Here is a 69859-nt window from a genome sequence, read left to right on the forward strand (position 1 = left end):
ACGTGAAATTCTAGAATGGACTGAAAAGGAATCAAGGGTGAGAAAAGTCCTCACACCTTGGGAGTGGGAGACTGACAGGGAACAAGAAGGTGCTCACCGATGTGTGGGATGTGGTTTGGGGAATAAATGCACATTTATAAATTCATTGAGCTGTTCACTTAGTGCCTGTACATTTACCAAATGTAAGTTATGCTTCTGGGCAGAGTCAAAATAGGAAGCAAGACAGACTCCCAAAGAAAAAAAGTTATGAAAAGCAGGAGCCAGCCAGAAAGGCTGGGAATTGAGTTATGGAGGAGGGCTAACCTGTGCAATGGTCCAGCATCAGGAGAACCCAATGGTGTTGCTTCTGGGCTCTGAGTTAATTGACAGCACCATCATCTCCTTGCTGCTGCTGCTGCTGCTCCTGCTCCTGCTCCTGCTCCTCCTGCTCTTCCTCCTCTTCCTCCTCTTCTTCCTCTTCTTCCTCCTCCTTCTTCTCTTCTCCTCTTCCTCCGCCTCTTTCTTCTGTTTTTGTTTTGTTATTATTATTTTTTTTTTTGAGACAGAGTTTCCCTGCGTAGCCCCTGGCTGTCCTGGAACTCACTCTGTAGACCAGACTGGCCTGGAACTCAGAGATCTGCCTGCCTCTGCCTCCCAAGTGCTGGGATTAAAGGCATGAGCCTCCACTGCCAGGCACAGAGTTCACCACTCCCAGGACAAGTTAGGAAGAATGCTGGCTCATGACAGTTTGCATATCACAGCAACCCTGTAAGTGGTCACCACCCCACTTTACAGAAGAGAAAGCTGAGGCTTAGGGATGTTGAATAACTTAACCAAGATCACACCATTAATTGTCTGTGGTGCCTGGCTCTGGGTCTCCTAGTCCCAACCACACTAGAACCGACAGTGGTACCCAGGTTAGCACGTTCCATTGGGAAGGGACCGGGGCTCCCTCAAGACTGCTGACCAAGATCAACCCTGTCAGCCGGGCAGTGGTGGCACACACCTGTAGTCCCAGCATGTGGGGGGTAGAGGCAGGTGGATTTCTGAGTTCGAGGCCAGCCTGGTCTACAGAGTGAGTTCCGGGACAGCCAGGGCTACACAGAGAAACCCTGTCTTGAAAAACCAAACCAAACCAACCAAACAACAACAAAAGAAAGATCAACCCTGCCAGGGCAGCTAGCAGCGCCCTGAGTTTAGTGAGATCCACACCCTTTTCTAGGAAGGTGAACTCACCCAGAATAATTGTGGAGGGAGCAGACAGCTGAAGCCATGTGTAGCCTGGAGGTCCCAGGAAAGATGAGGTTCATGCAACGTGCCGCTGAGCCCAGATGAGCTCAGCTCACCCTTTCTGCCAAGGTTTTTTTTTTTTTTTTTTTGGCTGCTGTTGTCGGTATTGTTTCTTTGGAGGAGCCATGGGGGCATCTTAAGAATGGAGCCTGTGCAAGCTAGGGATAAGTTTTCACTTGGCACCATGAGGATTCAGGGCCACTCCCTCCTCCTCGGCCACGCCTCCTTTGGCCACGCCCCCCTTGGTGCCATGATGGTTTGCTAAGCTCTTTCATTCTACTGGAGAAGAACATTCTAATGATAGAATGTTCTAGAAACTGCAACCTGGAGGGAGGAGAGGCAGTCTGCCCGATTTAGCCACCAGGGGGGTGCTGGGTAGAGATGTAGGAGCTGCTTCTCAGTGCATGATGGGCTTTCCCTGTTTGCTTAAGCAAAGCAACCCCAAACCAAGTGCAGAGTGACGGTAATACAGGTAGCCATGGCTGTCAGGATGGCCAGGAACTGTGGCTTCCGAAGCATCCAGCTCTATGTGGGCTGCAGCGTGTGGCAGTTGATCTTGGGTCTGGGCACTGAATGCCCGCATCAAGGAAAACCCCCAAGTTCTAGGCAGACTAGAAGGCTGTTTGTCCCCTGCCTGGTGGGCTATTTGGCATTTCTCTCTCACACACACGTTAGGCACAAAGAGCAGGAGACGCACAGCTCATTGCTCGGTACCACTCTGGCCAATGAGCAGCATCCCAGCTCTGTGGTTTGTAGGCATTTGGTCTGTATGGCTCTGTTGGAGCCCTTTGATCTCAAGTGCTATCTCTGTGATTTTCTTCAGATCTAGCCTGTACTGAGCAATCTCCTCCTTCACATTTTGAGAGTACCCCTTCGGTACCCTCCTTAGCTTCCACTCGAGGACTGTGCCCAAGCAGGAGTCCATCCAGGGTCATGGGATGTATGAGTTCCTCTGGGCTCAGGACAGAGCTGTCCCTGCCCAGGAGGGCTTCATACCCTATTAGGGCAACTTGGCAGGACAGAGCTTTTCTGGAAAAGCCTGTAGGGGGCTAATTTGGGGGTGTGGCTCCTTAACCCCTTCTGTGCCGTGGGCTCCTTAGATATCTGGTGAACACTATGCTTAGAATGATTTGTGGGATTGCAGCATGAGGACTGCATATGGTGGTGCATGTCTTTAATTCCAGCATTTCAGATGCAGAACAGCTAGGTCTCTGGGAGTTCAAGGCCAGCCTGGTCTACATCTAGAGTTCCAAGACAGCCAGGTCTATAGAGAGAGACCCTGCTGTGTCAACAAACAAACAAAAGGATGCATTTTGATTTTGCTGTTGGAAGAGTGCTTGCCTGGCCTGCACAGGGCATTGATGCATAAGAAATGCCTGATGTCCTATGCCTGTAATCTCAGCATTTGGGAGATGAGGCTGGAAAAATCACAAGTTCAAGACCAGCCTGGGCTATATGATACCATGTTTTGAAAATGAACAAACAAAAATTATATCTTTTTTTTTGCATTCTGACAAAATTCATGTAACAAAAACAGTTTCAAATGCAAGTCATCAAAGTACTCAAAAAGCAAACTTGCAATATATATACATTTCTTTTTTTTTTTTTAATGTGTATGAGTACACTGTAGCTGTACAGATGGCCGTGAGCCATCATGTGTGTGGCTGTCGGGAATTGGACTCAGGACCTCTGCCGGCCCCACTCGCTCCAGCCCCACTCCGCTCGCTCCAGCGTAATTCACTGTAGCTGTCTTCAGGCGCACCAGAAGAGGGCGTCTGATCTCATTACGGGTGGTTGTGAGCCACCATGTGGTTGCTGGGATCCGAACTCAGGACCTTCGGAAGAGCAGTTAGTGCTCTTACCCATTGAGCCATCTCTCTAGCCCCCTATACATTTCTTTATTAGCACATTAAATAATGGGGCTTGGGAGATGGCTCAGTGGGTAAAGCTCTTAATGCTGTGAGGTCCTGAGTTCAGATCCCTGGGGACCCATATAAGACTGAATTCAGTGCAAGCATCTGTAGTTCCAGTGTTCTTATAACAAGATAGGAGGAAGCTGGGCAGTGGTAGCACACGCCTTTAGTCCCAGCACTTGGGAGACAGAGACAGGCAGATTTCTGAGTTCAAGGCCAGCCTGGTCTACAGAGTGAGTTCCAGGACATCCAGGGCTACACAGAGAAACTCTGTCTCTAAAAAACCAAAACCAAAACAACAACAACAAAAAAACCCAAACCCAAGATGGGAGGAGACAGGAGAATCAGAACCTCCAGGACCAGTTAGCCTGACATACAGAATATCCAACAAGAGGTCCTGTGAGAGCTGAGGTTGTGACATGTGTGTGCGTGCACACACATACATACACACCTACATGCATGCACACACTCATGCATGCACACACACACATACACCTACATCTACATGCTCGCACACACTAGCGCGCACACACACACACAAGCAATTTTTTTAAAAATGAGACTTAGGGCTGAGGGTACAGCTCAAGTAAGTGAGGGCTTGCCTAGCAACTGGGACATCCTGAGTTCCATCCCGAACACTGACACCAAGCACACAGATAGAGCAGTGAGCCCAATCTGACTTCTAGGGGTGACAGAATCGCAAAGACTTCATTCAGAGTCAAAGGACGCGTTGACCAGCAACCATAAGGGTGGAAAGTGGGTCTCCCCCAGGGTCACAACCCTCTCAAGATTCTATTCTCAGTCCAGGTGGGAACCCAAGAGCCACAACTTCAGGCCAAAGGGTTCTTGACTCTTTGGGGTGGACAGCGTCAAAGACTATGTGATCTAAAAGTTAAGAGCAGTGACCAGGTAAGCTTGGGTTCGGGGAGAAAGATCACCAGAAGGTAGTGCCGAAGCACAGAGCTAAGTCATCTGGTAGGGAGGGATGGAAGGCAACATGACCAAACCTGAAACACAGCAGGAACACCAGCCCACAGCACCACCCCAGAACACCAGCCCACAGCACACACTCTTTCTCCTCTGTCACCAAGAACACCAAGGCATTGTCCTGTGAGACAGGGTACCCGCCCACAAGCTTACACACAAGCAGACAAGACGGATGCATAAGTCAGTGATGAGACAATGGCAGTGAGGAAAAAAAAAAAGACGTGGCTGGAAGAATCTAGAACATACCACGTATCTGGTTAGGAGCTGATGGTGTAAGCCATGGGCGTTCAAGGTGGGGGTCCTTCGCTTAGGAGGTTTGTGGTGAGGACCAAAGGCTGGGTAGAGTATGCTTTGACATGGTGGTACTGCTCAGGTCTCGGCGACCTCTGTAAAATGAGGATGATACTTAAGTAGGTGCCTACTGCGTGCTAATGCTTGCAGTGGGTGCGGGAGACACTTGGAGATTGCAGGAAACACTGGTTTTAGGGTGGTAGGTGTGAAGACAACGTAATGGATTGGTGGATGGATAGATGGATGAATGGATGGAGGATGGATGGGTGGTATTCCATACTGCAGCAAAGCATTTGGGAGAAATGATGGACAGACAGAACCTCAGCTCTGGGCTCAACTACAGCGCAGACTGTGACAATGTGGTGATAGGTGACAGGAGGTGGTTAGTCAGGGTTGTGAGGACAAGCATGCTGGGAGACTCATGGCTTTCTCTTCCCCAGCTTATCTCATAGCCCTGCTTCTGGGTTTGCCATGAACTAGCGGGCTGAAAGGCTGCGAGGAGCCCTGGACCTGCCTGGTAGGGGGACAGGAAAGGGACCAAGGCCTCCGGAGGCTGGAGTAAGGGAGCTGGTTTGTATGTATGCATCTTCGCACACTATGGTTGCCAGACATTTGCAGGCCACAGTCACCCGCACGCCTTGAGAATCTGGGGCACGGAAATTTGGGGCCGGAGGGAGGGCAGGCAGGTAGTCAAGCCCGCCTGGCAGACTTGGTGGTGGAGGGCTCCCCAGGAAGGGAAGTGAGGCCTCCCCTGGCCGTCCACCTTTTCAAGAGGCTGAAGCGCCCGACTCTGCTGCGTTCCCGGGTGCAGTTTCGCCTCCAGACTGCGCTAGATTATCTGAACCCCGCTAGGCCTGCAGCGCCGCACGCCGGCGAGGGTTTTCCGGGCCGTGGCTGGGCGGAGCCTGAGCCGCAGCCGAAAGGCGCCTCGCAGACCAGTGGCGCAGCTTGTGGGTGGGCGGAGTCCAAGGGCCGATGGGCGTGGCCGGGGCTGGAGTCGAGTCTCAGCGGGTGAAATCGCTGCAACGGGTGGAGGGGCGTGGCCTATGTCCGCAGAGGGCGGTCCATGCAAGGGGGCTAGGCCTTCTCCTATAGAGGGCGGGCCGGGCAGGGGCGTGGCCTCAGCCTGCAGAGAGCGGCCAGGCAGGGGGTGTGGTCTGTGTCTGCAGAGGGCGGGCCCTGGAGGCGTGGTCTGCGCCTGCAGAGGGCGGGGCGCGCCGCAGAGGGGGCAGCGCCGGCTGAGAGTCCTCTGCGAGCCGCTGCTGCGGCCGGTCCACAGCAGCTCTGACAGTCGCGGCGCATGCAACCGGACCCCTCAGCAGCCCCACGCAGCCTCCGCGACCTCCAGCTCGTCCCACCATCTCTCCCGACGCCGCGGAGCCGCATCTGGCATCTACCACCACCCCGGCCGAGCTGGAGCCCGCGCCCGCGCCCGCGCCCGCCCTGGCCCGGCCGCGCCGGGAGCCCGGCCCCGAGCTGGAGCCGCATCTGGAGCCGCGGGCCCGGGGCCCTGAGCCACGCAGCCGGCGCATGGTCAACTCGCTGCTGTTCGGAGAGATGGCCTTGGCCTTCGGCTGCCCGCCGGGGGGCGGCGGCTGCGCAGGCGGCGGCGGTGGTGGCGGAGCCGGGCCGGGGCCCTCGCCCGTAACGGCGGCGCTGCGGGACGACCTGGGCTCCAACATCCACCTCCTCAAGGGGCTCAACGTGCGTTTCCGCTGCTTCTTGGCCAAGGTGCACGAGCTGGAGCGGCGCAACCGGCTCCTAGAGAAACAGCTGGAGCAACAGCAGAGCGAGCGCGATCGGCGGCTGCGCTACAAGACCTTCTCCCGCGAGCAGGCCGTGCAGACCGGGCCGGATCTGCTGCGGCCGCCGGCTGCGGGCGCCGGGCAGGCCCTCGGCGCGGCCACCGGCGTCAACGCCAACGCGGTGGCCCTGGGCGGCCTGCCCCCCGGCGGCGGCTCGCACCCGCAGCACTACGGTCGCCTGCCCGGGACCATCTGGAGCTACACGCAGGTGCGGCGCACGGGAGGCGGCGGCGTGGAGACGGTGCAGGGCCCCGGCGTGTCGTGGGTGCACCCGGACGGCGTAGGCGTGCAGATTGACACCATCACGCCAGAGATCCGCGCTCTCTACAACGTGCTGGCCAAGGTGAAGCGCGAGCGTGACGAGTACAAACGGAGGTGAGTGGACGCGCCCCTCCTCCGCCGCTCTCAGGACCGGCAGCAGGGCCTGGCATGTGGGCTGCGAACTGCGGGAGGACCTAGGTCGTCTAAATCCACGAGAGCAGGGAGCGCGGGATACCTGGGCACCGACCCCTGGGGCCAGGCACATTGTTTCCCCGGGGACGTAATAACCAGCGGACTTGTGGTGATCTCATTCTGTCCACTGGACAGTGCGGCGTGAGGCAGCCTGTCCCCATACTGCAGATGAGGAAACTGAGACGAAGAGGTACCAACTGTCTTGCCCAAGGCGGCTTGGCTAATCCGTGGTGAAAGTCAAGATTTGATCCTTTACCGGGAGTCATGGCTGGTGTGTCTCCTAGCCTAGGTATTCCCCGAGATGTGGGTCGTAGATCCCCTTTCCCATAGCAGGTGTAAGGAAAAAAATCTCAACTAGCTCATTGTCATTTTTTTTTTTGTCCTTGAATTTAATGAGCTCACGTGTGAAGATGGATGGATCTGTCCCTAGGGCCCCAGGGTCGCCTATCTTGTTCCAGGTCTATAAGGCCCAGATCTCTGGGCTGCAGAATCAGAACCAGACACTGGCCTCTTAGAAATTCTTCTTCTTCTTCATACTCTCCCAATTCTCACGGTTTATTGAATAGGTCCCATGAATTCAGCCTAAGGAATCCCCACCCCTCAGGGAAGAGACACGCGTAGGTTAGAATATTGGATGAACCCAGATCACGGGGTCCCGCTGGAGGTCAGGGACCGACTGCCTGCAAGCTGGCCAGTGTGGTCCTTGCCTTCAGGTTTCCTGGCTGCAATACTGACATGTTTTCTGCCCGCAGCCTGCTTGATGGTACTGTCGACTCAGCGTTCTGATACAAGGAGGGGAAGGGTCTGCGTGTAGGTCTCAGGTCTTTGGGGGTGGGGGACTCTGGTCTCAGGCTCCAATCTCAGACAAGTGTAATTCTGGTTTTGTTGTCCTTACTTATGAAGGAGTGGGACCATCCCTTTCCACCCTAAACTTCCTCCCTGGGAGCTGGGCCTAGGTCTTCGCTCTTACCCTCTACTAAAGGCTACTGCCAGGGAAGAAGTCAGGTGTGAGCCCCGTCACCTGCGGGGGAGATTGTTAGCTACTTGGAAACCCATTTGCTCCTCAGGGAAATCTGGACTGCACTGATCAGCCAGTGTTCCAGGGAGAGTGGGATGAAGCCCATGTTGGACGACGGTGTGAAGTCATCAAGTAGATGTTCTTACCTGTGCTAACAGGGAGCAGCGATGCCTGGAGCCCCCAGTGCTGCTGCAGGGCCTGGATTGCTTGGAGAATGCATTTATTTTGTTCCCCTGGCTTTGGGAATGTCCCGTGCCATTCCTGGGGAGGCTATTCCTGCCTTGGTGGTCATTCATGGCAGGGCAGACTAGGGAAAGAGACACTTGCTTTGGACGGTGAAACTCAAGGAGGAGGGTTGGGCTGGCCCTCCTGTCTGCCACCCTTCACTGTGTAGTCATCACACAGGCTTGTGCCGCATTTGTTTAATTGCGTGTGTGCTTTTTGGCCCTGGCTACTAAGGTGATAGAAAGCCTGGGCCCAGGCTTTGAGAGGGATGGATTGTCATTGAGCAATGAGCCGTTCAGGTTGCACCCAGGGTGTGGGCTGTGATGTCAGCTTCTGGCACTGTCCTGGAATGAGCCGGCCCTGCTAAGACAGGTGGGGTATCTCTCTTCCCATCCTTCTGGGAGGTTCCTGGACACCTTCCTTCCTTCTCTGGAGTTGCTTCAAAGCTTTGGATTTTTCCAAAGCCAGCATTCTGCCTTGCACGGGCCTCGGTTTCCCCACCTGTAAAGCAAGGTGGTTTGGACAACAGCTGTCTTCCTTGAAGCCCTGGGCTTTCTTGCTGATACTTTACAAAAGGCTCCTTGGGTAATTAATAAAACATACAACAAGGGCCTGCGAGATGGCTCAGTGGGTAAAGGTGCTTGCCGCCGAGCCCGAGGACCATAGTTCTATCCCCGGACCCACACGGTAGGTGGGGATAGCCTGCTCCTACAACTTGTTCTCTGACCTCCACACATGTGTAGTGGCATGAATGCACATGCAACACACATGCACACACATGCGTAAACGTATTAAAAAAAAAACCCAATACATCAAAATGTTAGTTCAGTCATGAATGTGCTCTTGCTTTTATACAGTGATGTTGATACACCTGATCCCACCAGCATGCTGACTTTAAATAGTTGGCTTCCAGTTAAAGGCTCTTTCTTTGGAGCCTATTGCCTGCTGACCAAGCATGCTGCTTACACAGTTGCCCACCCACCGGAGTCTGACAAGAAACTTTTGATTTTCTGCTAAATGCCCTCATCAATTGCATTCACTGAACCTAGAACAAATTAACTTATATATTCAAGTCTACACTATAAATACATACAGACAAGCATTCTGTTCTCACTGGCTGCAGTATGGAGTTTCTCCTGAGTTTTCTTTCTGGAAGAAAGTAGGAAACCAGTTAACTTAAAAAAAAAAAGATTAAAAAGAAAATCTCTGGGCTATACGCTGTGAGAGGGGTGTGGGGGCTTGTCAGTATATGACAGTCCATGGTAGAGCTTGTCAGTATATGACACTCCATGGTAGAGCTTGTCAGTATATGACACTCCATGGTAGAGCTTGTCGGTATATGACACTCCATGGTAGAGCTTGTCGATATATGACACTCCATGGTAGAGCTTGTCGGTATATGACACTCCATGGTAGGGCTTGTCCGTATATGACACTCCATGGTAGAGCTTGTCGGTATATGACACTCCATGGTAGAGCTTGTCGATATATGACACTCCATGGTAGAGCTTGTCAGTATATGACACTCCATGGTAGAGCTTGTCAGTATATGACACTCCATGGTAGAGCACTTACCTAGTGTGCAGGGCATATTGGGTTGCAATAAGTAACTATATCTGAGCTGCCGGCCGACCTCCAGCTACTGAGAAGTCAAGAGATGAGACCAAGGTATTTGGCTGCCTGGTCTCTAGACTACCAAAGGCATCATGGCTTCCTGGGGTGTCTAGTGTGGAACCCACCCCACCCCCATGTTGAGCACCAGAGAGAAGGGCTACAGCATTCTCTACATCAATCCCGAGGACCTCAGAGGCTCCTGCTTGCTTCACTAAATGGTAAGTTGGCTGGTTAGTCAGGTCTAGAAGCTGCAGGTGTCTATGGTTCTGTCTCATGACTCGTTCCTAGCCATATGCACCTATAGTTCCCTGGTTCTGCTGAGGTAGAATCAGTCCATCTTAAAGCTACCCAAATTTAAGTATAACAATGATTTTTAGAAAATGTGGAGCAATATACCTGTCTCTAGGGTCTGGTTTTAGAACACTCGCATCCCCTCCCAAAACTCCTTCCTGTCTGTTTGCAAACAGCTTCCCTCTAGAGCTGTCTCTGCCAGTGTCTCTGCCCTTCTCATTTTTCTGGGTGATTCAGAAGCTGGATCCCATGATATGTGGTCTTCCATACCTGACTTCTTTAACACAGGCAGTGTTTTAGGGGATGTGTTGTGTTTGTGTATATATGTAGAATATCCCTCCTTATTGCTAAATCACACACACATACAGATGGGCATGGGCTTGTCTGTTCCTTCACCTTACATAGTCTTGGGTTCCAAGTTCCAGACCCAAGTGCCGTCTGACGTGGTCTTCCATCAGGAACACCCTGCTGGTTCTTTGCGCACACCACCCAGAGCAGAGCTTCTGGCCCTAGAGTGCCCTCTGCCCTGGCTCTGGTCACCACTTCTTTAGTTTCTCTTTGGCCCAACCTGCTCTTTACCGCGTGGGAAGTGTGGTCACCGAGACTGTATGGAGGGCAAAGTTGTGAAGCGTTGATCTGGAAACCAAAACAAACATTGCTTTCTGTCACCACCCAGTCCACCAAGATCTCTTGTTCTGAGTTTGCAAGTCAGGTGCTTTCCCCCGGGGGTGGGGTGGGGGAATCCTGTCAAAATATCTGAACTTTAAATACATGCCTTTTCTGAATTAGCCTCAGAGGGACCTGGACTCCCTTGGGGGACCCCTGGGTCTGTCTCATGGCTGATCTTTTTGCCTTTTCAGATCACTTTGTGTTTATTGTGCTTTCCTTAGGTTCTGGGCATCTCTGCTTTGGATGCCCAGAGTCTATATCGTGACATGTTCCCATGATAGCCTCTTTCATTTATTGGAGGAGGGTGGGTCAAGCAAAACTTTAATGTAGGTCCCACTGGCTATCATGGGGAAGTTGTCACCGCTGTTCCAGGAAGTAACAAGTACTGGCAGAGGCAACTCAGCTGCCTGCCGCGCAGGATGACTGTCCCAGGTTCAAAGCCCTGAGCCCTGTAGGCCCTCTGATTATGGGCTGGCAGGCTTTCTACCCTTGTCGCAGGTAGACAGGCGTGCTCCTGGCTGGCTTAGTCCTTGGTATTTGAGGTGAATGGAGGTCTGTCAGAGCATCTGAGAGACCCACGTGGTCTTTTATCTTGGTGGATTTTAAGTAGGCTCTTCAGATTCCCCAGAGCCCATAGCAAGGTGCCTGCCTCATGGGTGAGTCTGGGGGCGGTGGGAAGGTGAGCCCCAGGGATTTGATCCATACCAACCACAGGATCTTTTTTTCCATGATTCTAAAGGATAGTCTGTATAGAAACAGGTTTGCTGTTGATAAAAGAAATCACCAATTCAGCTGCATACTTTCATGTCAGAGGAGGAGAAACCGAGGCCCAGGGGATGGGGTGGGGGAGCTGCCATCCACAGCTGGCTTTGGGAAGCCCCTTTAACTGACACTGTTCTCATCCTACTCTGATGTGATGCCCACATCAGCCTCCAGCAGGGCCTTCTCAAAGGCTTTCTACTTTCTCCTGCTGCTGTTCTCAGAGTCTTTTAAAAAAGCTCGCTCCTAGGATAGGAGGGACTTCTGTCACAGCTATTTCTGACTGTGAGACGGAAGGGGCTGGGCTCTTAGCTAAAACTGAGGGCTCCAAAAGGGGACGTTAAGTGGGCAGCTGGAGTGTCCCTGCCTTTCCCAGCATGCCTCAGGGAGGCCCTCCAGCAGGTGGGGACTGGCCCCTTAGTGCCCCAAGCCACAAAGACTGTCTCAGAAGGTTGTCCCCAGGCCTCTGACACTTTTTAAATTTCTGAAGCTCCTAATAATAGGGTCCTTCAATAATAGGAGCTTTAATTTCTCAGTGAGGCACCTAAGGATGATGAGAAAGTGTTCGAATCCAGATTCTGCTGCCTATCTGACCATGGGCAAATCTTTTGGCCTCTCTGAGCACACAGGGCTCTTGGCCTCTGTACAGAGGGGGCTGGGAAAGAATATTTTAGTTCTTCAGTGAAGGCCTCCACAGCCTGGGAAGGCCTGAGGATGTTCTTTATTGGAGCCCACAGAGTCTGCTCCCTTAATTTATAGGGCCCTCTGGACACAGCCCTGGGCTGCCCAACAAATCCATTTCAGGACACATTGCCTCTGTCTGTGTCCCATGGAAGGCGCCAGAGATGGTGCTGGGGGTGGAGGGAGGCCTGGTCTCCTCTTTGTCCTGCTGAAGGGCAGTTTGGCCATTCTGGGAGTGATTTGTGCCTCCGGAACTCTCGATTCCCCACACCAGCCCTTTGTCTTAAAGGAATCCACACCCATACCCCTCCTTCTAGGACCTCAGTTCACCAGAGACCGGGGTTACTGAGTCTCTTGGTCCCCTGGGGGACAGATTTGGGAAGGCCTCTCAGAGCCAGAGGGAGGGGAGGGAGGGAGGTCCCAAAAAAGAAGGGAAACCAGGGGACAGCTGACTCTGAAGATTCCTCCCTTCCCAGAGGAATGCAGGCGCGGCTTTCCGCCAGCCCCACCGGATGCATGCCTACCCACCCCCACCTCCAGCCACTGTGCACAAAACGCACTCGTACATGTTTGCAAGCACCTGGTCTCTGGTGTTAGCTCTGCAGCTTGAATCTCCACACATTGCTGTTGAAGGACACAGAAGGGTAGAACAGAATCTAGCAGACTCTCTTGCACGCATCCTTTGCTGCAACTGGACTCCAAGGCTTTGAGCAGAACTGATTGCCACTCGGCTGGGTACCAGATCCCGGAGGGTGGGACTTTGTGGTTCCGTCTTTTGTTGGCATTGAGGACATGAAGCCAGACAGGCATTCTGTGTAGTTTTGTGTCACAGATGGCTGGAGTCCTGAGACAGGACTACCTACCCTTGGTTCCCCCTGCACTCAGTAGTAAATGTGTGAGCCCATAGTGTTCCTGAGACTACACTTCCTTCCACCCCATGGCCCGCACACTCTGAACCCTAATAGGCCGGGATGCATCTGCTACTCAGTGCTCTGCAGCGCCACTGCTCGAAGCTCCTTCAGTGTTCATAGTGCTCGGTCAGACCGACCAGAGTCCACGCTGAGTAAATATTTGTGCAGTCTGGGAGGACTGCAATCTGGCTGCTGTATGCTACTAGGCACCCAGGAGACAGAGAGGTCAGGTGACACAGACTGGGCATCTAGGTCTCTGGCATGCTGGGAGAAAGGCCTGCATCTGGAGCTTCAGCGGACCCAGCTTCAGTCTCTACACAGCAACTCTGTGAGCTGGCGTGATGCCCAGGCCTGACACAAGAGTGACAAACCTTGTGAGTCTGAGCAAGGTGCTGAGCCTCTCCCAGTCTCAGTTTCCCCATCAATAGAATGGGAAGGTTGCCCACTGTGGTGCCACACATCTGTCATCCCAGTGCTAGGGAGGCTGAGGCAGGAGGATCTCCATGTGTTTGAAGACAGCACGGGCTATATAGTGGGTTCCAGAACAGCCAGGACTACAATGTAAGCTTGTTTCAAAAAGCCAGACTCAATCAGTCAGATCAACTGGGAAAGCTAAGCTCTGTGCCAGGATATGGGAGGAGCTGGAGGGCTCGCATAGCTACAGAAGGGTATATGCCTGAGGTAAAGAGCTGTGTGGGGAGGGTTTGCAGGATGGTGTGAGGCTGGACTGGCTCTGTGTAGGCTGAGCTCTGAGTGCCTGCTTGGGAACTGGGCAGTAGTTTAGGGCTTGTGCTTACTTCTGGGTACACCATCCTGAGAGGTTTAGGGAAGGTCTGGGGCCAGGTGGGAGCCTTGGCTGGTGAGCATTTGGTTAGCCATGTCAGGGGAGCAACTCCTTCCATGTCAGGGGAGCACCTCCTGTCCATGTCAGGGGAGCATCTCCTGTCCATGTCAGAGGAGCACCTCCTGTCTATGTCAGGGGAGCATCTCCTGTCCATGTCAGAGGAGCACCTCCCTGTCCGTGTCAGGGGAGCACCTCCTGTTCATGTCAGGGGAGCATCTTCCTGTCCGTGTCAGGGGAGCACCTTCCTGCCCATGTCAGGGGAGCACCTTCCTGTTCATGTCAGGGACCAATGCTTGCTTCCTAGGCAGGGTGTGGCTTCTTATACAGTCTCTGGTACAAGAGAGAAACTGCCACCCAGCATAAAGCCAGCAGAAGCACCCAGCTGCGCCCCCTCCATGGTGGGCCACTTGAGTCCATGGAGTTCAGTCCTTGCACAGACCTGCCTAAGGGAGGTAGGCCTTCCCAGGTTGTCCACCTGGGATGCGGGGGGGGGGGTGGGCTTGTCATGCCCGTGACTTCCTGTGCTTCCTTGTGACCTTCCTGGAAGGTCTGGCTTTGATGAGCTTCATTTTCTTTCTTACACCTCAGTCCGTCTTTCTGTCAGCACTTGGGAGGGCTGAGACAAGAGGATCATGGAGAGTTTGAGGCCAGTTTGGGCTACAAGGCAAATTCATTAGTGAGCTCATGGCCAGCCTGGGATTCAAGGTGAAAGTGTCTCAAATGGAAGAGGGGCTGGCAAGATGGCTTAGCCAGGTGTAAACTCCTCCTCCAGGTCTAGACCCTCCAACCACTGGCCTTGTGCCCCTCTCTCTCCCCTGCTGTGAACTCAGTCCATGCCACCTGGAGGCTGATAAAAGGCAGCAATGGCTTCTTAGGTAGCAAATTAGCACACCAGGCAGCAGAGACTTTGAGCTGTCCTACAGCCGCCCCAGTCCTCCCTGCTCTTCAGAGAGGACCCTCATTTGGGGGAGGGGAAGAGCTCCAGTTGAGGGCTCATAGCTAAGTGAGCGGGTCTGTCTCTGGGTTGCACGGGCACACACATGAGCGTACCTGCTCGAGACACCCCCCCAATAGTCTCAGCCCCATGCAACAGTTTAGTGGGAAGGCACAGGGGCTCCTCCGTGCATGTTGAAGGCAGGCAGACTGTGTATCCCAGGCCCTCAGTAAATACCCTTGTTGTCGCTAGTCTCCTGGTGTCCTAGGCAACTAGGGGATCTGATAGTGCTTTGAAAGCATCTTATGTGTTCACAACAAGCGGGAAGGAGCCGGGACATTGGAGGGCAACATGGGGGCTGGGGATCCCCCAACTTTTTGCTTCTGGTCACACTGCAAACTTTGCCGGAAATCAAGAACTAGTCACTGGCTTCTCTTGTCTCTTGCTGGGGACGATGATTGTCTGAGAAGTTGGAGTTCTGTCGTCCCCATGGCAGCCATGGAACAGACAGCTTCTGCTCCTGGAACTTGTGTCTGGGGCTAACAGATGTGTCATATGACACTGCCACGTGCCAAGTGCCAAGTGCCTGTCAAACAATGCCCATGCCTAGGAACCTGATAGTCATTTCTTAGTTCATTTCATAAACCAATATTTATATGGCATTTATCTGTTACCAGGCTGCATTCAAAGAGGGTACACACGCACCCAATTCACGGAACCTCACTCTAATCCTGCGGGGTGAGCACAGTCCTCAGCCCATTTTAGATATGCCAAAACTGAGCCATTTAGGGAACAGGGCTAGGGGAGAGTTAACTCAGTGAGTCAGCCCTCAGATCCAACTTTTACACTGTGCTCAGAGAAGGGAGCCCACAGCCAACAGCTCTCCTGTTCCAAACCTCAGCTTTCCCTTCTGCACAAGGGGTGAGCAATCTGACCTCAGGAGGCGTGTGTTGATTAGCTGCAGTGATGCCGCAGTGATGCCTGGAGGCATGACTGTGTGCTTGAATCATTCGAAATACTGGATCCTACAGGGGGCCTCCTGACTTCAGTCCGCCCCCCGCCCCCGGGATATCCCAAGCTCCGTGACACACCTCTTGCCCTTGTCCTTGCCTTTGCCACCATGGGCCATGAGAGCAGCTGACAGAGCAGTGGATGGAAAGCTGCTGAGGCGGGATTGCTTGGAGCAGGGCGTTAGTAGAGCCTGTCTAGGGAGGGAGAGCCTGCCGGTGCTTGCAGAGACTTTGCCTCTCAGAGTCTCTATTTCTCTACCTGTGGCTGGTCATACACGAGGTGGACTGTGTGAGGAGCTCAGGGCCTGAGCGCCATCATCCCCCAGAAGCTGCTCTGGACCCTCAGCCTCTGGGTCCTCAGAGCCCTCAAGGTGGGGCCCAGAGTGACTGTTGTGCGTTGTCTCTGAGCGGCTCTGAACCGCCGGAGAGATTGTGTGCTCTGCGCACTCAGCGAGTGGGCTTTGAGTTCAGGTTTGCCCAGCCTCTGCCCTGCCCACCTGTCACTTGGTGGGTATTGGCTCCTGCAGGGGACGCGCTGCCTTCTGCTCTCAAGGGGTCGTTTTTTAGTTTTCAACTTATTCAAGGCAGTTCTTGGCTCCCTGCCACCTCTTGCCTGTCTTGGGGGAGAGGAAAGATCTGCTGGTTTTAGTGGACCTTGTGAAATCCCCTGGCAGTCAAGCTTCCTTCTGAGCAGGGACAACACAGGCTCCTAGGGCCCGCTGGGAACCCCCTTTCTGCTCTGGCCCCCTGCAATACTGGGCGGAAGGCCATCTTGCCAGAGTTGGGGCAAAGTGGAAATTTTACAAAGTCGAGAGCAGAAGGTCCTGGAACTCTGCCTTGGGCACTGGTGAGCTGTGAACTGTGGAGTGGCCCCAGGCCCAAGATCCCAGGAATTACCCCAGTATAATGTAGAACCAATCAAAGAAGGATCCCTGGAGGAAGCAGCACTCCAGTTACATTTTGAAGGGACAGTGCTGAGAAAGGGGTCTCTAGTGTGTGCTGAAGCCACAGGCTGAAGTGCTCCTTGGTCTTTTATTTTTCCAAACTCTTCTAGATTTCTGTGTGCTCTTCTGTGCGCTTTCTTCCAAGTCTCTCTTCTCATCTTCTTCACTGCTTTTTCCGGTTCTGGGTTCCTATCTCCGTTCTTCACGACTTGTGGTCCTGCTCCTCCTCTGTCTGAGGCATCCATCACTCACTGGGTGAGGAAAGCGCTTTTGTTGTGCACCTTTTAACTGGATGCCAGGTCTGACGGGCAGCTCTTGCCGCTGAGGAGCATGTGTGCATGCGTGCATGTGTGTGTGCATGCATGCATGTGTGTGCGCATGCGTATGTATGTGTGCATACGTGCTTGTGTATGCATGTGTATATGTGCATGTGTACACGTGTGTGTGTACATGGGCATATGTGTGTATGTGTGTTTATGTGTGTGTGCACGTGTGTAGGGTAAGTGCCTGTATGTGTGCACTCATGGGTGTGTGTGTGTATGCCTGTGTGTGCATGCATGCCTATGTGTGTATGCACATGTGTGTGTGCTCACGCATGTGTGTATGCATGCTTGTGCATATGTGTGCATGTGTGTGCGTGTGCACTCTCGTGTGTGCACATGTGTCTGCTCAAGCTTGTGGTCAGAGCCTCTGTGTATACCCTGAGCCATCAAGGTCAGGGCCCCTCCCACTCTTATGCAGTGAGCTGTGTGTGGTGGGATGGAGGATGCTGCCTGCCAGGTCTTAGAGGCTGTTGCTGGCCTGTGGGGGCCTCAGCTCATGTGCAGTGGGAGTGGGGAGTGGGGAGGGAACTCTAACTTTTCTTCTCATGATGCCTGCGTCTGTTCCCGCAGTCCACACTGCTCCACGTGCTCTTCATTCAGTCTTGTTATTCACATCCCCCACCCCCTTGCCATCCCCAGTGCTGAGGGTGGTGCCTGCTGTCTTAAGTTTGGGTCTTAGGTAGCCCATGGTGGCGATGAACTCTCTGTGTAGCCGATGATGACCAATGACCTTGAACTATTGATCCTCCTGCAAATCACCTCTCTGGTGCTGAGACTGAAGGGATGCACCACCATATCTGGTCTATGCATTGCTGGGAATTGAACCCAGGACCTCATGCATGTTGAGCAAATACTCTACCAACTGAGCCACATCCCTAGTGGGCCTTAGTGCCTGCTGTCTTTTGAGAAAGACTAAAGAGCTGTTTTTCAGTGTTTCCTCTTTGTCCCTGTGGAAGAATGGTCACACAGGAAGGGGCTGGACCCAGGGCTCCCTTGAAGGCTACGAGTTAAGGCTCGAGTTAAGGCTAATGTAAAGCTTGAAGGAGGAGTTTGAAAAATACCCGGCAGATGGAGGCATTGATGGGGTATGTGTAGATAAGGGTTGGGGATCAAGACTGGGATGAAGAGGGGTATTGTGGCCTCTCTGGGCCCTTGAGCAGATAGGCGTCTAGGTTGATGGTACTGCTGGTGGGATTTGCTCTCTCTATCCACAGAGGAGACATTGAAGGTCACCTACACAGCTCATCGGCTTAGCCTCACTCTGGGGTCTTGGTCTATTGATCGATCCCTGGCCTGATCTGCCAATCACATGGATAGTGGCATGGCTTTTTCTGTGCCTCAGTTTCCTCTCGGATGAAGTCAGGTGGAAAGACCAACAGGGCTCCAGGCCACGATAGGCACCAGGGTTGTGGCTTGGGATGCGGGTGGGACTTTCTGACCTACAAAGTCATTTCTCCAGAGCCCCTCTTTCTGCCTAGCGTGTAAAGACAACATATTGGCCGGGCGGTGGTGGCGCACGCCTTTAATCTCAGCACTTGGGAGGCAGAGGCAGGCGAATTTCTGAGTTCAAGGCTAGTCTAGTCTACAGAGTGAGTTCCAGGACAGCCAGGGCTACACAGAGAAACCCTGTCTCAAAAAACAAACAACAACAACAACAAAAAAGACAACATACTAAAAGTGCCCAGACTTACCTGGCCAGGGGCAGCAGAGGTCTGAGCTCTGAAGGCTGTGACCAGCAGGGCCTGAGTTTACCGGGTGCCAAGACCAAGGGCCTCCAACTTGCAGGTGTTTCCTTCCAGAGTCTTAGGGCACAACTAAACTGTGGGGACTTAAGAGATACAGGTCTCATCGGTCTTCTTTGGGGTCACATTGTCCTGTGAGTTGGCCTTTCACACAGAGTGGGAGCCCCGACTTAGACTCGGGCCACTGGGGTTCACCTCACTGCCCCCTCACCCTGGCAGCCTCTGTCTGTCTGTCTGGGAAGTGGGGATGTCCCCTTAGACATAGGCTGTCCCAGGGTTCTGTGCCAGAATGTATGACGGATGCTAAGTGGTGCTGGCTCTTAGCAATACTCCATCCTTGGCCCTCCCCAGGCCCCACACAGTGGGAACTGGCCTACTTCCTCCCACTCCCAAGGCAGATCGGCCTTTTTTGTTCTGACATTTCCTCTCCTTAGAGTGGCCAGTGAAGAGGAGGTCACGTCCTTTCTCCTCTCCAGCACTCTGTCCGCAGGGTGACCAAGAGAGAGGGCATGGCTTGGCATTCAGGGCCCAGGCTGTGGCTGCCAGGTGGCGGGAATGGGGGGGGTGTCTCTGTTCCTGCCTCTCCTGGGATCTTGGAATGTCTCAGTCCCTTCTCTGAGAGTTGTGGAAGCAGCCCTGTTGGCCCCAAGGAGAGGGGAGCTGTTTACCCAGAGGACTCAGCTCATTCTACCAGGCTGAGAAATGGGCTCATGTTCTTTGCCCTCTCCTTGGGATTGAGAGTCAGGAGTCCAATTACAGGGTTCCATCTGGGCCCCAGGGGACAGGCAAGTAGCCTCCTGGGGCCTCATGGAACTTGAGGCCTTGGTGGAGGGGTGACATTGAAGGTCGGCTCAGTATTGTTTTCCAGCGCTGCCGCTGACGTAAGCGCTCTGGTGGTTTAGGGCTTCTTCCCAGACAAAGGCTGCTTTGTAGCTTTGGGTGAGCTGAGCCCAGGAATCTCACTCCAGGTGGGAGGCTAGGTGGAGGAGAAGCAGGGCCGGGCACTGGAGCCTCAGAGGCCTGGCTGCCCTCAGGCCCAACACCACTTTGCTTCCCAGGAGCCACCATGTGTCCCTTTCAGACAGAGTCTCTTGACTGCCATCATGCTACTAGGAGGGAGCTTGTCTCTCAACCCATTGTATAGATGGGAAAACTGAGTCTTGGAAATGTAACAACTGATTCCTTGTCTTAGCCAGAAAAGAGCAGAGCTGGCAGTGGTCTCATGGACTTGGGTGTTTATAGCTTCGAGGATTCATCTCCCATCAACCACATCTCACCTCTAGTGTTGGCAGCGTGTTTAAAAAGTTGGGGGCCCCAGGAGAACAGTGCAGGCAGAACTCAGCTTTCGGCAGGGACAGGTCTGACTTCCCTTTCTGAGATTCTGGATTGGAGCATGTGAGACTTGTGTTTGTCTGTGTGCGTAGGTGTGCCCACATGTGTGTACACGCTAGAGAGTGTCCCCTAAGGGTGTCTGTACTCACAGGGAATGATTCTAGAGAGGCCTGGGGACAGGTGTAAGTAGCCATCCCAGGGGACACTTGCATAGTTGGGTTCCTGTACAAACATCATGACCAAGTTGGGGAGGAAAGGGTTTATTCAGCTTACACTTCCACATTGCTGTTCATCACCAAAGGAGGTCAGGACTGGAACTCAAGCAGGTCAGGAAGCAGGAGCTGATGCAGAGGCCATGGAGAGATGTTCCTTACTGGCTTGCTTCCCCTGCCTTGCTCAGCCTGCTCTCTTATAGAACCCAAGACTTCCAGCCCAGGGATGGCACCACCCACAAGGGGCCCTACCCCCTTGATCACTAATTGAGAAAATGCCCCACAGCTGGACCTCATGGAGGCATTTCCCTGACTGAAGCTCCTTTCTCTGTGATAACCCCAGCCTGTGTCAAGTTGACACACAAAACCAGCCAGTACAGGCACCTAGGACATTTTTCTCCTCCTTTTCAAGATCTACCCATCCACCCATTTTTCTACCTTTCTGTCTATTCATCCATTTAACCATCTACTTTTCCACCCACCCATCCACCCCTCATCCATCCACCCATCTACCCACCCATCCATCCATCCATCCACCCATCCATCTACTCATCCACCCATCATCTATCCATCCACCCACCCACCCATCCATCCATCCATCCATCCATCATCCCTCTATCCTTCCTTCCTTCTTTGGACTCCAGTGCTTGTTCTTGAGCTTTGGAAACAACTCTATGTGGGTGGGGTCTTTCCCAGTGCCTGTCAAAGCAGAGCAAGAAGCCTTACAAGTTATTGGATTCCCCCAGCCCTTTTCCCAGAGAGGGGCCAGTGACTGTCCAAGTTGCACAGTAACTTCATGGCAGAGTGAACATTCAAGCCAGCCCTGTGTCTCCCCTTTCTGCTGGGGTGACAGACAGCTGTCACCCTTAGCTGGCAGCTGCCTTAACTTATCCCCTTCCCCCACCACTCCTTTGATGTTTGTTCTCTGTTTTGAGACACATCTATGGATAGCAGAATGCAGCCTTGGGCTGGATCCCAGATTAGTTTACCAGCTCTGAGCTGCCTCCCTCAAGCTGAGCATCAGTTAGTGGGACTTCTGAGGGCCATCTTTTCCTTGCTGGGATGGTTTGGGAATCCATCCCCTGCCCCCAGGCTAGAACGTTGAAAACCCTGCTCTCTGTTCATACTGCTCCTCTGGGCCTGCCCCTACTGGTGCCTTCCAGCAGCCTTCCCATTGGGACTGCTTCCTGGTCTCGTTTTCCTTTTCTACAGAACAAGGAGAGAGGTCACTTGAGCATCGCTGTCTGGGGTGCAAGGCTGCTCCATGCCCCACTTCTTCTGCTGCTGCCCTGAGGGTTTGCTTTGACTCAGACACAAGCTAGGGCATGCTCCATAGGAGGATCTGCCTGGATTTCAGGATCTGACTGGAATTCTGGAAGGGAGGCACACACCTTCCTCCAGACTCATGAATCCCTCTAAAATAGAACTGGCACATCTCCCTGGCCCAGTACCACCCTTCTTGGTGGGGAAACTGAGGCCCAGAGAGGTTGAACGGTGTGGCTATGGCTCTCAGCCAACACAGCAGAGCTGGGTGCCGGCATTCACCAGTGGCCATGTTTGGACAGAGCCTGGCCTCTCAGCTTGAGGAGGTGCCTAGGAGGTGGTAGTGACAGAGGGCTGGTCTGGGCTGCTGTCCTAGGAAGGAAGGAACCAGTGCACAGTGCCTCCATAGATCACCTTCTCTGTGTATCAGGAGGCCAGAGATTCCACTTCAGACCCTCACTATGCCCCAGGGAAGCCCCTCAGTTTCTCACCCCAGGTGAGAGGCCAGAAGGCCTGATAGTGCACTGGTCAGTGGTCAGGGGATGTGCTCTTGTGGCAGGGCAGGAAGGGGTTAAGCAGTTCTGCCTACCAGGCACGGGTTCCCAGCTGGTGTCTTGGCCCCTCAGGTCAGCCAGGCCATCTGGCTGACAGATGCCTTCCTGTGTCCCATCTGTCCCAAGGCAAAGTCACCAGGAGGAGACCCCCCTTGTTGCCTTTGTGAACCTGTGGGCAAGTCGACTTGCCCTGTGAGGCTAGGCCTCTTGGGAAGGGCCCATGGCCAGCAGGCTGGCCTCTGGCCACTCTCCCTGACGCCTGGGGTCTCTACTGTATGGGAGAGCTTTTGGTAAAGATAGGCTGAGAGAGGTGTAGGGACAGGCCCAGGGTCACACAGTATGGGTAAGGTGGGGCATGCACTCGTGCCAGGCTCTTGATCATAAGCTTATTCACCTAGCAAACACCACTTGAGGGCCTACTGTGTGCCTGGGAATAGGAACTATGAGAACAAAGGCTCCAGGGAAGGAAGCGCACACACTCAGGGCCTGGATGCTGTGACAGCTCTTCCAGCAGCCAGCAACCAGCCCTGGGCACATCATCACAAGCCAGTGTTGTTACCCCACTTTACAGATAAGGCAACTGAGGCTCAAAAAAAATGAATTGAGTTTTGCTAGATTACTGACTGTGGGTGACTGAATTGTGTCACCCTTGCTGGTTTGTCTGATGTCAAAACATTTGGGGTAGAGGTAGGGAACACGTAGACACGGTCTCATCCCTACCGGGACATAAAATCCTTAGTTTTTGGCATTGGAGCATCTCTCTTTGGACATCTCACTGAATCTAAGCTGGGGGGGGGGGTCATGAAACTGGAGGGGCCAGTCTCAGAGTGAGTCTCGGGTGAAGATAGCTCAGTCAGTAATGTGCTTGCCATATGAATATAGTGACTAGAGTTCAAGCCCCGGAACCCACGTGAAAAAGTGGAACACAGGTATGTGCGTGTGATCCCAGAGCTAGAAAGCAGCAGACAAGGGGACCTTAGAGTGTGCTGGGCGGCCCAGCCTACCCTAAATGGCTAGCTCCAGGCTCAGTGAGAGATGCTATCGCCAATGAAAAAGACAAAAGAGAAGAGAGAGATGGGCAGGGAAGAGTGACCTCAGGCTTCCACATGCAGAGGCCCACATGTGCATGGATTCTCTACAGATGGATACACACACATATACATACTCATACACACATACAAATGTACACACACACACACACATACATACATGCACACGTAAATTGGGTGGAAAAAGGGGAGCTATTGGTGCTGCACAGTGGGGTTGGTACCCTTGCAGGCTTGTCATAGACAGCACATGGGGGACTCTTTGGGCTGTGGAAGGAGCCACACAGGGCCACACAGGCCTGGCAGTGCAGAGTGGAGCCCTTAGCACTCTGTATTTGAAGTGTTAGAGCCACCTGATGCCATTTCTGATCTTGGGGAAGCTGAGGCACCCACCCCACATCCTTCTCCCTTCAGGTAAATCACCTGTCCCAAGAAAACGAGTCCAGGCCTTGGCATCAGAGAGACCCAGGTTCAGATCCAGCCTCAGCCCTATTACAGGACACAGAAGCAGGGGAGTCTGCTGGCTGGGCACATGGGCCTGAGAGACAGCCAGGAGACCAGTCCTGGCCCTTCCACTTCCAGCTCTGTGAACCTGGCAGTTGCTTTACTTCTTGTCTTTAGAGCAAGCACAGTAGTAATTCCTGCCTCATAAAGTATCTGCAAGACTCAGTTTCCCCACCAGCCTGATGCCGATAAAGACATGGAGGCTCCAAAAAGATACTGTGCCAGGGACCATGTCGTCACAGAAGAGTCTCTGGGACTCCTTGCTCCAATTCATCCCATCCTTCCTGAGTGAACTGACTGTGGAAAGGAGACCTGGGTCTCAGGGAGAGGTGGCAGCGACCCTGTGCATTAAGGTGGGGTGCCCGTTACCCACCTCTGTGCTCCCCTCTGGTTCACACCAAGTGCCAAGGTTACCATAGCAACCCAAGATTGCTAATGAGAAACAAGTCTCCCTACAGCACTGAGTGGTATTGAGTCACTCAACTCCTTCCCCTGTTTGGGCTAACTCAGTCTAATTACCAGTCCCAACACAACCTTGGGCCCACCTCTTCCCGAAAGCCAATTAGATTGACGGGAAGGTGCGCACAGGCACTCCCTGCTGCAGTCCCTCTGTGGTTGTGTCAATGCACGGGTGTTTGGCACGGGTGTTTGTCCGCCTTCCTCCTGGAGAATCCTCTGAAGCGGCCTCTTCCCCTTGTCAGTGGCATGGTCTGAAGCACACCTAGCCTGGCATGCCCCACCATCTTTTGAGCTTCCCCTGGAAGAACGTCCCAGACTCTGCATATCCACTCCAAAATGATGGCATCTTGTGTCCCTGGCTCTTTTTCTGATCCATCTGGAGAGCCACTTTGTGCTTGGCCATTCTCATTTAATGCAGGCAGGGTCTCTCCCACTTTCAGGATCAGGAGACTGAGGCCTGGGCAGGGGACTGGACTCCAAGCTGCAAAGCCTGGTGGGAACCCATCCTTGCCTGGCTGCAGACCCATCATTTGTCTGGGCCTCAGATGATGATAAACTCGGGGTCTGAGGCAGTGGCATGGCTCTGATGGGACATCACCCGAGCTTCTGTCTTACACTCAACCTGCCGTCGCTCAACCAGTGGCAATAAACATCGAGAGAGCCAAGGTGCATATTAACTTTCCAGAATAGCTTTTCTCGAGGCTGTAAACATATCCCTGGGTGGGGCCCACACCCTGCTGGGCACAGGCCCTTGGAGCCTCCTGCTTCTGAATCCTGGGTGTCCAGAGACACCCAGACCCTCTGCTGGCTCCTGACAGTGGGGACAGGGAAGGGGGAAGTCACTGAGGGCTTGGCCAGGCAAAGGCACTGAGGCAGGCAGTGTCCCACTGACAGACTGTTCTGTGGCCCCAGCATTTCCAGAGCTGGTGGGTCCAGGCTTCCAGGTGGACAGGAGAGAGTGGCAGAGCTGTCCTGGACAGTGGAGACTCGAGTAATCCATGGGAGGCCACTCTCAAGGCCACAGGGGAATCAGAGCCTTGGATCAAACCTCTCAGGAATGGGCCCAGAGGCGATAGCTCATAGGTCCTTCTTTATCCAGTGAACACTTCTGTGGCCGCTGTCTGCCAGGCTCTGGGCTGGACTCTGAGATACAGCTGAGACCTTGAGAAAGGCCTGATAGTTTAAACTCTGGGCTAAGTTGGGGAGATCTGCAGGTAACAGAAATCCTAGGAGCCTAGTGACTCAGAGCCTTGTACATAAGAAGGAGCTTAGCCCTGACGTAGGAGGCAGAAGAGGGTTCCAGAGAAGGCAGTGTATAAGCTGAGCCCTGAGCTGGTATTAGAGAAAAAACAGAGAAATATCAAAGGCGTGTGTGTGTGTGTGTGTGTGTGTGTGTGTAAACTTCCAGACCAGAGGTTCTCAATTTGTGGGTCACGATTCCTTTTGGGGCTTGAACAACCCTTTCATGGGGGTTGCATATCAGATATTTATATTACAATTCAAAACAGTAGCAAAATTACAAATATGAAGTAGCCATGAAATAATTTTGTGTTTGGGGATCGCCACAGCATGCAGAACTGTATTAAAGGGTCACAGCATTAGGAAGGTTGAGAACCACTGTCCTAGATGGAGGCAAACTCACATGCAAAGGCCAGAGGTGAGTGGGGTCATGGGTGATGGGGCAGCTGGAGCTGGGGACAGGAATGGGGGGATCTTGCTTTTTCTCAGCTTCCTGGGCATCCGGAAGTGGTGGGTGCCATACCCACCAGCCCATGTATGTTAACAGACCCCATGACTTTAGGAAGCAAGATTTGGGTGGGGTTTTTGAATTATTTTCTATTTGACTCCCCTGGTTTTTTGTTTTGCTTTGTTTTTCTCTTGTCCATTCGAAGTCATTGTAAAAAAAAAAACGCTCCCCCAGTTTCAAACAATAGGGGTGAGAGAGGGGAGAGTGCGCAGGTGTATTCTTTTTCTTACAGTTGAAGTGGTTCTGACTGAATATATGCGACATCATTCAAAAGTAAAAAGATTCAGGCAGAGGGAGAGTATCTGTGAGTTTCCCATTGCTAAGACAAAACACCCAAGGCAACTGAAAACATTTAGTTTAGCCTGCAGCTTTGAAGACTTTGAGAAGCCAAGCCACATGGCTCCGGGCTGTGTTACACCAAGGTGGATGACACCTTGGAGGGAGTTGTATGGTTGCCTGGTGAGACAGGAACCCTGGGAGCAGGGAGAAGCCAGGCTCACCCTTCTGTAACAACCTCTTGAGAAAACCAACCCAGGCCCCTGAGAACCTTAATCCCTTTCCAGGGAGGCCTGGGAATGGGAAGGAAGTCATTAGCCTGGGAACCAAGTAGCCTGGATTATTGAAGCTTGAATCCTGTTCTGCCCACCTTGTCTACTGTGTTCTGTCCCCTCATTGTCCCCTGCTGGTCACTTTAGATAGACAGTAGAAATAGCAGTTGACTGGGGAATTGATTCTGGAAGGTTCTGGGCCCTGAGAAGAGAGTTCATGGGCAAAGAACATTCCTGGCTGAAAACCCTTCTTCAGGTCAATGACCTTGACTCTGTGTGCACACCTGAGTATTCCCCCATCTCCCACTGCTGGCATTGAACCCTGAACATTTTTTGAGCAGTGTGCTAGGGCTCAGGGGTAGGAGTTTGTGGAGCCTGGAGCATCATTGCTCCTGAAACTCCTGAGGCTAAGGAGTTTCATGGCCATGGGCACAATGTTAGCCAGTGCTTTGGCTCGAGCCTCAGTATTCTCATTTGTAAACTGGGGTGGTGATGCCTGACTCAGCGGCATGAAGAGGACATGAGGTGGTAAAAGACTCAATGCATGCTAAGTACTGTGTGGTCAAAGCCAGTCTCTCCCACCTTGTGGGAGCAAGGTGCCTGACCACAGGAGCAGGGAATAGAAATTTATGGACATAAGTGGCACCATATGCAGGGAAGACAAGGAGGCAATGGAAGCATCCTAGCCCAGGAAGGGGTTGGAAAGGGTACTCCAAGATGCATCATAGTGGCCCGCAACTTGGGACCCAGATCCCTTGCTAGGGAACACCCCTGGAGTCCTTTCCCTTTGTGGAACGGGGCAGCCTGCACTCAGGCGTGGGCTCTGGTCAGAGATGTTGGCAGAGGCATCACTGACCAGCGTTGGCTATTCAGCACTGACCGCCCAGCATGCCACTCAGGATTGTAGGATAGTGAGCATCCTGTAGTGGTCCCTGATACTAGGAAGCAAGACAGACAGGGACACTGGACAACAGGACACTGGCTTGTAAAACAATCAGGTGACCCATGCCTCTCTGGGGCCCACTTTCCCAGCAGATCCCACCAGCTGGCCCAAAGAACACTCTTTTTTTTCTTTCCCCTTCGAGACAAAGTCTGTTATATAGCCCTGGCTGTCCTGGAGCTTGCTATGTAGACCAGGCTGGCCTTAAACTCACAGAGAGCCCCTTGCTTCTGCCTTGAGGGCTCTGGAAGTGAAGGTGAGTGTCACTATGCCCAGCCCTGATGACACTCTTAATGTCTTTGACCTGACACCAGCCGGTACCGTCTCCTTGTATCTCATGTGCCCATGGTGGCCCTGGTTGGGAGAGACCTCAAAGAACCAGGCAGAGTCCACTAATGCTTGGAGTGCGTTGTGGGTGTGGCAGGCACATGCAGATGTTTGTCCACAGAACACTGCGTGGCATTAACGCCTGGCTTCTTTCTCCTGCTGCCCATCCCTGTGTGCTTCTGGTCCTCCACCCAGGTGAGTGACACCTAGCTCATTGTCATGGTTGTCACCAATGAGTATGCGGCTGAGAACTTGGGGGCCACATAGCTTGGATGCCATCTGGCCTGTCACAGTGTCACTGAAGTACTCTCCCAGTCTGACTGTCCTGAGAGGGTCCTGAGGCAGAGGCTGCAGAGTGGTCTGTATGCCCATGGCATACCAGGTCCTGTTCTGGGCTCCCTCCATACAGTATGTACTGATATAGTTGCAAACATCATGGACATCCAGAGAGGGTAGGTAAGTTGCTCAAGGCCGTGTAGCTGCGTCAGGTTCAGAGACCTTCAAGCTCTACACCCCCAACCCCCACCCCGCCTCTCTCCATATACTTGTTGCTTTCATCTTCAGGGCTCACATCCCAGCTGACTCTGAGATTTTGGGGCTCATCACATAACCATGTGGTTGTCATAGGTGTTTTTGTCTAGGGACCGCAGAAATTGGTTGCTGCTTGCTCTTAACCTAAGTTGGCCTCCTGCTGTGGCTGAGAGGTAAGAGGTGATCACACAGCTGGATAGAGGCAGACCCAGGGCTTCCTGCTCATTGCTGGCCACCTCAGGGCTCGAAGGGGGGGTGGCTAGCTAGGGTTGTCATGCTTTGTCTCTGTCCCTCCTCAGACCTGAAGGCTCTGCACACACAGCCCAGAGCTGCCCTTGGAGGCTGTTCTTGGTCACTGGCTCTGTGGCAGCATGTGCCTAGTGGCATAGGAAGAAGGAGGTATAGGAGTGAGCCCTGCACCTTCCCTTTCCATCCCTTGCTTACAACCAGGCAGAAGTTCGGGGGCACTCTTGGATGAGGGCTGGCAGCTGAGCCGGGCACTATCCAGGACTGTACTGCTCGTCATGCAGGGCCACCGCCAGAGTATGAAAAGAACGCCGTGGTTGCAATATCCAGAGCGATTCTGCTCCTCCCCCTGCACCTGGTACAGGGTCCTACAGTAGCCTATGTCGACTTTGCATTCCTTACTGTAACTGAGGCTGCTTTGAACTTCTAATCCCCCTGCCTCCACCACGGAGTGCTGGAATTACAGGTGTGCACCACCATGCCCGGTTTACATGGGGTCAGGGAGAGAAGCAGGCTCTCACAGTTGCTAAGTAAGCATGCTGCCAACGGAGCTGTATCCCCAGACCCGAGAGGGATTCTTGATGATGCTATCGCAGATGAGTGTGCCGAGGCCCAGGGTCGAGAAGAGACTTGCCCGGAATTACGCAGTGAATTCGCCACAGTCAGTACTCAAGCGGCTCCTGACTCTCTTCACTCTGTACCCCTCCCCCCACCCCCTATGGCTCACCACCCAGCCTACCCTCTGCCCAGTGCCCCTCCCCCACCCCCTGTGGCTCACCACCCAGCCTACCCTCTGCCCAGGAGCCTTGCAAGATGGGTCAGATTGTGAATAGGCCTCTCTGTGTGTGGTGGCAGGACTGTTCTGGGTGTGGAGGGTTCCTTAAAATGCAGCCCCATTACCAGCCTGCTGTCTGGGCTCCGGCCTGCTCCAGCTATTACCGCCTGTAATGGGATCGGCTGCTTGGGTTAAGTGTTCACATTAAATTAATACCTCCTCCGTGGAGACAATCAGCTGGCATTTAATTTGTGTTTCCTTCTGAGTGGTGGAGTGCAGCTGGGCAGCTCTAGTGGGCATGTCTAGTGTGGCAGTGTCCCAAAGAGGTGGTAAGGTGGGATGGTACCCGGAAGGCCCAGGCAGGCACAGGTGGGTGGAACATGGGAGTGCAGGGCTTCCTTCTGGCCAGTTGGCTTGAGGTCCCTGGCTGTCACCTTCACTGCCTATGTGCTCACAGTCTGGGGAGGAAGAAACGGAGAGGAAGAGCGAAGTGCCTCATGGGTTTGTGGCTCAGCCTGTAGCTTCCTGAGGCACGGGCTGGTGGTGCCAGGTTGTCAAGGTGCCCTACCCACCCCGCACCTCGCTCCCTCATCATTTCTGTATTCTGTTGTAAACCCAGAGGGGCTGTAGTACAGAACAGGTGTAGTGTAGAGTGAAGATCTAGACTCAGTCAAGGTTACTGAGCCCCTTTGGAGGGTGCAGAGAAGCCAGTGAGGATCTAGGTCTTCCCAGAAGAACCAGCCCTGGGTTGTGTGGCCCAAGACTCCCTGGTTGGTCCCTGCTGAAGCTCCTGTCTAGCACGGAAGGGCATTTGGCTGGGCCTCCGCTCTGCTGGAAGCCCCTTGTCTGCCCATACCCCGCCCTGCCACAAGGCATCAGGGGTCCTGCTACAGGGTAGTGGGATGAATTCCCTTTGTGAAGTAGAGAAGGCCAAGGCAGAACACGGGGAAGGAAGCTGCTGTTCACCCCCATCCAGGGCCAGGCCAGGCCCACGCTTGGCCCAGAATGAAGTTTTCCATGGCGGGCTCCAGCCCAGCCTCACCTGCGCCTGTTTCCTATCACCTGAGTGAGTTGGCCTGGGTGTGCCTGTTGCCAGGAGGGACCATTCTTGTTGTCACCTCTCCACCCCACCCTGAGGCTCCCGCCCAGCGCCCTTGCCTGCCTGGCCTGCTCTTGGAGGCAGACTGGGCTGAAATGCTGGTTATGATGCTCAGCCATGACTGGGGGCTGGAGTTTAGGACCTTCACCCTCCTCTTCCTCTACTTGCAGAGTGGTTCCCACAACTATCTTCAGAAATGGGGGGATGTTTTCCACTTTGCTGGTAGAAAACCAACACTCACAAAGGGTGATGAACTTGCCCAGGATCTCACAGCTGGGGGATGTGGGAGCAGGCGTTGGAATGTTACCAAACTTGGAGTCTTGGTCTATAACCGGAAGAAGCCAAGTTCATCCACCCGTTCTTGAGAAGTTGATTAAAACAGTCAAATTAATAGTGCAAGGAAGGAAGATGTATTCAGTATGGCCACATTGGGAAGAGGGACACTGACACCCAAGTCACTTTTGGGGATGCGAAATGAGGTGAAGTGTTTAAATAGCCATGTGTTTGAGCATCTGTCCAGTCTTGGACAGAGTGTGGTTCTGCCTCCCCACTGTTGTTTTTTTTTGTTTTTTGTTTTTTTGCTTTTTTTTTTTTTGTTATTGTTGTTTTTGAGACAGTGTTTCTCTGTGTAGCCCTGGCTATCCTGGAACTCACTCTGTAGACCAGGCTGGCCTCGAACTCAGAAATCCGCCTACCTCTGCCTCCCAAGTGCTGGGATCAAAGGCGTGTGCCACCACTGCCCAGCGGTTTTTTTTTGTTGTTGTTGTTGTTGTTGTTGTTGTTTTGTTTTTGACTCTCATTGGTTAAAACTGTGTGGAATCCTTTTCTAGGAGACAAGGTTCCCTTTTTCCTTAGGCCATTATGAGATTCCTGGGAGACATTCCACTTCATGAGGTCCATTGTTTCTGTAGTCTGATAGTGAAAACAGGGGGGGCATAATGTCTGAATGTCTTCATTTCTGCCAATGCTGCTTCTGTCTGTACAGTCTGGTGTCTCCAGGACGGACTCCCCTTGGGCCCCGGACGGACTCCCCATAGGCCCCGGGTTGTCTATGGTGCTCTCATTATTTGCAGGAGCTGCACCCACTTTCTTCTCGGGCCTCTGAGGCCTTCTCTGACTGCACAGGATATGAAAGACCCATGAGTCAGCCCCTCTGTCAGCGGCTTCAGATTGGGTTTCCGTTTCTCCGTAGCTAGACTTCGTGGGCTTCTTCCTGCTTCTGTGTGTCATTTTGAGCTCATGCAAGAGACAGAGCCACTGGCCTGGCAGTTAGGACTGGGCTGGCTTTAAAGCCGCCCCCTCCCCCTCAGTGGTCAGCGGAGATTTCTCATCTGTCACGTGGTCCTAGCGCTCACTGGCTCCTCAGGAATGCAGAGAGGCCACATCTGGCTGTGACGGGGCTGCCACCTCCCCCTCCAGCTGCCAGTCTACCACATGTGCGTCTTCCGCCGAGGTGGTGGCCGTGGGGCTTGGCTCTGGAGGCTGGCAGGGCTTCTTTGTGGAGTCATTTCCTCTCTCTGCATTGATTGTCTAACGTCCCTGCCTCCACTCCTGGCCTTGAAGGGTTGTAAGGAGTGGGAGGGGAAGGTTTCTCTTTCTCCTGCAGCCTTCCTGTCCTGGATGTGCTTTTGCCCCTCCCCCAGGAGGGATGCCTGAGCCTAGTGATAGAGAGAGCCTGGTTGTGCTGGGAATTTGGTTGTGGATTCCCCAGGCTGGGAGACAACGATAAGTCGCTGGGGCAGGGCTTAGGCCGAAGGGAGGGGCCTGAGTGTGAATCATTTCATTCATCCATCCCTCCATTCATCCCCTCTCCCATTCATCCATCCCCTCATTCTTCCCCTCTCCCATCCATCCACCCCATCCCACCTCCATTCACCTTCCTGCCCACTGATCCATCCACCTATTCATCTTCTGGCCCACCATCTAGCCCATCCGCTTCCATTCAATAAGGGTCAGCAAGATGGCTCAGCAGGGAAAGGCGCTTGCCACCAAGTCTGAGTTCAGTCCCAGCCCCCCACATGGTAGAGGAGAGAACTGATTCGCATTCTGTTCATTGAATATTCCACTCCTGCCAAGAAGGGATAGAGAGGCTGGCCTCCAGCTGTAGACTCAGCTCTCTCTTTGTAGAGGTCTCTTTTTTCTAATCCCTGCTTGCTTCATTTAGCCAGGGCCCAGGGTGCTCAGAGCAAGGTGAGGCTGCTGTCAGACGCTGGCATGGCGAAGAGGCCGGAGGTGGCCTCACTTAGAGCCTCATCGCTGCCCCTGGCTTCATGGGCCTGCAACCCTTAGGAAAGAGCTCTGAGCAGTGTAGATGTCCAGGCCACCTGGGAGGGCATATCCTGGTCCCTCAGTCTGTCTCAATCTGTGGTGTTCTGAGAGAGAAAAACCATTGTAGAGGTTGAAGCAGATGCAGTAGAGCAAAAATGACTTTTGGATCCGCCTGGGAGGAGGGAGAGGAGGAGGAAGAAGAGGAGGAAGAGGAGGAAGAGGAGGAGGGAGAGAGGAACAGGCTAACCCTTGCCTGGAGGCTAAGCATGCTTCTTCATCTTCAACATAGGAGCCATCCTTGGGGATCAAACACACCCAACACAGGAATACTCCCTCCTCTCCAGTTCTTGCATCTGACACACCATACTTAGAAGCTGGATGGATTGAGTGTCAGGTCAAAGTAGAACCAACCACCCTCCTACCCCACCGGTGGAGTCTTGAAGGTGACCCCAGCCCTTGTCTAGCTCAGAACCACACCTTGATAGGAGTCTAGGGAACAAAGGCTTTCAGGAAAGCATGTCCACCAAGCCCTGGCCCAAAGCTTTAAAGTGAGTGTCCCCTCCTGGTGGCAGGTGGCCCTGTGCCTTCCTGCTGCTCTGTCCCTAGTGTTTGCAGGTCTCCTCCCCAGCTAAGCCTCCCTCTGTGGGCAGCCCTGGACAGGGCCTGGATGATTCTGGGGAACTGATACTGAAACCTCAGTCAGCCACTCTGTTGACAAGATTTTGGTGAAACTGTGTCCTGGGGAAGATGTACCACCTGCCTGTCCCCTGGTAACCCGGCTGCCAGTGGCTGAAGGGCAGATATTTTCTGCACTGTCAACGTGGCAACCAGCTGTGCCAGGTTTTCCTGCTGCCACTCCTGGGAGGGACATCTCTTTGGGGCAGTGGGCTCAGGCTGCGCGACCAGCTGCTGCCCACATTCAGGGTCGGTCTTTCGTCTCCTACGGGACAAAGAACCAGCTGCGCACCTACTCCAGCTTTGGAAGTAAAAGGCTCAGGAAATCATTCCTGCAAACTCATTGTCAGGGTGCAGCCTGGGAAACATGATGGAAGTGAGTGCAGGGTCTAGGGTGAGAGGGAGGGGACCAGGAGGTGGAGAGCTGCATAGTGAGGATACAAAGTGTCCTCTGTAGGCTGGCAACACCTGGGAGCTGTCTGCAGACTTGCTGAGTTGGGTTTTATGTGGGGGCAAGGTGGCTGGGTGATTTGCCTGCAGGATCTAGGCTGAGCGAGGTTTGGGTCCCAGCACGCTATTACCAGCTGTGTGACTTTAGAAAAGTTACATCATCTCTCTGAAGCCCAGCTCCGTCTTCAGAGTAATTCTGGATAAAAACCTGAAAGGCTTAGTAATTCCTGTGAAAGCCAGGCTTAGTAATTCATGTGAAAGCCAACGAGGTGTGTCTGAGGGAATGTGTCTTGTATGGGAGACCCGGAAAACATCTACCAACAAAGAGATCAGGAAACATGCCTGGGTTGATAGGTAAGCCTGACTTTTGGCTTGGTGGGTAATCGGAGTTAAGGTTAGGGTTTGCTGCATTCCAGGGGTGCCTGGGGCACCAGGGGTGTGCCTTTCTCTCCTCAAGTTTTGCTTGGTTGCTCCTGGGTTTGGCATGAGAGGGCCTGGCTCCAGATGCCAGGGTGCAGCCAGTACCACACACTTGTGCCCGCTCTGTCCTCCTCCAGCAGAGCAGTGTGGCCAGGAATGATGATTCAGTCTGGACCTGTGTCCTGGGCTTTCTCCCCTGAGGGAGCACCAGATGTCCTGGGCTGCTGCTAGGGGTGAGTTGAGCCTGGCACCCCTTCTCTTCACAATGGTCCTCAATAGAGATGGCCTGGCTCTGGGGTCAGCCTCGACCCTGACACACCATGTAACCTTGAGCAAATGTAGTCTCTCTGTTTGGGGTTGGCGGGGAGGTCGTCTAGGGAGATGGCCCCATTCATGTGAGGCCCAGAGGTCCCCTCTGTGTCCTCTGTAGTTCCAGACTGGAGCTAAGGGCAGATATGGGCCCTGCTATGCAGTCAGTTAGGACGGAAGTGAACGCATGTCCTCTGGGAGCCTGGCAGGAAAGGCTTGTGTGGCGAGGGGAGGAATTTTCTTCCATGTGTGCAAACAGTATCCATTTTCTCTTGTTTCCAAAAGCTGATGACGTAACCAGCCCTTCATCTAGTCCTCCCCTCTGGCCTATTTTTAGCCGGGCCCCACAGCATCTTGAGAGACTTCAGACTTCCTTGCTCAGCTACCATGTAGGGAGGGTAGCATGGAATGAGGAAAGACAGAAGCCTGTCTGTTTGTCCCATGGTGGAAGAGGGCAGGCATAGGCTGCCAGCTCCTCCAGGCAGGGAGCAGACCTTAGCGGGTGCTTAACCTTGGAGGTGGAGTCCCGGCTCCCCCTGCCCTTCCCACACATGGGTAAGGCCAAAGCTTTGTTTATCTGCGGGAGGCACAGGGAAAATGGCGATATGCATACCCCACACTGCTGGAGGCCTGAGTTGCCTTATGTAAACTTCTCTAGGGAGAACTGGTGACTTACCTTTGTTAGTATCCCCCTAATTGGCACAGCTTCCCGAAGCTGTCCCTCCCTATATTGCGTGGTTAATGTTGGGGTACACCTCAAATCCTTTGTGCTTAGTTCCTGTCTTTTCCTCTTCAGCTTCAACCGATGTCAGAGGGGGTAAAGTTCTCTACTTAGGGTCTGGCGTACGAGAAACACTGCAGTAGTGTTTCTTGCCTATGGATTAGGTGTGTGCCTTTAGGCAGAATATTTAACCACTGAGCTCAGGCCCCACATCTATAAGACTGTAATACCCGCACCGGCCTGTAGGGTGTGCTGCAGAACACACAGCCTTCGTAACACAGCCCGGCCAGCAGTTTGTACGGAGGGGGCACGTGACCCCCACAGTACCATGCTTGTGCCTCAAAGGTAGCGTTTGCCGCCACCTGGCCTTGTGATTAGCAATGGCCCACTGTCATGTTGCTCCTCCTTCCTCTATGCTGGGAGCTCCTTGAGGAGAGACCAAGTTTTCTGAGGCATCTCTCTGCCCTGTGAGGAGGATGAGGGTGGGAACTGGGGGCTGCCTGGCAGCAGCAGGTCCTCTGACCACTTGTCCTTCTTGGCTGTTGCAGATGGGAGGAAGAGCTGGCCAAACGCATGAACCTTCAGACCATGGTGGACACACTGCAGGAGGTAAGGTTTCGCTGGGTTCCCAGCCAGAGCGCTTTGCAGGTTAACTGTGGGGCCTGATGGGAAAAGCTGGGCAGAGAGACCTAGCATAGCCTCTGCTCTCCTCTCTCTCAGCCAAGCATTGCAGGGCAGAAGAGCTAGGGACAAGTCCGGGCCTTCGGATGACTAGGGCCAGCTACTTCTCTCTCCTGCCTCTCCACTCCTCACCTGCTACTTGCAATAAGCGGTCCTCAGGTCCTTTGACCTTCCAACTGCAAGTTCCTCCAGTTAGGACTGATGTCTTGGTGAGAGAACTGAGAACAGTGGGATCCGCCAGCCCGAGACCTGAGGGCTCTCCTGTTGTTGCTCGCTCTGGCGTCTCTGCACTCGGGGCTGCCTAACTCGCATGCTTAGAGGGAAACTTTATCCTCTGCAGCAAGCTTTATCCTCTGCCTCTTTTCCTTTCTTCTTTCCTCTGTCATGTGGTCAAAACCAGCAACAACAAGAAAAGGCAAAATAGACATAGTTTAATTCTTTTTTTACAACTAGGTGTGGCAACTCACATCTATAATTACTTGAGAGGTGGAGGCAGGAGGATGAGGGATTCAAGGCCAGCCTGGGATGCATAGTGAGTTCCAGGTAGCTTGGGTTTCATGAGACCCTAACTCAACAAAACAAAACTGTTTTTTTTAAAACAAACAAACAAACAAACAAAAACCTGTTTTTTTTTAAAGTTGGATTAGAGGTGTGTCTCAGTGGCTGAGTACTTTTCCTGTCTTGTGCGCAGCTCCAAGTTTGATCTCTAGCACTGAGAAAAATTAAAAATTAGAATTAATTAGTAATTAACAATTAAACTTACTATCTAGGTGGTGGTGGCACATACCATTAGTCCTAGCTCTTGGGAGGCAGAGGCAGGCAGATTTTGAGTTTGAGGCCAGACTGGTCTACTGAGCAAGTTCCAGGACAACCAAGGCTACACAGAGAAATTATGTCTTGAAAAACCAAATAAATAAATGAATAAATAAAATTACTCTGTTTTCTTACTTATTTTTCACTTTCTAATGAAATTGAGAGGCATGGGTCAGTTGGTAGAATGCTTGACTAGCACACACAAAGTCCTGGGTTCCCAGAGTAAACAGGGTTGGGGCATACCTGTAACCCCAGCATTTGAGTTGTACAGGAAGATCAGTTCAAGGTTGAGCCAGGCATAGTGGCATACGCCTTTAATCCCCACACTTGAGGGGCAGAGGCAGACAGATCTCTGAGTTTGAGGCCAGCCTGGTCTACATAGGTCCAGGACAGCCAGGGCTACACAGAGAAACCAAACAACAACAGCAGCAAAAGAAGTTTAAAGTCATGCTCAGATCTATAAAGATTTCGGTGTCTGCCCCGCCCCCCCCAAGTTTGGTCCCGTCCTTCCAATTATTAGAAAGAAGTCAATGTCCTTTCTTTCTTTTTTCTTTTTAACATTCACAGTCAGATGCTGGCAAAGTCCATGAAATCACAAAGGATCAAAATTATTTATCCGCAGTTCCACCTTCTGCTGTATCAGTTTTATGTGTGACCAGCCTTTTCTGCACAGACATACCCACATCCTAAGGCACACCTTGGGATGCCCATGTTAGACTGACAGACACAAAGTTTCAAGGCCAAGGTTGGTCAGGCGTAGGCACCTGATAGGGTTGGGGTTGACCTTGTAGCTTTTGAAGACTGGCCTTAAGCTCATCCTGCTGCCCATTTTCCTTTGTCATAAGTGACCCCCTGAAGTGCCACCAACACCAGAACACTGAGGCATAGCTTAGTTAGACATCTGCTGTCCAGGGCTCTGGGCCAGGGGGTCCATCCTCTCCTCCCTTTAAAACCTGCCTCTCTCGTCCATCCGTCCGCAGGCGGCACAGGAAGCGGAGGCCATCCAGGAGGAGATGAACGAGAAGATCGAGCGGCTCAAGGCAGAGCTGGTGGTGTTCAAAGGGCTCATGAGTGACGTAAGTGGTGTGGCCATCACCCTAGGCATCGCGACCTCCCTTTACTCATCATGCCAAACGCTTCATTCACTCCGAGGCTCGAGCTCGGCTTATAGTTACAGTCGTGGCTGGCTGGTTTGTTCTGATGAGGGATGGATGCATCGGGACCAGGAGCCTCCCCGCCCTCCCGACATTGCTTCCCTGTGTCTGAATAGAGTCGCTTTAACCCGCTGCTTAACCCATTGCCGTCCTTGGGGCCCTGACATCTGTATTTGTGGCTCGATTCCCCCCAGCTCGCCACGTGGCGACTGTGGTGTCTGCAGAACATAGGTGACCGAATGGTCTTGGCTGTGCTAACCCAAGAGACTTCAGGCTCAGGGCATCCTCCTGTAGGGTGTCCTTGTTAAGTTGGGAAGGGCTGGTATGTATGTCTTCTTGGCCATCTGGGGGCCCCTCTGAGTGATCAACCATGGGTGGAAATGTCTGTTAGCAGCATAGGCTTCCTCCACTCTGGGACCTGAGTTTCTTGCCATCTTCAGGCAGTGGGTGGTCTGCCAGGAGAGCCCTCCGAAAGGAGGAGACTGAACTAGATGACTCGGCCTGGCTTGGCACCTGACTTTCTGGGACATGCAGCTGAGTGTGGTTAGAAGAAGCCGTGGGGCCTAGGCGGAGGCCACCTGGCTTCCCTACACTTGGGTGCAGAGGGAGCCTTTGCTCTTTCTGTGTGACCCTGCTGTTTGTCATCTGTGGCAGGGGAGAGGGAGGGGGAGAGAGGGAGGGGGGGAGAAAGAGAGAGAGAGAGAAAAAGAGAGAGGGGGGAGAGAGAAAGGGAGGGAGGGAGAGAGGGAGGGGGAAAAGAGATGGGGAGAGAAAGAGGGAGAGAGAGAGGGAGGGAGAGAAAGAGGGAGAGAGAGAAAGAGAGGAAGAGGGGGAGAGAGAGAGAGAGAGAGGGGGAGAGAGAAAGGGAGAGAAAGAGAGAGAGAAAGAGAAATAAAAAGGGAGAGAGAAAGAGAGGGAGAGAAAGAAAGAGAGAAAGAGGGAGAGAGGGAGAGAGAAAGAGAGAGAGGGAGAGAGAGACAGAGAGAGAAAAAGAAAGGGGGAGAGAGGGAGAGAGACAAAGAGAGAAAGAGAAAGAGAGAGAACAAGGGAAAGAGAGAGAGAGAGGGAGAGGGAAAGAGAGACAGACAGACAGACAGAGAGAGAGGGAGAGAGGGTGCTGCTGAGGCAGGCATGCTGTGGGGAACAGTGGGGCATGAGGATGGGATGAGAAGGGGAGTGATGTGTGTGGGTGTGTACATGCACATACGTACGCACAAAGGAACTAAAGCCAAGGCCTTGGCCTAATGAGCGGCACCGCAGCCTTGGAAGGATGTTTTTCAACAGTCACAGTGGTCTTGCTTGTCCTTCGCTCAAACTAAACCAACATTGCTGTGCCCTGCAGCACTGAGTGGGACCAGCACACATGGCCTCACATCTTCCCTCCTGAAGTCCCCATGTCCCTTCCTACCCTGAGCAGTGCCCACCAACCCTCTCCAACCCTCAGGAAGGGCTCAACATGCTCCCCAACCAACTCCAGGGGCTGCCTGACCCCTAGGGTTCTCCTTACTCCTCTGATGGACCCTCATGCTTGCCCTGCCCTCGCTCATGTAACCCTGCTGTCCTCTAGGGGCTACCTGACCCCTAGGGCTCTCCCTACTCCTCTGATGGACCCTCACGCTTGCCCCGTCCCTCGCTCATGTAACCCTGCTGTCCTCCCTGCAGCCCATGACAGACCTGGACACAAAGATCCAAGAAAAGGCTATGAAGGTGGACATGGACATCTGCCGCCGAATCGATATCACGGCCAAGCTGTGCGATGTCGCACAGCAGCGGAACTCGGAAGACGTGTCCAAGATCTTCCAGGTGACCAGGGCCGGCCCCGCTCACCTGTCTCCACCCCAAACCTCTTAGAACAGCCCTGAGCTCCACCACACCCTGTCAGCTCTTTTTTCCCTCCACATCTTGCTCACCCCAATCCTGAGAGTCCCCTGACTTTCCCTAGGGAAACACAACTTGGGGATTTGTAGTTATAGCTGAGGAGACAGAGGCCTGGAAGGACAGGCTGAGAAAGGACATGGTAAATCCACTGCCCCCTGCCCCCCTAGGACATGTTCTTAGGTCTACTCCATACCCATTGCTTCTCATGCAGCCTCTTTCTCTGAGATTCCACATTTTCCCCATAGCAGAGCAGCCCTGACAGTTGGGACCAATGGGCAGTTCTGGAGAGGGACAGGGTGTGGTACTGTTAACACAGGGTGCGTGTCATTCTCAGAAGTCTTGGGTCATAGTTTGGCTTGTGCTTTGGCCCAGGGCAGTGCAGTGTGTTGTTGCTTTCTGTGTGTGACTCTGGACATAGCTGCAGGAGGTTGGGGCCTACCCCAGGCCTTTCTCCATCTCATGCTTTCTTGCTGGGGACTGATCCATCAGGGGAGCTACGCAGCCCTCATTTGCACAGGTCTTTTCTGCTTGGAGCAGAGCTTGGTGAACCCTCCATGCCTCTGCACGTGAGAGGAAGGTTCTAGAAGCATGCAGCTCTTTTGACCTTTGTCAGGGTTTCTTGGTCTCTCCGGCTGGCTTTGAGATATCTCAGGTGATGGTGTCCTCACCTGGCCTATCTTTGTTCCAAATCATGGGGCTGCTTTAATGGTGATAGGTGAGCTGAGCTGACCCAGTCACCGGGCAGGACTTGGTCCTTGTGTCTGTGTTCTCCACCCTGCATGCCTCACGCCTCACGCTTCCTGCTAATGCTGCCTGCTTTGTAGAGGACCTATGCAACTCCCTGCGGTGGTGGCTGGTCCCAGCCATATCCATCCACTCCTCGGGACAGTGGTCCCCTCCCTCCCAGACTTATCCTTCTTCACCCCTGCCAGGCACCCCCGTTACCTTGGTCTCTTCCTTCCCCGTCCAGGTGGTCCCTAAGAAGAAAGATCGTAAGGTGGCTTCGGATGATGACATCTCTGAGCAGGACGGGGAGGTGACTCGGTTCTCAGATGAGGAGGTCGGCTCCATGAACATCACTGATGAGATGAAGCGCATGTTCAACCAGCTGTGAGTACTCAAGTTGCCCAGCCAGGGGACAGACATATCAGTGGCTGGGCTGAGACGAGTCATATGTTCTGGAAGAGTTTGGATTCTGTGTGTGTGTGTGTGTGTGTGTGTGCCAGCGATCAGTAGTGTGTGCCATTTCTCAGGCACTATTCACCATGTTTCTTGGAGTCAGGATATCTCATTGGTTTGGCACTTATTGGTTAGGTTAGGTTGGCTGGCCATCTAGCCCCAGGGTTCTGCCTGTATTCCTCCCCAGTGCTGGGATTACAAGGGCACCACACAAGACCAGGCTGGCCTTGAACTCACAGATCCACCTGCCTCTGCTTCCTGAGTGCTGGAACGAAACGCATGTGCCACCACCACCCAGCCCATGGCTGGCTTTTGAGCGTGTGTGCTGGAGATTGAACTAAAGCCTCACCCTTGCAAGACAAGCATGCCACTCACTGAGCCACGTTTCCAGCCCCCAGATTCTTTTTTTAAAATGTATTTATTTATCTTAAAATTTTATGCCTATTTTTGTTGTATGAATGTTTTGCCTGCATGTATGTCCGTTTGCCACGTGTGTGTCTGCTTTCTGTGGAGGTCAAAAGAAGGCATCAGATCCCCTGGGACAGGAGTTACAGAAGGCTGTGAGCTACTGTGTGGATGCTGGGAATCAAACCCAGGTCTTCTGCAAGAGCAGCCAATGCTCTTAACTGCTGAGCCATCTTTCCGGCCCCTGTTTTATTATTTTTTTAAATTTATGTGTATGGGTGCTTTGCCTGCATGTATGTTTGTGGACTATGTGTGTTCCTGGTTTCTTTGGAAGGCTGAAGAGGACATTAGATCCCCAAGGACTGGAGTTAGAGTTATGAGCCACCATGAGGGTTCAAACCTGGATCCTTTAAAAGAGCACCCAGTGCTCTTAATGATTGAGCCATCTTTCCAACCACTAGATTTTTTTTTTCTTAGCAGAGTTTCTCTGTGTAGCCCTGGCTGTCCTGGAACTCACTATGTAGACCAGGCTGATATCAGACTCAGAGAAACACCTGCCTGTGCCTCTTGAGTACAGGGATTAAAGGCGTGCGTTACCAGCTGCCATCCCCACCACAGGGCTGAATTTGCTGTAAACAGAGTTTGGGAGGCTTTCTCTGCACCATCCATGGCTGGGTATTTAGTGCCTGCTGTATTTGGAAGCATACCCATGATCCTTTATGTCTCCTGCTGCTCCCTCTGTCCTGTGAAACACTCCCACCCAGACAGGATTGTTCTTCCTCACCCAAGAGATGAAAAGGCCGGTCTGTCTTCTCCCTTTGTATGTAGAGTCTGCCTGATGATGTCATGTGTCCAGGAAAGGCCAGTGGCATGATGTCACCTTGGTAGGCTGTTCCCAGCCGTGCATCACACACACCCATCTTCTAGTCTCTCTTGAAGGGCTGGTGAGCGGACCCACGCATGGCTCATGGCAAGAGTCTTGATAGTCACCAAGAGTCCTCCATGAAATGACACTTGGCTGCTGCCAGACCTAAGCTAAGCAGACGGGGTCATTGTTAACCTTTTGAAGGCTCTGAGGAGGCTCAGTCCTATATGACAGAGTTGGGACTCAGACCACAACCTGTCACTCACTAGCACTCCCTCACCAGGAGGTTCGGGCTGAGTGACAGAGTTTAGCCTGAGTGTAGAGCTGAGAGTACAGTTGCCAGAGGCAGCTGGTTCCAAAGCCCTAGGAAGGTGTGTGTGTATGTGTGTGTATGTGTGCACATGCTGTCTGTGTGTGTGTGTGTGTATGCTGTCTGTATGTATTGTCTGTGTGTGTCTGTGTGTGCGTGTGCTGGTGTGTGTGCTGTCTATGTGTGTGTGTGTATTGTCTGTATGTACTGTCTGTGTGTGTCTGTGTGCACACATGTTGTCTGTGTGTGTGTGTGTGTGTGTGCTGTCTATGTGTCTGTGTGTGTATATGCACACATGCTTTTGTATGTGTGTGCTGTCTGTGTGTGTGTGCATGCATCTGTATGTATGTATGTGTGCTGTCTGTATGTACTGTCTGTGTGTGTCTGTGTGTGTGTGCTGGTATGTGTGCTGTCTATGTGTATATGCGTGCATGCTTTTGTATGTGTGTGTGTATGTGTGTGTATATATGTGTGCATGCATCTGTATGTGTGTGTGCTGGTCTGTGTGTGTGTGCTATGTGTGCTATGTGTGTGCACACATGCTGTCTGTATGTGTGTGTCTACTGTGTGTGTGTGTGTATGCATGCATGCTTCTGTATGTGTGTTTGTGCTGTGTCTGTGTGTGTGTATGTCTCTGTGTGTGCATGCTGTCTGTGTGCAGGCTCAGCCATGTCACATTGGTAGCTTAGACTTTGTCATTGTAAGAAATTGACACACGCCACCCTTTAGGCCACCTTTCCAAGCCATAGAGAGAACTGGTGTGCCAGAACCCATTGGCTGTATCGCCTGGGTGGCACTGCGGCCTTGGCCTACTTGGTGCTTTGTTCTGAACCCTGATCCATTTTTAACTTGAATACACATGGTACCCCAAGGTGGGGTGGGGTGAGGACACTGGGCGAGTCAAGGGCAGGACTGGGAGCCCCATACTCTCAGGCACCTGGACTCTTGAAAGCTCAGCTTGGTCACCGCTGGCAGCATCTAATGATCAGGCCACCAGCTCTTTGAGCCCCACATGAGGGAAGCAGTTCAGAGGCACACAGTAGGGCAGAGCCCACATACGTGGTTCAGTGTTTGTCTCCTTAGTCACCTTCCTGCTTGGAAGAGCTGTCTGTCTTCTGTCTGCTGCCCCACTGTTCCTGCCTGCTGGATCTTTGGCTTTAGTTAGGTGCTCAGGACAAGCAGGGTGGAGCTGGGTGTTCTTCCCTCAGACAGACCCGAGACGAGGCTGGACATTTGCTATCGATTATGCCAAGGACGCACCTTGTCCCTTGGTTCATCTTTCAGCTTGAATGTCCCTCCAGATCTCATGTTCTCATTTCTGCTGACAAGAGGGCATTCCCCCACCCCCACCCCTTTTGGTTTTGTTTTTGAGAGGGGGGCTTGTGTAGCCCAGGCTAGCCTCAAGCTTGCTATGTAGTCTAGAATGACCTTGAACTTCTGACCTTCCTGACTCCACCCCTTGAATACTAGGACCCATGCCTGGTTTATGCAGTGCTGGGGAATCAAACCCAGCCCCCCACCCCACCCCCATTGGTGATAGGCAAGCACTCTCTCAACTGAGCTGCATCCCCAGGCTTTTGAAAAGAAATGTGGCCTGGGTCCAGGGTTTCCCAATGTTGCGCTGGGAATTCCTGAGCCTGAATCATTCTTTGATGTGCAGACACCCCCAAATCTCCTTCATTTTGTTGAATAAAAGGGCTCCTCAGAAGAAATCAATTATCTGTGTTTTCATGAAGTCCCCAGGGAATCGTTAATCTGGTCAGAAAGGAGGTGCAGAGCAGAGGTACCCATCCAGTGAGCTGAGTCGGGGGCACCTTTGGCGAGGGCTCCCTCTTGGGTGTGCAAATAGTGTTCAGTTATGAGCAATGGAGAAGTGATCCCTCGTGTGGTGGGCACCAGAGCGTTGACAGGGTTCAGTGTCTAATTAGATTTGACTGGCTTTAAAGTTGCCTAAGTAAAAAAAAACAAAACAAAAAAACCTTTGATCATCCCCTACCCCTATTCTGTTCCTCTAGCTGGTGTTAGCAACTAATTTAGTGTCTTGTTTAGCTCCCACCTGGTATTTCCATGAGCCTGTGGCCCAGACTGGTGGTTACTCCTACCCCTACTCCCACCCCACCCCACCCCACCCCCAGCCAGGTTTAGTGAGGCCTTTGAATGACACACCCGTGTCAGAACACTGTTTTTTGTTTTGATCCAAATCAGTAGCTTGGGCTTCGGACTAAGGCTGAGAGAATTTTCAACATCCTTCTAAAGTCCCTGGGTGAGGGTGGGGGCTCTTTCCGTTTCTGCTCTCATCCATCTTCCTGTCTGTTCTGGCTAGCCATCCCCCAGCAGGGCTTTCCTTCAGATCTCAGACGCTGAAAAGGAAGTGCAGTCAGTAGTGGACTACAGGATGTGCTGATGGATGGACCCTGGAGGCTCAGAATCACCTCCTTCTCCAATAAACCCCTCCAAGCTTATTTCCTGACTCACGGGCGCTACCTAGAGGCTGCTATAAGAATTGCTATGGGCAAGGGAACAAGCTTGGCCTACCTCTAGGGGGGCGCTCTAGAAATCAGAAATCCTTCAGCGTCGCTGTCTTTTGGCCCCCAACTCATACCTTTGTTGAATGAGGTAGAGCAGAGTTATGAAAGAGCCAAGAAAGAATGGCGAATGGGGAGGAATAGTCAATGGGAGAATCCCTAAGTTGAAGTCCTGTGCCACTAATGTAAACTCAGAGCCCAAGGGCTGCAGAGATGGCTCAGCGGTTAAGGCTGTTCTTCCATAGGACCTGGGTTCAATTCCCAGCACATACATGACTGGTCACAACTGTCTATAACTCTAGTTCCAGGGACCTGATACCTTCACATACAGGATACAAGCAGGCAGAACGCTAATATGCCTAAAATAAAAATAAGTTAATCGTAAAAAAAGAAGGAAGGAAGGAGGGAGGGAAGAAGGAAGGAAGGAAGGGAGGGAGGAAGGAATGAAGGAAGGAACCCTCAGATCCTGGCATTGTGGCCCAAGCCTAAAATCTCAGGATTGTTTTGTGATTTTTGCTTGTTTTGAGACACGATTCCTCCATAGCCCTGAGTAGCCTAGAACTTGCTATGTAGGCCAGGCTGGCCTGGAACTCTCAAGAGATCTACCTGCCTCTGCCTCCTGAGTGCTAGGATTAAAGGCCTGCACCACCACATCTAGCAGATACAATAGTTTTTCAGACGCCCCCAGCTGGAGTAATCTATGTGTATCTTAGGAGCCAGTCCTGGGCAAACCACACATAACTACTCTTGTTCCTCCCATTCTAGCTGGAAAGACTCCAAAAGTTACTTGGATTTTTTTCCCCTGGTTTTATGAGACAGGGTTTCTCTGTGTAGCCCTGGCTGTCCTGAAACTCACTCTGTAGACCAGGCTATCCTCGAACTCAGAAATCCACCTGCCTCTGCCTCCCAAGTGCTGAGATTAAAGGCGTGCACCACCACCACCCGGCTGGATTTTTTATTTAAATGCAGTGTTAGCATATATCCATGCAGAAGGACACCCAGTCTTCCCAGAGTCTCAGTTTGCTGACCTGTAAAATGAAACTAATAAATACACTACCCTCCAGGTTTGAGCCTGGTCTTAATTGGCTTCAAAAGTTATAGGGAACCAGCAGATCTGGATCGAAGTCCTTCCTCTGCAACACAGTAGTAGTGGCTTTGGGCAAGTGTGTTTCCTCCTGAGCTGTGTTCTCCTCATCTGCAAGATGTCAGGAGTGTGGCTACATTTGCCTTACTCAGCATGGGGGCAGGGCAACCATTCTTCTTTTGACCAGAAGCATGTCTAAAGGATACATGTACACACACACACACACACACACACACACACACACACACAGAGAGAGAGAGAGAGAGAGAGAGAGAGAGAGAGATTTTGAGGTTGTTTTAAGAGTTATTTATTTATTTTACACATATGAGTACATTGTCGCTGTCTTCAGACACACCAGAAGAGGATTGTGAGCCATCACATCATTGTTGGGAATTGAGCTCAGGACCTCTGGAAGAGCAGTCAGTGCCCTTAACCACTGAGCCATCTTTGCAGCTGCTTTGACGGGATTAGAAAAAAGACTTATTGATGCGTATGAGTGCTTTGCTGGCATGTGTGTCTGTGCCCTATGTGCAAGGAGTGCCCGTGGAGTCCAGGGGAGGTTGGGGCCTTGGAAGCAGTGTTAGCAGTTTTAGCTGCCGTGTGGATGCTGGGAACAAACAGATCTCCAGTCCTCTGCAAGAGCATCGAGTGCTCTCCATGGCCTAGCCTTCTCTCTAGCCCTCAGGAATTTTGAGACAAGGTTTTATACCATAGTTCAAGTTGATTGGAACTCACTATATAGCCCAGGCTGGCCTTGAAAGTGACCCTCCTGTCTCATGCCCCTGAATTCTTGGGTTGCACACAAGTACCACTCCCCTCTTAATCTAAAACCAGACTTTTAATTGCACAGACACACTCTGTTCTGAAAGACTAAGGCTCTTTTGGGGTAAGGCAATTGACCCTTTGCCTACCACCCATTTTTTTTGAGATCTCCTACAGCTGCACACCACTGGGGAAGGTCCCCCTCTCTCTCCTCTTACACACCCCAGGGGCCTGGCTTCTGTTCAGTCATGCCCTCTGATGTCACCCCTAGGCGGGAGACCTTTGATTTTGATGACGACTGTGACAGCCTGACGTGGGAAGAGAATGAAGACACACTGCTGCTATGGGAGGATTTTACCAACTGTAACCCAACCATTGACCTGCAGGGCGAGGTGAGCCCAAGGCCTGCCTTCTCTAGGGGTGCCTCTCTCACAGGATCCCTCATCCTTGCCTTCCCATGCAGCCTTTGATCACCAGCTAAACTATCCCTTCTGTGTCCCCAGCAAGAAGAAAACTTGGGCAACTTGATCCATGAGACTGAATCCTTCTTCAAGACGAGAGACAAGGAGTACCAGGAGACTATAGGCCAGATTGAGGTAAGCACTCAAGCCATGGAGCCTGCTATGGAGTCTCCCAGGGGTCGCATAGTTGAGATCCTGGATGCTCATGGAAATGCAGGCTTGCAAAATGGGGCAAGTCAGGGTCAGAAGTCAGAAGCCTAGCATTGCAAACCTGTTCTTATTAGGGTATTGGTTTCCTCGTCTGTAAAGTCAGGCAGTGATTCCTGCCTCCTCTAAAGAGGCTCAGGCAGGAGAGTGCCAATAACAGGCCTACTGGATACCTAGCATCATTTGGCATCCCTCAGCTGTGGTCATCCTTACTTCCTCCTCTGCTATAGGAACCAGGTACCCATACAGAGGAGGAAATCATGTCCAAAGAGGCCAGGTCACTTGTCCACAGTTTCCCAGTTAGGAGGCAACATTCACACCAGTGTGCTTGCTTGGCCACCACTATACAAGAGTTAATGTTCCCCCTGTGTTGGAGAAGTCCAGAGTTCTCTCTCCTCCTTCCTTGTGTCATAGCACAGGATCAGAGACACAAACAGTTTCCTTTTCCAGTCCATTGCAAGTTCCCCAGAGATGCTGAGTATACAAAAGTCCCCGGAATCAGATGAGGCTTAGCTGGACAGACCTCTCTGGGGTTGCTAAGCAACCATTCTCCCTTTGACCAGAAGCACCTCTAAAGAATATTGACTGGTGTGCAAAGAATAAGGAAGGTATACCATAAGGCAGGGCCTGGATGAAGCCACCACCAACGGATAGAGGAGGGTGCTTACTGCGGGCGGTAACCTGAGGTGAGCTGTCCCCCTCATCACGTTTATTCGTCATTGACTCCTTCCAGCTGGAGCTGGCCACAGCCAAGAGCGACATGAACCGGCACTTGCATGAGTATATGGAGATGTGCAGCATGAAGCGAGGCCTGGATGTGCAGATGGAGACCTGCCGTAGGCTCATCAAAGGATCTGCAGACAGGTGCGGCTCTGCGCATGCGCATGAGCCCCAGGGCTTCCATGGTGGGTGGGGGCTTTACAGAGACATTCGGGGCTGCCTCTCGAAGCTTCACTACATTTTAATTTTTTCCGATTCTCTGTCCGTCCTCCCATCCATCCATCCATCCGTCCACCTACCCTCCAAGCCCCGAGCATGAGCATACCTACTATGTGCTAGGTGACTAATATACCTAATCTCACAGAGCTTCTAAAACAAACAAACAAACAAACAACAACAACAACAAACCCAAATAATACCACCACCACCGATCAGTTCAACAGAGAGTTGTCAAAGGCCCGCTGTGTGCAAGACGATCTGAGTGTTCTATTGCTGCGATGAACACTATGACCGAAACCAAGCTGGGGAGCAAAGGGTTTACTTGGCATACACTTCCACAATGTAGTCTGTTGTTGAGGGAAGTCATGGAGGAATCTGGAGCCAGGAAATGGTGCAGAGGCTATGGAGGACAGCTGTTTACTAGTTTGCTCTCCACGGCTTGCTCAGCCGGCTCTTGTATACCGTCCAGGAGCACCTGTCCAGGGGTGCCATCCCCCGCAGTGGGCTGAGATCTGTCTGACATCGTTCATTAATTAAGACTGAAGGCCAGTCTGATGGAGGCGTTGTCTTTACTGAGCTTCCTTCTCCCCAGTTTCCTGGGGTTTTTAGTGGTCACCACTTTTTGTGCTCAGACCGGGAATGATGGCAGGTTACCGAATGAATACCCACGACCCCCACTCTCATCCCCACCCCTCCCCCACACTCCCAAAGAGAAGCCACATGCTACAGTAAGCAGTGTCTAGGGCAGAGGTCCCAAGGGAACGCCAGGACTGGGGGAAAGTGTGCCTTTGCAGGGGCCCCTCAGGGTAGATTCCACTTTGTTGTTGCTGAGAGTGGAGCCCAGAGTCTTGTGCATACAATGTTTTGCTCACCCAGACCCTTAGGATAAGTTTTTTATAACAGGTGTGACTACCCCGAGCTCCTGGCCCTCGGCTGTTAGGGCCCCAAGGCAACTCTCTGAAAGGCTCTCGTTTCTTCCACCCTATGCAGGAATTCACCGTCCCCTAGCTCTGTGGCTAGCAGTGACTCAGGAAGTACAGATGAGATCCAGGACGACCTGGAGCGGGAGGCGGATGTGGAGCCCATGGTCAGCTGATGACGGAGGCCCGACGCTCCTGGTGGACTTGGTGATGGAGCCCAGCCTCTACTCCCCACTGAGCCATGAGGGCTCCTCAACTTGGGCTCCAGTCCTCGACACACAGACTTCTGTCCTCCCTTCTCCGGAGGCCCAGCGGGACCGCTGCTTCCTTCCTTCCTCCACCACCCACCCATGGAATGGTGCTGTCGATTTTTCTATTGTTCCCCCACCCCTACACACCACAAACGCAGACTTCTGTGCGTCGATGCAGTGCAACTGTGCCTTCTCCCTTAAGCTGAGCCACTTTGAGCTCCAAAGAATTCTTCCTAGCAGGTGTTTTTTATACAAAACTCTAAGGTGAGGGTGGGACCTAGGGGCGTGGTATCTTTTGGTTTTCTCCCTCCCACCTGCTCCTCTGATTGGACATGAGCTTTGCTCCCTCCCTCTGTCCCAAGATGACTTGCGGCGGTCTACCTTCCCGAGGAAGGAGACTAGTTACCTCCGTCCAGATCTGGGTGAGGAGGCGTTCTCAATGCTTTCTCACCCAGTGAAAGAGCGCGGTGGATGGAAGTGGAGGGAGGGAAGACCAATTTTTTTCTTCTTCTTTTGGATCTAGTGGCAATGAGTCGGGGAAAGGCACTGTGGGGGAAGGAAGAACCTCACTGTGTTTAAACTATGCAAAAAAAAAAAAAATCCAAATGCAGCTTGCCTTATATCATTGGGGAAGGCAGGCCCTCTCCTAGACTTCTGGGAACTGGGGGGGAGGCCACGGTTAGTATGAGACCCTCATAGCCTCTGAGGGTGAGCGGTGGATTTGGGGGTGACCCCAGTCAGACTGCTAGTGAGGCCTGCCTGCATTCTGCAAGCCGGCCCGCTGGGCTGTTGGCTTTCTTGGGGACCTCTGTGGGGTGGGGTGGGTGGGGTGGTGGTCTTTTATTCTCCTGATGACTTGATGTTCTTTCCCGCCTCTCCAGTCACCTGCCGGGTTCCACGGTTGTAATTTCTCTGTGAGAAAGTATGAATGGGCCAGGCCTGCTACCTACTCTGCCCTCCACGGCACTGTCTTGGTCCTCCGTTGTCCCTCAGGCTGGGGAGGACAAAAAGCCTTGTGAGGGAATGGGGGGGCAGGTGACAAGGCTGCTGGCGGCGGTGGCCGGAGAGAAGCTTCAAGTGAGGACCGTCTTCATTCATAAGCGCTTTCCATACCCATTTGTCTGGATGCCGAGCCAATGATTCCCCAAGGCTCCACCGGGCCTGAGTTAAGGGGTCATAAGATAGGGCATCCGTCTAGTCTCAGCTGGCGACACGCCTAGCAACGATCAGGTTTTGTTTTTATTTCTTTCCTTATTTTTATTTTTATTTTTCTATGTGTGTCTACTTTAGTGGTTTTGATGGCCTATGTTGTTTTTATTGACCCAGCGGCTCCCCCTGGAGGTCAAAGGAACAAATTGTCCCCAGGGATCAGAACCCATGGCCCTCTGAGGCCTGTGTGGTAAAGGGCAGAGGACTCCGGAGCCATAGTGGTACCCGATCCTCCTCTGCATCCCTCTGTGTCTCTCTGGGTGGTTCCATAATCTGTTTTGCATTTAGGACCAGTGTACATAGTAGGCTTGTGTATGGATAGAGAGGTGAGAGAATGTATTTGTTGGTGACTGATGTAACTTATCAGAACTTGGTGGCCTTTCTCATGTGTGTTTTGCATGAGCGGGGAGGGGCTTCCCACTGGTCCCCGTGCAGCTTATCTGCAGGGGTTCGTGTACCATCTGTTGATGGCCAACCAGTCCCTTCTGGCAGGTACTTGGAGGGACAACGGTTTGGGAAGAGACACAGCTCCTGTCCTCACCCCTCCCCCCTTGCCCCATTCTCAGCAATCCTTCTTTTAAAGGTTACAGGGTTCATACGCTTCTGGACAAATTATTATTGTGTGTTATTGATATTATTGTTTTGTTGTTTATTTTAACCAAAGGGTATCAGAGCCAGATGGGCCTGGACCTTAGCTGCTGTAAAGATTTCCGTTTCTGCGAGGGCAGGAAGATGGTTGCCCTCATGGGTCTCCTCAGCTGAGGTTGAGGAACATGTCCATCCAGCAGCAAAGCCGTAGAGCCTGGGAGCCGGGCAGGCAGAGCAGAAGCCGGCCCTTAATCGTTCTTCAGGGTGATCTCTAGAGTTAGGACAGTAAGCAGCAGTGTAAACATCTGGGGTGACAGATGTTGCTGTGGTAGCTGGTGTTCTGTGCTGTTATTTTACTTTCTCAACTGTGTACATAGGTCATGAGAAAGGCAGGCTCCCATGGGTTCCTTCCTGCTGACTTTCAAAGTCTGCTTTCCCCTGAGGGTGAGGCTCTGAGGCAGGAAGGTAAGTGGAGAGGAGCAAGGGTGTGGTAGAGGCATGCATCTTGGCTGGGTCTGGGCTCTGGGTCTGGCCTCCTCTTTGTGTTTGTTTGTTTGTTTGGTTGGTTGGTTGGTTTCTTTTTTCAGGGTCGGGGGAGACAGGATTTCTCTGTGTAGCCCTGGCTGTCCTGGAACTCACTCTGTAGTCCAGGCTGGCCTCGAACTCAGAAATCCGCCAGCCTCTGCCTCCTAAGTGCTGGGATTAAAGGCGTGCGCCACCACTGCCCTGTCTGGTTTGTTTGTTTCTTAGTTCATTGCCATCAGGTCCTGCTTGTGCTCACTGTGAGCCACAGCTTGCCCAGAAAGACCCCGCCACTCACTGGGCAGTGCCTGCCCAGTCTGGACGAACTCGTCCATCCTTGTAAACATGTACATACTTCCTCTTGATTTTTCTATTTCTGAGCCCCATGTCATATTGACACTGGCGGCTCAGGGCTTCTCAGATGGGCTCCCTGTGTTGCCCCTGGTCATGCTCCTAGTTTGGGAGTCACATACACAGGTACAGCAGGGAGATAGCATCCTATCAGGTTCCTGGTTGATCGTGAAATACACACACACACACACACACACACACACACACTCCACTAAGACTCCAAAGGAGAAAGATGGGGAAGAGATCTCGTCTCCCATGGAAGTGCATCTGGAAGGCATGTCCACTTTGGACTCTGTTCTGGGGGTAGAACTCAGATGTCCTACAGAGAAGTCAAACCACCTTAGGGCGGGAGGAGAGGGGATGGGTTAAGGGATATGGTGTAACTTAAGCTAAATGTATCCTATTTATAAAGCAAGAGACTGTATTTTTATGAAAGGAAAAAGGTTTTGTATCTAGGGTAGGCCGTCATGGTAGCCCAGCATTTTGCTGTGGACGAGATGCCGCCATGTTCATTGACTCCAGTGTATAACCATCAGCAATCCCTCTCCTCAGCTTGCCTTCCATTGTCACTGACCGTCTGCACACAGCTGGGGCAGGAGTACATTGTCCTTCTTCCCCAGCCCTCAGCTTGGAAGGCTTGGAGGGGAACTGGGGTGGGGAGGTTGGGGAGCGGAAGGTTCTAATTAGTCATCCCATCTTCCTTCTGGCTAGACCTGCTCCCATTCAGCTGGGAAGGGAGGGTAGGAGGGAGGTTCTGTAGGGCTGGGGAACACAGGACTTCTTAGGGGCTTTGGGCCTTGTGTCTGAAGTTGTCAGGTAGCTGGAGCAGACACAGAAGGGTGCTCAGAGCTCATCCCTGTCTGTGTCTACTCCAAGCCAAGGTCGAGCTTGGTTTTGGATGAAGGACCAGGACATGGAGGATTTCCTCAGACCTAGGTCCTCCCTCTGGGACTGACCTAGCGGGAGGAGTGGGGAGGGGTCTGGAAGGAGATGCCCAGGCTCAGCGTGGGCTGCGTGTGAGTCTCAGGCAAACTCCTCACCTTCCCAGTTCCTTCCCAAGCTCTTGAAGAAATGTGGTGACTTCCCCACCATGACTGACCCCCTTCCGCACACTGTAGCATCTACCTGGTGTTTAGTCCCACCCTACCCACCATTGCTGTGTCTGTCAGCTGGGTCTGAAAATCACTGGGAGGGGTTTGTACTCATCAAAGACTACTGACCCTACCAGAAAACCAACCTGTTTACTGTATTGTTGTAAATATTGTGCCCTTTATATCCTGTATATTGGCTTCTTTGGAATAAAGTAAAATGTCTTAGAATCCATGGTGTATGCTTCTTTGTGTCCTGGTTGGTTGTGGGAGGGATAAGAAGACTAAAGCAAACTTATCAACAGGCAGACTTGCCTGTTTGCATCTCACAGTAAGATCTTCCAGGATGCCAGGAAGTGGTAGCTTACATCTTTAATTCCAGAACTCAGAAGTTAGATCTCTGTAAGTTCAAGGACAGCCTGGTCTACAAAGTGAGTCCCAGGACAGCTGGAAACCCTGTCTTGAGAAACCAAGTAACAACAAACAAACAAAAGCAAAAAACCTCCTAGAAGGATAGAAAGCAGGAAGGATTAGACAGACGAGGACCAGAGAGGCCCTGGGCTAATTGGCACTGCCTGGTCTAAGGTTGAGGTCCCACCAGCTACAAAGCCCCCATTTCACAAACACCCCCAGAATGTCTATAAGAAGCACCTGCTGGACTCTGGATTTGATCCTGTCCGTTGTTACAGCTACTTTTAACGAAGGATCACATTCAAAGGTGGCCTCCCTCTGCTGTGAGCCGCCTTTTCCAAGGATGGAGAGAAGCCGCCGCGGCTCGGTCACATTCTGGAGCGCCCTTTCCTGGTCAGCTCTCCCAGAGTGTCTTAAACGGTGTAACTGGCAGGAAAGGGAGAAGACCAGGACGGGTGTTCAAGGTGCATATGATTGTCCTATTTTACAAAACAGGAAATTAAGGTCCATAGAACCTGTACGGAATACCTTTAAAGTCAGCTTGACAGAAGCTGGCGGCATCTGAAAGGAGGGAACCAAAAATGTCTCCAAAGGATCAGGCTGTAGGCAAGCACATAGGCATTTCTTTTCTTCCTTTTTCTATTGTATTTATTATTATTCCTATTAGTATTATTATCATTATTATTTTAGTTCCTCCGAGACAAAGTTTCTCTATATAGACTGGAACTCATTCTGTAGATTAGGCTAGCCTCAAACTCAGAGATCTGCTTGCATCTACCTCCCAAGTGCTGGATGTAAAGGCATGCACTACCATTGCCCAGCTACTTGGGCATTTTCTTAATTAGTGATCGACGTGGGAGGGCCCAGCGCATTCTAGGTGGTCCAACCCCTGGACTGGCAGTCGACCCGCAAGACTGAGCAAGCCAGTAAGCAGCGTCCCTCCGTGGCTTCTGCATTAGCTCCTGCCTCCAGAGTCCTACCTCAATGACGAGCTGAGAACTTACAATATAAACCTTTAGCTCCCCACTTGGCTTTTTGGTCATGGTGTTTTGAGGGGAATTTTCCCACTGAGGTATCAAACTAGAACTGGACAGAAGGGACCCCAAAGTAAATGCCCTGGTTACATTGTCAGAGACACAGAAACACATTGAAGGGGGACTGTGGTGGCACAGGCCTTTAATCCCAGCACTCTGGAGCCAGATGGGCCAGTGATCTCTGTAAATTCAAGGCGGGCCTGGTCTATAGAGTCAGTTCCAGGGTTAGCCAAGGCTACACAGAGAAACCCAGACTGGAAAAGTAAAAACAAAACAAAACAAATTAAAAACCAAAAAGAATAAAGTAAGAAAACCCATACCAGTATCTTAGGAATACAGTGGTTCCCTCAGGCACCATCCTAAGAGCAGGTTTCAGAAGCTGTTTAAATACGTTCGAGTACTCATCAAACAACGTCATGCAGAAAACTGAAAATTTCTATCCGGGCCAGAGGGACAGAGGAGGAACAACTGGTTTTTGTGGCCAGAGGCTTTTAAGCAAAGGAAGAAAGAAAGCAACTTAAAACGAAGAACGCTAAGTTCAGGCCCGCTAGGGTTTTATCTCGTTACTGATTCCAATCTGGAAGGAAGCAGGCCTAGGCAGCTGGCTTGGCCCTGAGCCAGGCTGGGAGGTGGAGGGCAGACCAGGCTCCATCCAGGGTGGCAGCCCCCAGTGTGGCGGCGGGGAGCTGCTGGACTTAGTGTGGCTCCGCGGGCCCGGGCAGAGTGGTGGCCTGCAGGTGTCCAGCTTTCCTTCCTGGCAGCACCTGTCGCGTCAGCCTGGTCCCCCCAACCCCGTCTACCACCCAGCACGTGCTCTGTGCAGGATCTGTCATTGGCTCCTGCAACTCTCCAGCCCTGCCTAAGAAGGCTGCAGCTTGCGGGTCCTGCTGGTTGGCCCGAAGGCTTTCACGCGTGACTCTGATTGGTCAGTGAGGCTCACGCCCTCTCTCCTTGGGTCATACCATAAGGAGAGGAAACGAGGAGAAGAGAGCATCATTTCGGGGCTTTTATGCCACACTCTCTTGACTCGCAGTCCACAGTAGCATTTTTGATGCTAAATAAGGCTGATGTTTATTGACAGGAAGCGTTGCCCGGGGAGGGACCCCGAAGCGGGTGGACCGGGCGATGCTGAGCCTCCCGCAAAGGTGGTGCGCTCCGGGCTTGTCTAGCCCAGCCCCGCGGGGTTGACTCTGAGCTTCCCACAGTCGCGCAAGACTCTTAGAGCCTCCGCGATGCTGCCGCTGCCCTCGCTGCGCCGATCCCTGCTGTCCCACGCCTGGAGGGGCGCTGGGTGAGTGAACCCTCCTGCTGCCTGAGCCCTGAGAGCCGTGGGCAGATCCCACGCTGTGGGTGCTCCTGGCTGCAGCCACTCTCTCCAGGGTCCCCATGGCTCCCCTAAGCGCGCTCGGGGTCGCGACCTGTAGAGCCACTCACTCTCCCAGGGAGACCCTGTGGCCCCTTACCGGGTCTCTCTAGGGCAGTGGTTCCTAACCTTTCAAATGCTGCGACCCTCTAATACAGTTTCTCTTGGTGTGGTAACTCCCCAACCGAAAAATTATGCTACTTCATAACCGTGTTTTGCTACTGTTATGAATCGTAATGTAAATTTCTAATATGCAGAGTAGCTGATATGCGACCCCAGTGAAAGGGTCGCTTGGGGTGGCGACCTACAGGTTGAAAACCCCTGTCCTAAGCCAAGGAACCCCTGGGAAGGGTGTGGCGCCCGGACTTGTGCCCACGCCCCCTTCCTTCACTTCTCTTCCTCCTAACTCAGGATATTCCAAATTTGCGGATTCTCCCAGACCTCGGACAACCCTGCGTTCACATTCTGGAGCCTCCCGACACTCCCAGGGGCCTCTCTACCCCACTCCCTTTCTGTTCAATATTGGGTTTTTGTTTTACAGTGGGTGTCATATTGACTTTTATAACTTGTGATGCTGCTCTGCGTGGCATGGGACTTATTTTGAGATTTGCATAAGTTCATTCAGGCAAGTTCCTTAGTAAAGCACTCCGGGGGCAGAGATAGGCAGATCACTGAGTTCAAGGCCAGCTTGGTCTACAGAGCGAGTTCTAGGAGGTTCAAGAATACACCGAGAAACCCTGTCTCAAAAACAAACACAAGCAAGTGGTTTTTAGCACCTGGGAGGCAAGAGGCAGGCTGGGCTCTGAGGGTTCAAGGCCAGGCCACCTTGGTCGTTGTAGTGGGTGCAAGACCCGCCAGGGTAACATGAGAGACCCTGTCTCTAAAGCGGTGTCTGGTTTCCACTGTCTGGACTGCCACTTTAGTTCAGCCGTCTCTCTGAGGTGTAGACACAGTCCTTACAAGTAATGAAGAGACTGGCAAACTGCAGGGCAGAGAGCTGCTTGCTGTTCAGTCAGAACCCTGGCCCTCTCGGTGATGTGTTCCAAGATCCTGCCCCAGTGGGGCTCACGGCCTGTTTGGGCTTGGCTATTATCCCCCATGTCTGCCTGCCTTCCTTGTACAGTTTACACAGCACCCCACACCCCTACTTTAGTTACTATTTGCCTGCTCTGTGGCCCGAGACCCACCGTGTCTACCTCCACCGAGTCGTGACCTTTTTGAGTTAATCAGTGACCCTTTCCCTGCCCCCCATGGGATGGCATGGGCGAGTTTCAACCCATCCTCATGTTGTGTGAAGCTATTAGGCAAAGGACATGGGATTGGGGCGGGGGCGAGGGTGAGGGCGTGTGCGCCTCTGGTGAACTGAGCCTGCAGCTCTTCAGGTTCTTCCTGCTCCGAGACCACCCACTGCAGACCCCGGATGGAAGGCTCAGAAAGGCAGAGCCTTCTCATAGATTCTCAGGTTTACCTTGTTCCTCTCAGGGTGTGTGCTACAAGGTGCACTGCAGTCAGGGGGATCTGGGTGGGGGTGGGGCATGATCGATCAGGGAGTGGAACCCCGGGGAGTTCTCAACTTAACTGGCCAGAGAGGCGTGGACCCAAACACCCTGTCTTCTCTTTTGGAGAGCAGTCCACGTTGTGAAGTCGTTTCGAATAGCAGTATCATTTAGCTAGCTAACAAGTGTGAGGAACCCCACGCTGAGCCCAGGAGCTTGTTCTGGGGAGCCCTCTGCCCACTGAGGCAGAGTAACTGCATTTACAGTTGGTCTGGATCCAGATCCCCGCCCTTCAGTGTGCGGCCCCCTGAACTGGAGGAGAAGAGAATTTTGCAACCAGTTCTCTGGGCTCTGGCTGCCTGGTTTCTGTACAGTGTGGTGTGGCTGGCCTGGCAGGGTGCCCAGAGAGGTTTCTCAACATCAGGGCATTCATTCACCTTTGGGGCAGGTCTGCAAAATGCTTAGGGGAGCTTCCAGCCTGTGTTTCTGGTCCTGGTGGCTTCTTCAGTCACAATGAGAACAGTACCTCCAGATAGATATCTTCTCCTCACTGGTTGAGAGGCACAACCCTAGGACAGCTGCCGTCATTTGGTCCCTTGTTCTTTTTAAGACTTTTATTTATTCATTTATTTGTTTTTTTGGAGAAAGGGTTTCTCTATGTAGCTCTGGCTATCCTGGCCTTGTCTCCCTGCGTCTGGGATTAAAGACATATACCATTTCCACAGGCCTTGTTTTGTTTTTGTTTTGTTTTATTTTGTTTGGAGAAAGGGTTTCTCTATGTAGCCCTGGCTGTCCTGGAACTCCTTTTATAGACCAGGCTGGCCTCGAACTCACAGATCCATCTGCCTCTGCCTCCTGAGCACTGGGACTAAAGGAGTGCGCCACCAAACCTGGCTTCATTGTGTGTTGTTAATGGATTTGTGGACTCATACTTAATCCTTGGTTTGATGGCAATTTGGGGATTATTTAGTTCAAGAGAATGACTTACCCAAGGTAATGAAACATGAGTTGTTCCCTGTTGCACCATAGCAAATGAAAGCTCGCCTCTGTCTGAGCTGTCGAGGCACGCACAGCCCTCTTCCCAAGCACAGATTCTCAAATTGACCCTGGCTTCTCCACTGCTCTCCACTCCTGTGTCATTTGAGGCGATTTTAGTTTCAGTAATGAAGGTAACTTGGTATTTCACCAATTATGAATTCTGAACTCTCCACAAGCTGTGCTACACTAACTCTCTCGGCCTGGGAAATGTGGGACGGACAGACAGACCCCTGATGGCATGGCTTCCCAGCTCCCTGGGAGGGGTGATTTGGTAAGAATTGGTGTGTGTGCGTTATTTTTGAAATACAGACTTGGGCAACGTTTTGTGAATCTCTTGATTTCTGTAACTGAGCCTGTCTGTGAGTGGTGTATGTGCATGTGTGTGTGTGTATGTGTGTGTCACTGCACACGTGGAGGTAAGAGATAGACAACCTCAGGTGCTGGTCATCTCCTTCCACCTTGTTGGTGGCTCGGTTTCATATATATTTTGTTGTTAGCTACGAGGTAGGCCAGGTCAGCTGGCCTGCGCATTTCCTGGGGGTTTGTACATGTGTGCTGCTGTCGCCTGCTTTCTGTAGGTTTTGGGGATTTGAACTCAGGTCCTCCTGCTTGTATGCCAAGCACTTTTTCACTGAGCTGTCTCCCTGGCACTCAGATATATTCAGTTAAAAAGTTGGCTTTTAGGCTGCAGAGATGGCTCAGGTGTTAGGAGCACTTGCTGTGGCTCTCGAGGAAGACCTAAGTTCAGTTCCCAGTACCCGCATTGGATAGCACATAACCCCTGCTCCAGACAGAGGATCCAGCAAGCTCTCTGATCTCCACAGCATTGTACTCGTGTGCAAACTCCACATACATACACACACACACAGAAACTCACACATACACACAAACTTACACACACACACACACCCACACACACTCAAACTCACACAGAAACACACACACAGAGAAACTCACACAGAGAAACTCACACACATACACACACACACACAGAAACTCACACACACAGAAACTCACACACACACTCAAACTCACACACACACAAACTCACACACACACAAACTCACACACACACACACTCAAACTCACACAGAAACTCACACACAGAGAGAGAGAGAAGGAGAGAGAAACTCACACACAGAAACTCACACACACACAAACTTACACACACACACAGAAACTCACACACACACACAAACTCACACACACAGAAACTCACACACACACACAGAAGCTCACACACAAACTCACACATACACACACAAACTCACACACACAGAAACTCACACACACACACACACTCAAACTCACACAGAAACTCACACACACACAAAGAAACTCACACACAGAAACTCACACACACACACAAACTTACACACACACACAAACTCACACATACACACACAAATTCACACACACAGAAACTCACATACACACAAACTCACACAGAAACTCACAGAGAGAGAGAGAAAGAGAAACTCACACACACAAACTCATACACACACACACACAAACTCACACATATATACATACACATATATACACACATAAGTAAAAATAACCTTTTTTTAAAAATTGATTTTGTTGGGTAGAGGTGGCACAGGCCTTTAATCCCAGCATTCAGAAGGCAGAAGTGGGAGGATCTCTGCGAGTTCAAGGCCAGCTTGATCTACAGAATGAGTTCTAGGATAGTTGGAGTTATCTAATGAGACCCTGTTTCAAAAAATCATAAATAAATAAATAAATAAACAAATCATTGATTTGTGCACCGAGAGTACAGCCCAGTGGTTGAGCATTTGTCTGGCATCAAGACAACCCACACCTGACTTCATATAATCCACACATGAAGTATATTTGCATTTCCTCTCTTGACTGGGGTGCCATACCCAAGGTTATGTGCATGCAAATATTTTAAAATTTAAAAAGATATGAAATCCAAAAAGACCGATGGTCCCAAGCGTTGTAGGTAAAAGCTATGTCACTTAAGTTTCCTCCTCATAGGTTGTCATACCTTACAGAATGTCCCCAGGACATGGAGCTGTGACTGACACCTGCTAATCTCTGGGCAAACTGAGTAAATAAGTGAATTTGCCAGCAAGCCTTTCCTTCCTAGGAGACATTTTATTATCGAATTACCTTTTGGTAGGGGCTGGAGAGATGGCTCAGTGGGTAAGAGCACTGACTGCCCTTCTGAAGGTCCTGAGTTCAAATCCCAGCAACCACATGGTGGCTCACAACTATCTGCAGTGGGATCTGACGCCCTCTTCTGGTGTGTCTGAAGACAGCTACAGTGTACTCACATACATAAAACAAATAAATCAGCCAAGCGGTGGTGGCACACACCTTTAATCCAGCACTTGGGAGGCAGAGACAGGTGAATTTCTGAGTTCGAGGCCAGCCTGGTCTCCAGAGTGAGTACCAGGATAGCCAGGGCTACACAGAGAAACCCTGTTTTGAAAAAACAACAACAACAACAACAAAAAGCAAATAAATCTTTAAAAAGAACATTATCTTTTGGCCTTGGAGGAGGGGCTGGCGACAATGGCTTCTGTTTGTCCTTTCATCTTTCTTTTATTTGAGACGGTCTCTCATGCAGTGCAGGCTGGCTTTGGACTTGCTTTGTGGCCTAGGATGACGTTGAACTTCTGGTCCTTCAGAAGGCCTTCACATCTCAGATGCTGGGATTTCGAGTGGACAGTAGTGCCATGCCAGCGTATGCGGTGTTGAAGTGTTGAAGATGGAACGCTGGGCTTCATGGGCTTCCTTCATGCTGGGCAGGGACTCCACTAACTGAGCCACTTCTCCAGGCCCCGCCTCTTCCTGAAAACTTGCCTTTTACATGGATTAACTTCCTCAGCCCCTCAGCGACCCACGATATAGAAGTTTGCTCTCCCCATTTCACAGATTAAACAACCGAGGCCCATGGGAATGAAGGAAAACTGGCTGCGTGTGTCAAGCTGCTGATCACCAGGCCTTCCTGGGTCTTCCTGGATCTTCCTGGGTCCTTTCTGCCTTGACCTTGACCTTTACCCTTTTCTGTGTTAACGCCCTCATCCGTTCCCTTAGTGATATGATACTCCCCTGCCTAGATCCTTTGAAATATGCATGATACATATGCACATGTAAACTTACCTCTGTGGGTATGAACACGAGTGTCCATTGCAGTGCTGGATCCTAGGTGAGCATTCTCCCACTGAGCTGCCTTCCCTGCCCTTACACAAAAACTCAGTAGAAAGAGGAGCTCGCCAGCTCTGTCAGTGGCCTCTAACGGTGGTCTATAATGGTAGCCTCTAACGGTGGCCTGTAACGGTGGCTTATAACAGTGGCCTATAATGGTGGCTTATAATGGTGGCCTATAACGGTGGCTCATTTCTGTCCCTCACTTACCTTTGCTCCAGACCTGCTGGTGAGTCGTCCAGTGTATCTTGGGGCTGCTTCCAGCCACCCCTCCCTGCCCCTGCCATTGTTGGGGTATTCTTGGCTCGGCCACGCACTTGGTTTTTCTGTCATGCGTGGGCCTTTCCATTGCTCTAGGTCCGTCTCAGAATCCTGCAGGTGGAGTGATCCTGACCTCACCAGCACGCTGCCTCAGTGTCGTCATCTGTATAATAGGGATAATCCTAGCAGCCTGGTCACAGGCAGTGACAAGGGTCACATGTGAGGGTGTGGTGCTTGCTGTGTGCTCTGTGAATACCGTGAGGGACCGGGTGGAGCCTGAGGTCCTCCTAAGGTTTCTGACCACTGTTCAAGTCCACGCTCATTAGCTGGCAGTGGCACCTGGGAACACTCTGCACCTGGCACACAGTAGGTATTTAACTGTTGCTGTCCAAAATGGCCCAGAACAGTTTGGATCCTGGCTCCACGTCTAAGCAGCTCTGTGGCTCTGTGCAGGTGTCTTGGCTTCTCAGTGCCACCTCAAGTTGTCATGTGGAAAGTGTCAGTAGCTGACTGTCACATGGTTGTCTTGACATCGAGAGTTCTTGTTTCCTTGCAGTGCGGGGGAGCCTGTGTGTGTAAGACGGGTACTTACCATGGGGCTGAATGTCCAGCCCTTTTTTTCTTTTTTTCTTTTTTTAACATTTATTTTGAGACAGTCTTGCTAAGTTGCCCAGGCTGGCCTTGAACTTGCCAATCTCTCTGCCCCAGCCTGGGAGTAACTGGGATTACAAGCCTTCCTCACTAGGCCTTGCTTCTCTTGGAGTTTGTGTGAGTTCATGGATGCTGAGTTGTTAACCCATGCTCAGAAAACTGAGGCTTGCTGTAATCTGGTGACCCAGCTCTCTCTCCCAGTCGACTGCCTTATGTGGCCAGCCCTGATGGAAATACCAAGGATTGCTGGACAGCAAGAGAGTCCTCCAGGTTGGGTATGGTGGTGCACACCTTTAATTCTAGCGCTTTGGAGGCAGAAGCAGGCAGGCAGATCTCTTGAGTTCGAGGCCAGCCTGGTCTACAGAGTGCACAGTGAAGGCTGGGCTGCAGTACTGGAGACTGACCATCTGAGGCGCACCCCTCCTCCACATGAGAAGTGAGGGGTTCCTTTGTGCTGTGTGGTCAGGGGATTGACCTGCCCCATCATCCAGGCTGGCCCAAGATCTCTGAGATATCCTTTGACCACAGACTGTGTCTCCTGACTCTATAAGTTTGTGCCATTACAGATGAGCTGTGACCATGAGCTGCAAAGGAGTAATGCTGTCTCTGAGTATCAGTTTACTTATGCATAAAATGGGGTCACAATGCAACATAGTACATTGGGAGGGTGGATGGAGAGGGATGGTACCTGGGCCCCAGATGCTCGGCTTTAACTGTCAACTTGACACAACCTAGAAACTCGTGGGAAGAGAGTCCTAGCGATTTGGGTTGGCCTGCGGGCATGCCTGTAGGGGAATGGCTTAATTGAGTTAATTCTGAAAAGACCCAGCCCGCTGTGGGCGGTGTCATTCCCTAGGCAGGAGCTTGGGAGCTGAGCTCAAGCACTTGAATGTGTATGTGTTCTCTTCTCTCTGCTCTTGACTGTGGCTGTGACCAGCTGTCTCAAGCTCCTGCCTCTGACGTCCCCACAGTGACAGACCCAGATTGTGAACTAACCAGAAACCCTTTTGTTCCCAAGTTGCTTTTCGTCAGAGTCTTTTATCACAGCGCTAGAAATGATGCAAGGACAGTATCCATACTCAGCTCAGTGCTCGGCATCCTAAGGGCTCAGGGGATGATTTGCACTGCCTTTCTCAGCATCCTAAGGGCTCAGGGGATGATCTGCATTGCCTTCCTCGGCATTAAGGTGAAGTGGCTCCTGTCAGCTGCCCCGCCCTGGGCCTGTACTTTCCCCTCCTCGGGAGCCTCCAGTGCTGCCTTAATTACACCTAATTGACTGATAAGGGGGATTTGTCTTATCAGGCTCCAGATTACAGCAGGGAAACCTGAGGCTAAAGAGAGCAAGATAGCCTCCACTTTCTTCTTGACCTGGTACTTAGCTAGCAGGAGGTCTGCTGTCAGCTCTCACACCCTCATACCCCGCGTGCATGCATTCCTTGCTCCCTCCCAAGCTTGCTCTCTGCCGGTGCTTATGTGCTGGGTTGCTTGGAGGGGATGGGCTGCTTCCTGGAGCTTGCTGATTGCTTTGGGATAGGATGCTCGGGCTCCGACACGAATCCCCCTGCTTGGCTTTGAGATGATGGAAAGGAGCCCCCTCAGACCTGGGGGCAGGGGGAGTCCACCCGTGAGGGGCAGCCGAGTGTGGTGGGAGGTCTGAGGGAAGGTTGGGGCGGCTGCACTTCTGCCAGGGATGTGTGATGAGGAATGAACCTCCTGAAATGGTTTTAAGTTGAGTCTCCCTCGATCTGGTTTTCATGTTAAAATCTGGGTCTTGGGCCTGCAAGCTGGTTTTGGAGGTAAAGGCACTCGCTGCCGAGCCTGACAACCTGAGTTTGGTTCTCAGGTTCCATGTGGTAGAAGGAGAGGCCCGACTCTTACAGGTTGGTTTTTGATCGTCCCGTGTCCGCAGTGACACATTAGAAACAAATAAATAAAACATAGTTCACTCTGCCATATAGACAATCATGGGCTCACTCATCCATTGATGGTCCTGTGCAACTGTAACAGATGCTGGGGATATGGCTCATTTGATGACTACTTGCCCTAAATTCTACGCCTGGAGCCCTAAGTTCCAGTCCACAGCCCTGTATAAACCTGGTATGGAGAAGCACGTGTACAATCGCAGCCAGCACTTGAGGAGGTTCAAGGTCATCTTCCTCTACATAGCGACTTTGGAGCTGGCCTGAGCAGGGTCGTGCATCATATCGGAGTGTGGCAGTGTCACGCCTGTCCCTTTTGCAGCATCTCCTGGTTGAAAGAGGTCCCCTTGGATCGGCTTGGCTTCCATCCGTGAGGTTTCTGTGTTCTCTGGCTCATTCCTAATGACTAAGTTGTTTAGGTGTGTATCTCTCAGAACACCCTCCCCCCTCCCCTCGCCCCGGTACTGAAGAGGCAGGATGACTGACTGTGTGGCTTTGGTTATGGCATAAGCAACCTGGAGATAGCGGAAGAGATGTGGCTGATCTGGCAACTCTGATGAATGCTGATGGCACTTTGAACCTTGGACAGGGTGGAGCCACGCCCTCTTCCACCCGGTCTCCTCCCCTGAGCAGTGCTGAGTTTGCTGGCTCAGGCTCTTCCTGGAAATCATGACATCTCCTGCCTCTAGGTGGGGAAAGGGAACACAGTCTCTGAAGCTTAGACAGGGAAGAACAGCTTTCTGGCTTAGGCCCTGGCCCTAGGGTCCTTAGCGGGGTTATCCCAGGTTGCCAGGAAACATGAGTTGGGTGCAGACCTTGCCCCCTGCTTCCTCTCCACAGTGGGCGGATTGAGATCAGGGCGGAGCTCAGAAATGTGTGGAGCATAAACCATCTGGTGGGTGAATTAAATCTGGGTCGTTGCTGTGAGCTAACCCTGCTGACTGTACAGATGAACGAATGAATGAGTGAATGAGCCGGGCAGTGGTGGCGCACACCTTTAGTCCCAGCACTTGGGAGACAGAGGAAGGTGGATTTCTGAGTTCGAGGCCAGCCTGGTCTACAGAGTGAGTTCTAGGACAGCCAGGGCTATACAGAGAAACCCTGTCTCAAAAAGAATGAGTGAATGAATGAATGAATGAATGAGGAGAACCATCCTGCGTAGAAAGGCCTTCAGGGATCCTCTTAGAGCTGTGGCTCTCAACCTTTGGGCCGCTACCCCTTTGGCAGACCTCTATCTCCAAAAAATACTTACATTAGCATTCACAGCAGTAGCAAAATTATAGTTACGAAAATAGCAACGAAAATGACTTTATGATGTGTGTGTGTGTGTGTGTCACCACACTGTGAGGAACTATATTAAAGAATTGCAGCATTTGAAGGTTGAGAGCCATTGTCCTGGAAGACATAAGCCTTGTTGAATGATCTACCTCCGTCTTCGTCTAAGGCACTGGAGGGGTGCCTGTTAAATCAGGACAGATCACTAGCCAAAAAGAAAAAAAGCCTGTTGGGAGAAAGGCTTGTTATTTTTGGAACCACTTGACTCAGGCTCAACTTGACTTTTGAACTAGTCTCTTCAGGGCCTGGAGACTTTCCAGGACCAAGGAAAAGCCCCCGTGAGCCTGAGGTCCCAGTGGGCCTCTGCCCTGGGGAGGGTGGAGGGAGGTCTGTGGTTCCTGTAGTTCTGGAAACAGGGAGAAGTTTCTAGGGGCTGACAGTGGGAAGGTAAAAATCTACCACGTGGTCCGGAGTCCAGCAGGCCTTCAGGCCTCCCCCAACCACCCACCATGTTGGACACTGTCCTTCCTGGAAGCAGATAATGTTTCTGGCGTTGCTTTGGGGGCTGGGGGACAATGGCAGGGAAGAGAGACCCTGTGTGGGTGGGGTATATGCTGACTTTCCACCAGAGCTGGGTCTGTCCTGGATATGATCCTGGTTGGGGAGGGGTGGGGTCTTTGGAAACTCCTGAGCCTTGGTAAGTCTGTCTGGAGCCAGTGGGCGAGGAATGCCTGGCATGTTCACGCACAGCTGGAGGTGACCTTTGAGGGTACCCTGTAGTGTTTGTGGGCTGAGGGAGCAGGCTCCAGGCCTCCCAGAGGGAGAGGGATCTTGACTGGCCAGGAGTGTTGGCTTTGATTTATCTGCTTCCAGGGAGGACAGCGTCCAACGTGGTGGGTGGTTGGGGGAGGCCTGGAGGCCTGCTGTACTCGGGACCACGTGGTAGATTTTTACCTTCCCACTGTCAGCCCCTAGAAACTTCTCCCTGTTTCTAGAACTATAGGAAGAAGAGACGTGGTGGATTTCTCTAGCTTTGCCTTCTTTTAACTGTCTGGTCTCCACAGTAACCCAATGGGTCTCACTATTCTGTTCTGCGGCATAAGGCTAAAGGGAGGTAGAACTGGGTCATTGGCTGGCCAGACAGGGTAGGGCCAAGGAATGTGACGTGGCCTCTGGGCGTGACCGTGGAGGGAGAGTGGACACCTTCCCTCAGCACTCCAGGTAGATGTTTAGTTTCCCTCCTCTGGAAGATCTTGTCAGCAAATGTCCTCTACCCTGTCCTTGACCCTATAGCCCTCTTTCGGCCTTTTCCCCACCTCTCTGCTAGGCCCTTTTCCGGGAATGTGCCCTCTGGGCCACACCCACCACACGAGGGTTTGTTTTAAACCTGCAGGGCCTTTGCTCTCCTCCTGGAAAAGGAGACGCACACAGCCCAGCTCCCTCATCCCGGCCGCGCAGTCCTGATGAGCGTGGTTACACTGGAGGAGGACCAGCCTACAGCTTTTCTCTGAGAGATCTCTTCACTTTGTCTAAGCGCTCTGTGGGAGCACAGCGGCATTTGGAGAGGGATCGCTTCTCTGCCCAACTGTAGCATCACAAAACCCGGCCCTCCTGGCTTTCTGGCCTATCCCCTCAGGTCACCCAACCCGAGTCCCGGGCATGTGGCAACCTACCCCGGCATCTCACACATGGTGCCTGGCTTTGTCTCCACCCTCGGATCTCAACCTTTCTAATGCTGTGACCCTTTAAAATGGTTCCTCGTGCTGTGTTGACTCCCCAGACATAATTTCATGGCTACTTCATAACTGTAATTTTGCTACCGTTATAAATCATAAAATATCTGATAGGCAGGAGGATATCTGATACGTGACCCTCAAAGCGGCCATGACCCACACGCTGAGAACTGCTGGTCTAGACGCAAATTCAGGTTTCTTTTAATCTCAGGCTGCAGCTAGTCACTCTGATTATAAAATGATCAGCTGACTTACTCCGTCAGGGGCAGCTATCTGGACAGCTGGTGAGGCCTGTGCCAACATTAAGATGTCCTCTGAGCTGTTCTCATTTAAAGAAGAATCTGAGGCCTGTGGGGACATCTCACATCTGGGAAGTGGAAGGGGCGGGCCTTTAGCTCAGGAATGATGAGCCCCGGCCGCTGGTGCTGTTCCTCTATCTTCCTTTCTTTGCACCCCTGGCCAAGGAAGGAGATGGAGGTCACTCACCAACCAGGTCTCAAGAACAAGTCATTGGTTCTCTGAACCAACCCTGCCTGTTGCTGCATCCAGCACCCAGGCTAGTCCTCCCAAGTTCGTGGTCCATATTTGATGCCTTTGCCCACTTGGATGCCAGGTCTCTGCTGAGAGCATCTTTCTGGCTCACACTGAGTGGATCACACTGAGAGACTCTGCTCTCACAGGCTACCTGTTCAGTGTAGAGAAAGCCTGACTCTGGAGTGAATTTCAGGGAGAAAAAAAAAAAGAGAGAGAGAGAGACAATGGCTTCCAACATATACAAAATGACTTCAGGGGGTTGGTGGCTTCTCATTCAGTGGCTGTAGAAACAGACTCCAAGCAGGCAGAGTCATGAGCCTGAAGTCACACAGGGGTAGAGTTAGGATTTCTAGGTCTTAGACCTAAAGCCTATTGTCTCTCCAAGCCCTGGACTTACTTTGGGCCAGCCCGGGACCACCCGTGGAGACGCAGGGAAGGACTTAGTGGCTGCTAACCAGTCTGCTTTCTCCCCATGCTTGTTTTGTTCCCAGGCTGCGGTGGAAGCACGCCTCCTCTCTGAAGGTGGCCAATGAGCCCATCTTAGCGTTCACTCAGGGCAGCCCTGAGCGGGATGCACTGCAGAAGGTAACAGGGTGTACGTGGGGGTGTTGCCAGGGTGTGAGGGCCATGGGACAAAGAGAGGCAGGAAGTTCTCATCCACATCTCTGTCCCTTTCCCCAGGCTCTGAAGGACCTGAGGGGCCAGACGGAAGCCATCCCTTGTGTTGTTGGGGATGAGGAGGTGTGGACCTCTGACGTGCAGTACCAGCTGTCGGTAGGTTGAGGAGTTGTGGACCTCCGATGTAGGTCTGACAAGGGCAGGCAGGGCTCAGCCTCACCTTGCTCCTGGACCTCCCTCTGGAATCTCACAGGCCTGGAACTGTGGTCTTTGCCTGTAAGGGTCCTTGTCCCCTCCCAGATTTTGAATTCTGTAGATGCCTAAAACTTGTAGAATCAGAGGGTGCCATGCCGGTCTATCTCTGAGTCATGTCCATAGCAAGGAATTTGGGAAGGATGTGGGTGTCCCTGGTGGCTTCTTCCCATAGGTCAGTTCCTAGCTGGGTTCAGCCCTCTAGAAACCAGCATAGCCTTCGGCAGACCAAGGAGCTCACAGGTCTCACCGCCAGAGGTGGAGCGAGGAAAGAGCTAGCCTTTTTGCCAATGAGCTTGCTCAGGCAGAACTCCAAGAGCACTGTGCACTGGATCCAGTTTGGAAGAGCTGGCTTAGCCTACTCGGCACTCTCCCGCTCACTAGCTTTGTGACTCTGGACGCAGGGCCTGTGGAGGTCAGAGGATAACTTTGTGGGGTCGGTTCTCTTTGTCCACCTTTGGGTTCTGGAGGATTGGAGTCACATCGCTAAGCTTGAGAGGCGAGTGTCTTTTACCCACTGAGCTGTCTCACTGGCCTGTTGGAAGAACTTTCAAATGAGGCTGGGTGCATAGCCTATAGGCCACGGAGAGCAGGGGAGGAGGAGGGAGCTGCCATGGCCTGGCACCGTAGGTGGACGAGCGGGTGGGATTCAGGCAAATCCAAGTGACCACAGAGGCTGGCTGATAAGAAATGCAGCAGAATGCTCTGTGGTCTTGGGTTTACTTATGAACTGCAACACCCCCTCCCCTCTTCTTTCAGCCCTTTAACCATGGACACAAGGTGGCTAAGTTCTGTT

The 69859-nt window shown here is 52.2% G+C and overlaps 2 protein-coding genes across 3 annotated transcripts in view; both read left to right on the forward strand.

Annotated features, from left to right (window-relative positions):
- Window positions 1–5676: 5676 nt before the first annotated feature.
- Iffo2 (intermediate filament family orphan 2) lies at window positions 5677–50141 on the forward strand. 2 transcript variants are annotated; one of them, XM_031379268.1, is made up of 9 exons: window positions 5680–6640; window positions 35658–35718; window positions 37584–37679; window positions 39420–39560; window positions 40606–40745; window positions 47037–47157; window positions 47269–47361; window positions 48167–48297; window positions 49363–50141. In XM_031379268.1, exons 1-9 carry the CDS (start codon window positions 5991–5993, stop codon window positions 49466–49468), a joined length of 1539 nt encoding a protein of 512 aa, XP_031235128.1. In that variant the 5' UTR covers window positions 5680–5990; the 3' UTR covers window positions 49469–50141. The 2 variants fall into 2 exon arrangements, with proteins under 2 accessions (XP_031235129.1, XP_031235128.1); XM_031379269.1 differs by lacking the exon at window positions 39420–39560 and having other exon boundaries at window positions 5677–6640; window positions 49363–50128.
- A 5723-nt stretch (window positions 50142–55864) lies between these two features.
- Window positions 55865–69859, forward strand: part of Aldh4a1 (aldehyde dehydrogenase 4 family member A1) — a 30195-nt gene continuing 16200 nt past the window's right edge. Inside the window, exons 1-4 of the mRNA XM_031379270.1 lie at window positions 55865–56037; window positions 68685–68778; window positions 68875–68967; window positions 69823–69859. The exon at window positions 69823–69859 is cut by the window's right edge and continues 11 nt beyond it. Coding sequence (XP_031235130.1) covers window positions 55979–56037; window positions 68685–68778; window positions 68875–68967; window positions 69823–69859 — 283 coding nt within the window. The 5' untranslated portion in view covers window positions 55865–55978. The remainder of the gene's footprint in view (window positions 56038–68684; window positions 68779–68874; window positions 68968–69822) is intronic.

This window comes from Mastomys coucha, unplaced genomic scaffold (genome assembly GCF_008632895.1).
Source record: "Mastomys coucha isolate ucsf_1 unplaced genomic scaffold, UCSF_Mcou_1 pScaffold18, whole genome shotgun sequence".
Taxonomy (NCBI): domain Eukaryota; kingdom Metazoa; phylum Chordata; class Mammalia; order Rodentia; family Muridae; genus Mastomys; species Mastomys coucha.

Bases quoted from the DNA above. Each gene is read 5' to 3' on its own strand.
- Iffo2 (XM_031379268.1), top strand. From the start codon at position 5,991: ATGGTCAACTCGCTGCTGTTCGGAGAGATGGCCTTGGCCTTCGGCTGC. The intron at 6,641-35,657 runs GTGAGTGGACGC...TGGCTGTTGCAG, and splicing joins CGTGACGAGTACAAACGGAG to ATGGGAGGAAGAGCTGGCCA. The intron at 47,362-48,166 runs GTAAGCACTCAA...GACTCCTTCCAG, and splicing joins AGACTATAGGCCAGATTGAG to CTGGAGCTGGCCACAGCCAA.